At 34.4% G+C, this 51,994-nt stretch overlaps 3 protein-coding genes across 6 annotated transcripts; 2 read left to right on the plus strand and 1 right to left on the minus strand.

Moving 5' to 3' along the window:
- Nucleotides 1–2,191: 2,191 nt before the first annotated feature.
- LOC137946630 (secreted RxLR effector protein 161-like) lies at nt 2,192–2,557 on the plus strand. The gene is made up of 2 exons (XM_068792956.1): nt 2,192–2,306; nt 2,391–2,557. The coding sequence occupies exons 1-2, from the start codon at nt 2,192–2,194 to the stop codon at nt 2,555–2,557; spliced, it is 282 nt and encodes a 93-aa protein (XP_068649057.1).
- A 15,133-nt stretch (nt 2,558–17,690) lies between these two features.
- LOC137946277 (immune-associated nucleotide-binding protein 9) lies at nt 17,691–21,684 on the plus strand. Of its 3 annotated transcripts, none has more exons than XM_068792509.1 (6): nt 17,691–17,777; nt 18,806–19,038; nt 19,536–19,813; nt 19,946–20,110; nt 20,202–20,327; nt 21,302–21,684. In XM_068792509.1, the coding sequence occupies exons 2-6, from the start codon at nt 18,807–18,809 to the stop codon at nt 21,512–21,514; spliced, it is 1,014 nt and encodes a 337-aa protein (XP_068648610.1). In that variant the 5' UTR covers nt 17,691–17,777; nt 18,806; the 3' UTR covers nt 21,515–21,684. The 3 variants fall into 3 exon arrangements, with proteins under 3 accessions (XP_068648610.1, XP_068648609.1, XP_068648611.1); XM_068792508.1 differs by having other exon boundaries at nt 17,703–17,802; XM_068792510.1 differs by lacking the exon at nt 17,691–17,777 and adding an exon at nt 17,850–18,109.
- A 12,001-nt stretch (nt 21,685–33,685) lies between these two features.
- LOC137945222 (shaggy-related protein kinase kappa) lies at nt 33,686–40,173 on the minus strand. 2 transcript variants are annotated; one of them, XM_068790997.1, is made up of 13 exons: nt 39,938–40,173; nt 38,864–39,122; nt 38,401–38,493; nt 38,257–38,316; nt 37,892–38,164; nt 37,010–37,084; nt 36,067–36,123; nt 35,846–35,986; nt 34,789–34,839; nt 34,599–34,694; nt 34,404–34,487; nt 34,196–34,298; nt 33,686–34,057 (listed from the first exon to the last, which is right to left on the minus strand). In XM_068790997.1, exons 2-13 carry the CDS (start codon nt 39,011–39,013, stop codon nt 33,966–33,968), a joined length of 1,275 nt encoding a protein of 424 aa, XP_068647098.1. In that variant the 5' UTR covers nt 39,014–39,122; nt 39,938–40,173; the 3' UTR covers nt 33,686–33,965. The 2 variants fall into 2 exon arrangements, with proteins under 2 accessions (XP_068647098.1, XP_068647099.1); XM_068790998.1 differs by having other exon boundaries at nt 39,901–40,173.
- Nucleotides 40,174–51,994: the final 11,821 nt, after the last annotated feature.

Consider the following 51,994-nt stretch of genomic DNA (forward strand, 5'->3'; position numbering starts at 1 on the left):
GGGAAGGTGCATCTTGCTGATGGAGAACATTTGGATATTATCGGTATTGGTAATGTCAGTTTGAGGATGTCAAATGGGTCAGTGTGGAAAATTCACAAGGTGAGACATGTACCAAAACTGATGCATAATATGATCTTAATAGCGCAGCTTGATGATGAAGGTCATAATGTAACTTTTAATGGCGCTGCTTGGAAAGTCACTAATGGAGCCATGGTTATTGGTCGAGGAATTAAAACTAGAACTCTATACATCACTTCTAGTTGTAGAGATACGATTGCAGTTGCTGATGCTGTTACTGATTCTGATTTGTGGCATTATAGGCTCGATCACATGAGTGAGAAGAGAATGAAAGTGCTTCAGTCCAAAGGGAAGCTACCAAGGTTGAAAAATGTAAATATCAGTTTGTGTAAAGGCTGTATCTTTGGCAAGTAAAATAGGGTTAGCTTTTCTAAGGCTGGAAAGGAGTAAAAGACAGCTAAGTTAGAGTTGGTTCACACAGATGTGTGGGGGCCTTCAACTGTTACCTCCCTTGGTGGTTTTAACTACTACGTGATATTTATTGATTATGTAAGCAAAAAGGTATGTGTTTATTTCCTGAAAAAGAAATCTGATGTCTTTGATACCTTCAAGAGATAGAGAGCAATGGTTGAGAATGAGACTGATTTGAAGGTGAAGTATATGCAGTTAGAAAATAGGGGAGAATACATAGATAATGATTTCAAGCGATACTGTGCTAATAATGGAATCAAGATGAAGAAGATCATACCTAGAAAACCTCAATAGAATTGTGTGGCTGAGAGGATGAACAAAACTTTGAACAAGCGTGCTAGGGGCATGAGATTACATGCAGGATTGCCAAATATTTTATGGTCAGAGGCTATTAGCACCGTTGTCTATTTGATCAACTGATGTCCCTCGACACCCTTGGATTGCAAAATACTAGAAGAGGCCTGGAGCTACAAAGAGGTAAACCTTTCTTTCTTGAAAGTGTTTGGTTGTATTTCTTATATTCATATTGATTCTGTTGCTAGAAGGAAACATGATGCTAAATCTACAATATGTTTTCTTATTGGCTATGGTGGTACCGAGTTTGGTTATCACTTCTGGGATTATCAAAGTTGAAAGGTTATCAGGAGCAAAGATGTGATATTCAATGAAGGTGTCTTGTATAAAGACAAGTTGAGAACAAATTCTGAGAGCACAAGCAATGAAGTTAAGAAATTTGAAGTGATTCAGTTGAGAGATCTTCCAGTTATTGCGATAGAGAATATTGCTCAGGGAGATCATGAAAACATACCCCCAGAAGTAAACCAGAAAATTCCTGTGACTGAAGTCAGAAGATCTGCTAGAACTAGCAGACCACCACAGAGGTACTCCCCTACACTGAATTATATTCTTTTGACTGATAAAGGTGAACCAGAGAGTTATGAGGAAGTCGTGTAAGTTGATGAATCAACCAAGTGGGAGTTGGCTATGAAGGATGAGATGGATTCTCTATTATGCAATCAGACATGGCAATTGACAGAGTTACCAAAAGAGAAGAAGACCTTGCAGAATAAATGGGTGTACTGAATAAAAGACGAACATGATGGAAATAAGTGGTACAAGGTAAGACTGGTGGTAAAGGGCTTTCAACAAAAAGAAGGTATTGACTACACTGAGATTTTCTCTCCAGTAGTGAAATTGACTACGATTAGAACATTGCTTGGACTAGTGGCAAATGAACACTTGCATTTAGAGCAGTTGGATGTAAAGACAACCTTTCTTCATGGTGATTTGGATGAAGAAATTTACATGATGCAGCCATAGGGTTTCAAAGCACAAGGAAATTAGAAAATAGTGTGCAAAGTTCAAAAGAGCTTGTATGGTCTTAAATAAGCTCCAAGACATTAGTATAAGAAGTTTGACACCTTTATGAGTATTAATGGTTTCTTGAGGTGCCAGGCAGATCAATGCTGTTATGTGAAGAAGCTTGATGACTCCTACATTTTTCTACTGCTATATGTTGATAACATGTTGATAATAGGTGCTTGCAAACAGGAAATAGATAAGTTGAAAATGGAGTTGTCCAAGAAGTTTGCAATGAAATATTTGGGTGCTACAAAAAAAATCATTGGGATGAGGATTACTAGAGACATTTATGTCTTGAAACTGTCAGCAGTCACCTTCTATACAGCAGGAGCGAGCCAACATGGCCAATGTTCCTTATGCTTCTGCTATTGGCAGTCTCATATATGTCACAGTGTGCACTATACTAGACATTGCTCATGCAGTGGGAGTTGTGAGAAGATATATGAGTAATTCAGGTAACCAACATTGGAAAACAGTGAAGTGGATTCTTAGGTATTTGAGAGGCACTGTTGATTCAACCTTATGTTTTTGAAAGTCAGACATGGGATTACAAGCTTATGTAGATGCTAACATGGCTGGAGACATTGATTGTAGGAAGAGTACAACTGGATATGTATACACATTGGGTAGTACAACAGTTAGTTGGGTCTCTAAGTTGCAGAAGATAGTTGCCCTTTCCAGACTGAGGCAGAATATGTCACCGTGACCGAAGCCAGTAAAGAGATGGTATGGTTGCAGTCTTTCTAGGAAGAATTAGGTCTCAAGCATGGGAAAAATGTGTTGTATTGTGACAGTCAGAGTGTTATTCATTTAGCAAAGAATTTTGTTTATCATGCCAGAATAAAGCACATATAGGTGCGTTATCATTTCATCAGATCGAGTCTGGAGGATGGACTCTTAGCACTTGAGAAGATTCAAGGGAGTCAGAATCCGGTTGATATGTTGATGAAGATTGTTACAATCGAGAAACTGAAGTTGTGTGCAACTTCAATTAGACTTCTCTCTGAGGATTGAGAAGTTGTCGTCATTGTAGAGGATATATTGATGATGGATTAGTCTCCAAGTGGGAGATTGTTAAATTGTGGAGCTTAATTAATGCCTTACGCTGAGTTTGTTGCAGATCGACCTTTGCAGTAAGATCGTCGTGGGGGTTGGAAGGGGGCGGAGCTCTCGTCCAATCCACGATATATTGATTGTTTTTTTATTAAGGGTAGTTTGGGAAATTCACTCTTATAATGCAGTTGCCCAAGCTTTCTCTATAAATTGGGGGGGGGGGGGGGGTCGCTATTAGGGTTTTATGATCTTAATCCTAGGAGCATCTCGAGTTGCAGTTAGAGAGGTTAGAGAGAAACATCTGTAATCTCTTATAAACTATTTCATCTTCATTGTGGATTATTGCAATGACGGAAGATGCACTTCAGGCGAACCTGTATAAATCTTATTGTACTTGTTTGTGCTTTCTTTTCCCTTCTTCCACGTTTATTATTATTGTTCTCGTTAGTTTGGAATTAGGGCGTCTAATTCCTAACATGTAGGTGTGTAGGGGTGGCATCAAGCCGAGCCAAGCCCAAACCTACTTATGTTCGAGCCAAGCTTGATTTAAATATTTTGAACTCGAGCTCGAGCCTAATAATTTTAACCTAGTTCGAGCCGAGCTTGGGCCGAGCTCTAGCTTCAACATACATTTAATGTTTTTTTAAAAATACATGTTAAATAAATTGTATATAAAATTATGCATACATTTTACATAAAATTGGGAATGACCTCTACTTAAAATTAGGCATAAGGGTGGCATCAAATCCAGTTGAGTCCGAACCTTGTTCAAGCCGAGTTTGATTGAAATATTTTGAACTCGAGCTCGAGCCGAGCCCTAGCCTCGAACCTAAAATTGTAATAAAACTCGAGCCTAATAATTTTAACTGAGTTCGAGCTCGAGCTCTACCCGAGTTCGAGCTTAACCTATATTTAATACTCTATATAAAATATATGTCAAATAAATTATATATAAAATTATGAATAGATTTTAAAAAAAGAATGATAGGGGAGGTTCAGGATTGAATTTCAATAATGGATTAAAACACACCAATATTAATCTTTTTTACTCCAAATGTTGTCTAGCTTGTTTTGTAATTTTTGAATTTGGCCATAAATTTACTATAGCCTCCTTAGTGCCCCTGGTTGAAATTTATATTCTCGAAAAAACTAAAAATATTTTTCCTATGATACATATTTCCAAAAAAAAACTTTAAATAAAATCCTATTACTATTAGTGACTTATTAGAAAATTACAATAAATATTTAAAAAATTTCTTAGGAAAATTAAATGGACCTTTTATTGCCTCTTCTAGGGAAATAAATAAAAATTAATAATTAATCTAATATATTACTATACTTATTGTTAATTTTTTAATCAAATAAAATGTCAAACACAAAATTGCAATAAAAATTGCCTCATGCTAATGGTATTACAACATCAACAGTCAAATACGTATTCAAAAATTTTCTATACGGTTTTCTAGCCCATCTTGGCAGGAAAATCTTACTTATAAAATATATGATTTTTTTAATAAGAATTTTCAATTAGAAAAATGTTTACAAAAAACATGAGACACTAATAGTCGCTAGAAACTTATTTTTACTAAAATGTATTTTCAATTTCTTCAAGTGCCATGAGGAAGGAGAGTTTAAGGAATTTTTTTTAACTTTATGATCTCGCACATGCTAAATCATCTTTGCACGAGGGGGGGGGGGGGGGGGGGGGGGGGGGGGGGTGAAGGAATTATTTCTCCCCTGAACTTAGGTATTCTGCTGAGACGACGCGGTGGAAGGGGGATACAGCGCCGGTGTCGTCGGGGATGATGGCTACGACGGAAGCGACGAAGAAGGAAGTGGCGGCGATGGAAACAGAGGCGAAGGTGAGGGGAGGAAGAAATCGAATGGCCAACGACAGAGGCGCTCGACGAGCAGTTGTCGACGGTGACAACAACGGATGGGAGGGGCTCGATGGTGACGAGGGGAGGAAGAATTTTTCCCCCCTCGCTCCCACTCCCGCTCCTGACTTAGCTCGTTAATGAGCTTGCTCGCAAGTCGTCGAGCCGAACTTGGATTTAGTCGAGCTCGGCTCGTTAATTTAAATGAGCCAATTCCGGATCTCAAGCTCCAGAGATACCGAATCGAACTGAACCGAGTTTGAGCCGCTCGCGAGCCGGCTCAATTCGAAGCCACCCTTATAGGTGTGGCATGATTAGTAAATAAGGAAAATTTTCATAGAGATGGCATATAATTAAAATTATGCAAGCTGGTGTATGTCCTCTTGTGTCTTTTTCCCTTTGAAGCATGTAAGATTAAGGGCATTTTAGTCATTGTAAACAACTTCACACAACTATAAATACAACCTCAAGGCATGGGGGTAGAGCATTCATGCCTCTTCCTCTTGGCTCAAATTCATCCTTACAACTCTCTCTATTTTCCTCTTCTTTGTCTCCCTTGGTTTCTTCGCTCCTCTCTCCCAAGAGCTAGAGTTCCTCTTTTCTCTCCTTCCCTTGAGATCTCTTGTTGTTGGAAGATAGGGCCCAAGCCCACACGACCGAGGAAGACCCACATATCTAAGTGTGTTGGAAGATGGGCTCAAGCCCATAAGACCAAGGAAAGTCCATACATCCAAGAGATATAGAAGACGGGCTCAAGGCTCACATATCAAGGAGAAGGCCCATAGGCCCACATACAATGATGGCAGGATGGTAAATAAAGGGTCATCTCATAGAGATGACATTGATGTAATTAGGTTAAAGTTCTAGGGTAATGTCATTTATTACTCTACCACTTGAGAGTTGTTGTCTTGTGGAAGGACATGGTGGTGGAGGTGGACACTTTAGAACAATGCTGATAGACACACTACCTACAGAAGATGGAATGTGCCCTACATCCATCATGAGTTAAGACTACAGTATAGAGCAATGTCTTAGCGGCTAGGAGTGATTTTTCTCTCATTTATATTATGCCAGCTGAGCCTCATGAACGAGAACACCAACGTCAGGGGGAGTGTTGGAAGATGTGCCATTTTATACAAAAAAAAGATTTTATATATCATTTGCAGTAAGTTGGGAGTTTATGCTGTTCTCTCACCCCCAACTTGAGGGGGGGGGGGGGGGGGGGGGGGGGGGGGGGGGAGTGTTGGAGGATAGGGCCCAAGCCCACACGACCAAAGAAGGCACACATATCCAAGTGTGTTGAAAGATGGGCTCAAACCCATAAGACCAAGGAAGGCCCATATATCTAAGAGATATAGAAGACGGGCTTAAGGCCCACAGATCAAGGAGCCCATAGGCCTACATACTATGATGGAAAGATGGTAAATAAAGGGTCATCTCATAGAGACGGTATTGATGTAATTAGGTTAACGTTCTAGGGTTAAAACCCTAGACCCTAAACCCTGTTCAGGGGTATTATTGTCATACAATAGTTTCATTATTTTATAAATAAAGCTTCAAGGGGAGGAGGGTTAGGACATTAAGTCCATAACCCTTCTTCCTTTGGTTTTCTCCTAATGAGTCCCTTTCTTTTTTTCTCCACGAGCTAAATCTATGGAGTCTTGAAAATCAATACTTGTGTTTATGTGTTGGCCCTAAAATTAACATGGTATCAGAGTGGGTTAAGATCTGAGATAGAAAAGGAGAAGAAGATGGAAAAAAAGGGAGGAAGAAGAAGAAAAAGAAAAGGAAAAAAAAAGAGGAGTTTCTCATTTTTTCTTAAGTCTTCTTTGCCAATTCCAGTATTTTATTGGATGTTTCACTCTCTTATCATATTTTTTCATATAGAAAATTATATACCATTGGAAAGATATTTGAGTCTAGTTTCCAACTCAAAAAGAATACTTAGAATCATATTTTTCTAGAAAGAGAAATCGACATTTGAAGCAACAAAAAATTTCTTGTAGCAGCAAAAAGCCTCAACTTTATGAATAATTTGTACCAACATGACTACGAAATTATATTGAGAATTATATCCCAAGAAAGCTATGTGAGTCTACTTTCTATTTTAAATATTATTTCTCAATTTGATTTTTCTAGAGAGAGTTGTCCAAATTGGAAGTGTTGAATTTATGGAAAAGATAAATACTTCATTGACTTATTTTGATCAGAGTACATGAACATCTATTTATAATAGAGGAAGGTAGTAGAGTCCAATTACAATTAAACTACCCTTGTCCCAATTACACCCAAACTCTAAAACTTAAAAGATAAGTCCTAGCATAATTAAATAACCCAATATAAATAGAAGACTAACATGACTAAAACACCTTTAAACTGAAACCCTTCTGTGCGACCTGCTTCCATAATAATTCTGGAATTCTGACTTTGTAAGACTTCTCATGCTACCTCACGTGATCATGGTGGATCCCACCAGCTCGTGACCATGGTTGTCCATATCTTATGGGTTTGGGCCCATCTTCCAACACTTTCCCTCAAGCTGGGGGTGAAAGAACATCATGAACTCCCAGCATGTTGTAAATGATGTATAGGATCTTCTTGTATAAAATGGCAGTCCTCCATATATTCGAACACTCCCCCTCACGCTGGTGGTCTCTTCCATGAGGCCCAACTGGCATAAGATAAGTGAGAGTAAAATCACTTAAATCCGTATGACATTGTTCCATACTCTAATCATAACCTATGCTGGATGTAGGGCACACTCCTATCATTCTCAGGTAGTGGGTCTATAAGTAGTGCTCAAAAGTGTAGTAAAACTTCTCCATCACAGTGTCCCTCTACAGGACAACGACTCTAAAGTGGTAAGTGCAATAAATGCCAATTAAGAGGGGTAACATATATGTAGTAATAAGCTCCTCCATCATGGTGTCCCAACCCGGGCACCGAATCTCACTGGTAGAAATGGGTGATAAATGCCTGTCATTCTCAAGACGCCGATAAAAGACATGATAAGCGGGTAATGCATGTCATTCACAAGACAACGATAAAAGACCCACGGGTATCTATCTATCTATCTATCTATCTATCTATCTATCTATCTATCTATCTATCTATCTATCTATCTATCTATATATATATATATATATATATCTATCTATCTATCTATCTATCTATCTATCTATCTATCTATCTATCTATATATATATATATATATATATATATATATATATAAGTCTCAATGGACTTAAAAACACCCAACCGTGATGGACTTAAACTCCCAATTGAAGCAACATGCAAGAGGTTGGCCCAAAGATGTTGTTAGAGTCAAATAAAGGATGGTAGGAGATAGGATACTGAAGCCACTACTTCTTCAATAATAATGTCTCATCCAAAGAGACACAATAACTGCAGTTGAAATGGGCCTGAGCCCATATAACATGAACCAAAATATTAAACCTTGTAAAAAGACCTATGAAATAATCCAATGCGATTTTGTACCAAATAATATGTTGACCAATGAATATATTGTGAATACTTCAAAATAATAATCCAGCCGGAGAAATAGAATCGAGTTGAGCCGAGTCAGGTATTACCTATAATTACCACAACATATGGAATACAATACTTCTTTCTTGTACTTCTTTTTCTACTTCTCCCCCTCAAGCTAGGAGGTAATGGTAGTGATCCTTGCTTGAACCAAATAACATAGAATGGCCAATGCTGATACAAATTAGCAACTGAGAAGTCCTTCTTCCATAATAATATCTCAATCAAAGAGACACAATAGTAGTAGATAACCAGTAAATAATGAATGCCCTAAAGAGTAATAAGGACACATGAACTAATTCAGCTTAAATTCGGATTTTTCAATGCAACATGATTCCAACATGACCTTTGATTCTTCCAATGTGAATATATCCTTAAATATAGATCAGATTGATATAAAAATTTCTCCTTCTAAAAATAGACTTAAATACCTTTCATAAAAGTTTAAATTTTCTTCAAAAACTATTCTTCTATTGAGATATATAATCTCATAGATTTCCGTCACGGTAATCTGGCCGAACTAAGTATTCTTTCTCCTTTTGCCAGCATAACCATTGACTCTTCGAAGATCAATATATTTCATATAAAAATCTCAGATCGAGAATTGGTTGAATAGGTAAGAAAATAGACTTACAAATATTTCTTTTGATATATAATTCTCCATATAAAGTCTCATTCTTGATAGCATAAAATATCTCGAAACTTGGAGTTTTCTGCGGCTGCTTGAACCACTTTTTCAATTTGACTTTTGTTGCTTCAAATATTGATTTCCCTTTGTAAATATCTCCGATTTTAGAAAATCATTTTTCGTTGGAATATAGACTCGAATATATTTCCTTCAATATATAATATGAAATATTAAAATCACATTATAGAGGTAAAAATGTAAAGCAAATAACGGGCATAGGGACTAAAAAAAAAGATAAATACAAACCTAAACTGATAGAGTTAATAGATAAAAAAGGATCACATTATCTCTGTGGGTTGACCAAGTCAACTCATAGAACTTGCTCTGATAACATGTTGAATTTATGGAAAAGTGAAATACTTCATTGACTTATTATAATCAGAGTACATGAACCTCTATTTATAATAGAAGAAGATAGTAGAGTCCAATTACAATTAAACTACCCTTGTCCCAATTATACCCAAACTCTAACACTTAATGATATGTCCTAGCATAATTAAATAACTCAATATATATAAAAGACTAACATGACTAAAACACCTTTAAAATGAAACTCTTTTGTGAGACCTGCTGCTATATTAATTCTAGCTCTCTAAGACTTCTTATTGTGTAAGACTTCTCATTGTGTAAGACTTCTCATGCTACCTCACATGATGATGGTGGGTCCCAACAGCTTGTGATCGTGGTGAGTCCATATCTTATGGGCTTGGACCCGTATTCCAACAAGTGAGCCTTCCTTGGTCGTGTGAACTTGGGCCCATCTTCCAATAGGAAGAATCAAAGGTTATGTTGGTATCTTGTTGGATAAAAAAATCCGAATTTAAGCCAAATTTTTTCTTCACTTTTTGAGTTGCTAATGTTGGTTATGTTTCATATTTTTTTTCAAAATATAGTCAAGATTTTACCAACTTGAGTATCTCTCCTTCCTTAAAAGTTTCATTTTTTTTATCTTATATTACATTAATTTCCTTAAGAGAAGTCTTTCCCATTATGAGTTTAGTTTCCTTTTTTTTGAAATTTTTTAATTATAAAGTCTTGTTTGCTCATTCTAAATTCCAAATCTTAGTGTCCTATAACCTCTCTCATTCCTTAAATTATCGCTTGAATATTTTCTTTGCAAATTGATCAAGTTGTGGTAAAAAGTAATTGCCTTATTTGAGAAGTCTATTTTTAGAAAGTTTTCATTATTATATTCCATCTCAAAACTTTCTTATTGAGGTTTTTGAAAGTTTTCTTAATCATCATGGTAATAGAGGAACATTTTTTTTATCTCGCACTTGAGTCAAACCTGATCACTTTTTATCCATCTATACGCCTCCTTCTTACTTGGAAGTATGAAGAGCTTCATTGTGCCCCTCCTTCCTTTTGAAGTATGAGATTTGCTATTTTTTTATTCATACCTTTAATTCCTCAAAGTATGTTATTCAATTTATTTATGTTTTAAATCACTTCAAAGCAATGACTATAGACCCACTACCTAAAAAGTATAGGAGTGTGCCCAACATCCAACTTCAATCAAGTCTTTTTATTCTTCACCCAAAAGTTATTTTTTTTTGAGATACCCTTAGAAAGTGAGTAATCTCTTTGTTGTGTCCTAAATTTGGGCTATTTTTTTGCCTTTGAAATTGATTGGAGTGTTTTCCAGACAACGACATTTTTAACTAGTGTATGGAGCTTTGTCGTACAATGGATTTTCTTCTCTCACCATATTTTTGTGCAAGCTTGGTCTCTCGATAAAGAATAATTAAATCTCCATCTTGAAGGGGAGAAGTAGAAGAAGAAGTATAAGAAAGAGGTAACCAATAATGAAGAATTCCATGTGTCGTGGTAATCAAATTTTTTGTGACTAGAATATCCAAGTAAGGGAGAGAACAAGATGAGAACTAGATGAAGATTACAAGCAAGATGTGAACAAGCACAAGATTAGTCAAAGCAAGGTAATCAAAATTTCTTTTTCAAGCACACAAGTTTCTTGACCAAGATTACTTGCAAGTGAAGTTACAAACACCAGCTTGAGGGGGAGTATTATGAGACACCCACGTGTGTAAGGGTGGCATGGCTAGTAAATAAGGAAAACTTTCATAGAGATGACATAGAATTGTAATTATGCAAGTTGGTGTATGTCCACTATGACTTTTTTTCCTTTGAAGCATGTAGCCCTAAGGGCATTGTAGTCATTGTAAACAACTTCACACAACTATAAATATAACCTCAAGGCATGGGGTAGAGCATTCAACCCTCTTCCTCTTGGCTCAAATTTATCCTTATACCTCTCTCTCTTTTCCTCTTCTTTGTCTCCATTGATTTCTTCTCTCCTCTCTCCCAAGAGCTAGAGTTCATCTCTTCTCTCCTTCCATTGAGATCTCTTGTGTTTATGTGTCGGCCCTAGAAATCAACACAAATAATTTTTTTTGAAAGCCTATACCCATGCAATAAAAAATCATACATTCTAGACCTCATATATTCCCAAAAAAATGAATTTTAAATGCTAGAACAAACTTGAATGAGGGACTAGAAAGTAGACTTCATATTGTGATCAAAATGAATTCGAAACACAATATAAAGAGGACATAAAAACCTGGACTTGATCGAGGTCACTTATTGGATTGGTTTTCTAGCCCTTGTTTTCTTTAATGGGTGCTTGTAGACATCAAGGGGTGCTTCCTTCCATGCTTAATTTTTGAACTTTAGAGCAACATAATAAAAGTCTAGAATCCTTGCTCTTATACCATATTATATTGTAGGATTTCATGCTTTAAAAGGTTTAGAGTAAAAGAGAAGAAGGCGAAGAGAAAAGGAGAGGAGAAGAGGAAAAGAAGGAGAAGAGTATAAAATGCATTAGTTTGAGAGGAAAAACAAGAATGTTTGGTGGGGGGCATGTGTATGCGCATATCGTCCCCCTTCTTAGTATTGATGTAGGTTGACTCCCATATTGCTTTTGATGATAACAAAACTTAATGATCTAACAACTTGAAAATCTAAGTATTTCAACCTTCAAGAGTAAATGCATCTCAATGTCTAAAGCTTCAAGCTAAAACTCAAGACCTCAAGCGCAACAGAAGAACGTCTCTTGAAGAATCACCCACATGGAAGAAGACAAAAAGAAGACTAGATTTCATGTGCAATAGACAAATGTCTAAACTCAGTCACTTTTGTATAAGAGTATTCAAAACTCCATTTTCTTAAGTACATATGTGAAATCAGAGCTTTAGGTTATAAATTGCACTTAGACATGTTTAGGATAATCATAAAAATTATTTAGAACATGCTAAATCACTTAGAGAAAAACATTCCCATGCTTTCCGTTAGCAATTTGGGACACCCAACATAGGTCTTTGGTACTCAAACTCTTTGACCATTTATTTATTCGATTACTCGGAGGCTGATTTTGACGATTGCAAAATTGACAGAAAGAGTACTAGTGGTAGTTGTCAATTATTTAGAAATATACTTGTTTCTTGGAAAACCATGAAACAACATTCAATTGCACTATCCACTACCGAAGCTTAATACATAGAATGTGGAAGTTGTTGTGCTCAACTTCTTTGGATGAAACAACAACTAGATGACTATGGCTTAGATAAAAAAGAAATTCCAGTCCATTGCCACAACATGAACTCCATAAGTCTAAGTAAGAATCCGCTTCACCACTCTCGATCAAAACATATAGAAATTAGACATCACATTATCATAGAGCTAGTTCAAATCAAGGTTATTAAGATTGAATTTGTTCACATCGAAAAGCAATTAGTAGATGTCTTTACAAAGCCATTAGGATTTGCCCGCTTCTCTAAGTTTCAAGGAGAACTAGGCATAAGCAACCCACCTTGACTCACTTAGGCTGAAAAAATTTCGAGTGTAATGAACACATCCCATCATCCTATTGCCAAAAGAGTGAAGTGGAAGCAAAAGATTACATTTCTATCACCTTGCACAGGTCTTTGATTGATCAATCGAAACAGAATGATCGATCATTCATGGTGCGGACAGAGAAAATGAAGAGTCAAAATCGAATTTTTAACATGTCTCTTCATTTCAAATCAATCTTTCCAACAAAATTTCAGAGCTCCAACGACCTTAATCCTTCTTTCCCCTTCGGTTTTTGAGAAATCTTTCACCAAATCCGAGGATAAAAGTTTTGCCATTTTTTCTCCTTCAAAACCAAACCAAGCAACAATTGTAAGGACCAATGTTATTGCCAAGAAGAAGACTCCAAGTAAGGAGAGTGACACTTGTGAAGAAATGACAAATTGGAGGGAATAATTTCTCGCAAGACAACTACCAGAAAGATATTTCTCTACTTTTACTCCCAAAAATGTTGTTGAGCCAACAAAAGTTGATATTTCTTTTTTGTGAGAGGAAATTGATGGATTTGAAGAATTATTCCAGCCTTATAGAGGCTTACTAGAGAGAGAGGAACCTATGTATCCTCTTCTTGTGAAGGTGTTTTACACAAACCTTGAAATTGAGGAGCTTGGGCTACATTGCCTTAAGATTTCTTCCTATGTGAAGAAAAATCCCATCTCTATTTAGACTCTAGCTCTGAATGGCCTCCTCGACTCCACTACCATGGGTATGACTAGATACGTTAAAGAAAATTGATCGATGGATCTCCATGAGGACCTCCCACAAAATATCCAAGATGTTGTCCTCTCAGTCTTTGGCCAGACCACTGGGAGTTCCTATGAGGTAAGGATATGGAATGTCATTATGCTTCAGAGAGTTGCCATGGAGATTGTGGCTAATGTGATTAATGTGCTTAATCCAAGAAAGGGCACCTTCTCAAGGCACAATGGCTGACATTTTCTAGTTGATGGAGATCTTCTAGAAAGTTTCACCGGACTTCATCGGTAGTAGGATGGCCGACTTCGTGGCTATGGACCATAACTGTAAGCATTGACTTGAATTCAAGCCACTCAGTAGCTCTTGAAATTTTATTTAAAAAATTAGTGTCTATGAATGATAGTTGAAGCCATAAGAAGAAGCTCATCCCTGCAGTAAAAAAATTTGTACAATTAAATCTATTTGCATCTCCCACACATAAAGCCTTCAACATTGGACACCGACTTTTGTACTTCAAAACAAAAGAATTTATGCATCAGCCATACAACAAAGTTCTCACCATTCATGTACCATCCCTTTTTATTCAAACAACAAAATTTATGGTCATAATGGATGGCACAAAGTGATCCACTATTACTATTTGTACATGGTCATAGATAGTCAATTTTATTGTTAGGACAAGCCTCTTGAGGACTCAAATTGAGTTAAAAGTAGTGATTGATCTAATAGAAGTGACAAAATAAGGTAGATCATAACCACATTTTGAGATTTGATTCATTAACTAAGATGGAAAAAAAAAGCATGCATGTGGGTTATATATTTAAGGACTTGATGCTATTATAGGAAGTTCATGATATATATATATATATATATATATCATGGTACTATAGACAACACATTATATACAAAGGGAATGTATATGAAGCAAAAACAAGCTTTCATGTGCAGCACTAAAAATTCATATTGTTTTACGTTAACAAGGGAAATTGACCCATACCTAAATCTAGCAAGGGTAGAAAGCCCTCCTAGAACGTCACCACATGTAGAAACCAGAAACCATGACAGGATCAACCACTAATGCTCAGAAGCCAATCAACTTGAAGTTCAGAAGAAATTAGATAACTTTGAATCTTTTGTGATAATTAGAGAATGCCTTGGACTGGGAACTCTATAAGGCTTTGGCACAGAACTTTGAGTATACCAATGGATGGAAGCATGCCGGTTTGTTTTAGTTGAAGAATATCCAAAATTCAATCGTTGTGTTTTGCCCCCACAAGCTACAAATTTAATTGCTAGTAATTTATGTTGAAATGAATGGTACATAGACACTTAGAGACTTTTGTTAAATGTAAACAACAATTTCAACCCTAAATCTTAGTCTTAAGACTCAGAGCATCAATATTCAACAAAAAGGAACAAAGACTAAGTTTAAATAGTAAAGGAGGGATAGTAATTGAATATTTTAAAATAAAAACAAACATTGCTCTTTATGTAGGGGCAAAAGGCTTTTAGTTTTGCTTATATTCAATATGAGTATGTTATGAACCAAAGGTTAACCATATCAAATAGCTCTATGTCTACTGCACAAATGCCACCTTTTCTGCCTCTTCAATCAAATTATTGAAAAATTTCCTAACACAATACTTGCATTTCAACAATACTTCACAAAGTACTTTTTAATATTTGGAGTTTGCTCCCTAACTTCAGGCATGCTAATCTATACATTTAAATCCAACATCAGGACCAAACTTGAAGCAAGACATGTATAAGATCAAGATAGACAAATAATAAAATCATGATATAAAGAAAACAACCTTGCGGAAGTAAAACATACTCTAAAAGCCAAAATCAGATCAAAACTTCTACAATAATATAGAAACCCAAAACAAAAATAACTAAAAAGAATCGGTGGCAAAATGGAAAACATAAGTAGGAAAGTGAAAGGCAACTCTTAGAAAATTATTTTACCTATTTATTTATGTATTTAGTCCATTGTATCTAAAAGAATTGGGAAAGTTCTTCAAGAGTATTTTATTCAAAGAAAATAAAAATAATCTTTACCAACAAATTTTAAATTTTCTAGGAGAGGAGTTTTCTTCGGGAGTGGGAAAATTCCTTGGGAAGCTCTCTCCTAGTGGATTTCAAAATTCGTTGGCAAGAAGTTGATTTCTACCAACGACTTTCAAATTCACTAGTAGAGATTATACCTCTCTTAGTGAATTTAAAAATTCGTTGGGAGAGATGTTTTTGCCATCAAATTTAATTTCATTGGTTGTTTTTTTGTTGGTAGAGATATTTTTTCTTGTAGTGATTGTCATATCAAGAGTAACAAGTTTTTACATAGATTACCTTAAACATAGTGTTCCATGGTGTATTAGAAAAGGTGGCTAATCAAAATGTGTTTGATGTTTTGAAGCAAAAAAATACCACCATTAAGGAAACAAAATCCAACTTCCACTTATTAGTCACTCCTCCATGGCTATGACACTTGCTTCCTATCCTCTCAACTATGTCCACTTAGATATCATTCGCTCATAACCCAAGACGATGAGGATAGCCTATTGCTCAAGATTGATGTTCCACTAAAGCATACATAAGCAGCACTTCAGGGGGTATCCGCTTGGATGCAATCAAAACCTGACCATAATTTAATTGATGAGAAAGAAGAAGAAGAAGAAGAAGAAGAAAAAGATGAAGAAAAAGAAGAGGAAAACAAGGAAAACAAGATGAGGATAGAGAGAAAGAAAATTTACTTGAGGAGGATAAATTAGAGGATGACCCATATTAGATGTAAACTCTATGATAATAATGTGCATAATGTTTTGATTGATTTATTATTATAGGTGTATACACTTACTATTGTATTGTATTTAATATCATGTCTAATCAGTTTATTCAACTATGTGGTTTACCAACATATTGCCTACATTGCCTCATCGTTCTCTTCCACAATGGTCAAAACCACTATAGCCACAATGAGTTGGAGCCACAACGAGGTTCTTCCTCATAGGAAGATTCATCTATCCGCCTGGGCCAAGATAGCAATAGACCAATAGGACCCCTGATGTTGTAGGTCTTTCTAGTAATAACATCCAATTCATTAGAAATGTTTTTTTTATCTTATCCATTTTTATTACTAACACTCGTTGTTTGTGTAGTTGATGTCACACCTAGTCCTCTGTGTAAAATGAGAGTATATAGCTGATTGATTTTGGCCAATTACAAGTGGCTGATCGACATAAACTACATTAGATTGACCAACTTATTCGGGCATATGTTGAGGACCCACACAAAGAGGAAGGTGAGGAAATTTTAAGGCAATTGTTGATGGAAATTCACAAAGTTGTATACCATGATTGAGACGGGAATGAATCTTCCAACTTCACATTACACCATGTCTTGGTAACGTGTTCAATGCCACTAAGTAGAGAGTAGCTTGTCCCTAGGGTGACATAGTTATTTTAAATGATGGCTAAAGGTTAGGTTAACTAGCATTAACATTAAGTCTGCATTTGAGCACTAAATTTTAATCCAAAAGTTACATTTGAAAATATACAAGGGTTGATCCAATACGAAAAACCATTTGGTACAAAACATGTGAAACGACTATCTTAGTCATCTGATCATAGACTATCTCAGTTATCCAATCATGATTGGACAGCTAAGATAGTCGTTTCGCATGTTTCAAACCAAATAGCTCTTTATATTGAATCAATAGTGTGAAAATATAAACTTCAAGTCTATCATAGCCAAAATAAAAGTATTTTCAAGGGTTATATTTTATATCTTATCTCATGTATAAAAATAACTTTTACCCTATGGAAGAGGGTGGGACGACTTGTTTGTTCTTTAGTTTTATTCTTATCAACCAATTACAGTCTCATGATAGATCAGATGGCTGACATAAGAGTTTCACTTGTTTCGAATCAAATGAATTTTTGTGTTGGATCAATGGCACGAAAATATATAAAAATAATTTTTACCCCGTGGAAGAGGGGGGACGGATTGTTTGTTATTATCCAACCAAACGCAGTCTCGTGATGACGCGAAAGTTCCTTGTCAGCTACGGTGGTCCCAAGGATTCCGGAAGTGCTACCTTTACTGCTCCAATAAGATACTTTGCACTCTCCCGAAGCAATAATTTAGGTCTTCCCTTTCGTTTTCTTCACACAATTGCTCTTATTCCTGCTCTCTTCAAGGTATATCTTTTTGCTGTTTTCCCAGGTGAGTACTCAGTTTTCTTTGCAATATCTGGGTGGAATTATGATGCGTATCGTGTGATTTTTTTCCCCTTGAATATGCTGCTTAGCAGCGATTTTGTGCTCTTTGGGGAGTCATTGAGTTGAAAGTATTGTAAATTGTGCTGTTGAGCGTTTTAGATTTTGTGTACCGTAAAAGGAAAGAAACTTCGGAATTACCCTTTTTTGAATTACTTCAACTGGGTTATAGTTGTAAGGTTTTTGTTGAAGTAATGCTGTTCTCTAGTAACTTCCGCGCAGATACCCAAATTGAGTGACGGAGGTGTTTCCTGGTAATGGTCAAGTTGTAAGAACTCTTTTTAAAAGTTTTTTGAGTTCTGATTGATGAGAATTTTGTTGAATTTTTCCGTTTTGTTTTCTCATGTTATATTTGAATCCTATATTCTTTTCAAATGAGAAGAAACATAGAGGTTTTGATTGGTTTATCCTTTTTTTTTTGCATTGATCGATGCTTATTGCTTTATTTCTGGTGTTTCAGGTCCATCATTCCCATTTTTCTGTATATTCATGATTTCTATTTTTTTATTTGATAGATTTTCTTCTTGAGTTGATTCTACATTATTTTTTACCATAAAAACCTCAAGCCAATGGCAGTCGAAGTATATTTGTAATTTAATTGTGGTTATGAAAACTAGTTGAACTTGTCATAGAGTTTACACGAATCAAATTAAAGATCTAAGTTCGTGGTTACAGTGACTTGGTCTTATTATCTTCAGCTTACATATCGAATTCTTATTGCTTTCTCTTCTTATAACCTTATCACCATCTTTCATTAGTTATTGTCATTGTAATGAAGCCAACTTCCCTAGAAAAAAAATCAATCAAAAAGTGTATGATAGGATGAAACTATCCTTCCACTAAACTATTCTGATCCCTCCATTACTATTTTGAAGCCATTTTTCATTCCTCTCTTCTCATATATGCTCTCCATGCTAGAAACTATGCTTAAATATTGTTTATAATTGCAGGATGGGTGGAAGTATGGTGGATGATGATTGGGAGTTCACTTCACCATCTAGTTCTCCCAGTACATTAGTATTGCTTGGACGGACTGGCAATGGGAAAAGTGCAACAGGAAATAGCATACTTGGACGGAAGGTCTTTGTGTCAAAGGCTAAGGCTTCTGGTGTTACAACTACCTGTGAATTGCATAAAACTGTTCTAGGAGATGGCCATGTTGTGAATGTTATTGACACTCCTGGTATAATCTTTTCTTTCATTGTTAAAAATAACATGGCATTTACTTTTGTTTTGCTACAATGACAGCACATACGAATTTTAGGGGTTTCACATTTTATATCCTGTCAATTTACTCCAAGTACCCATGTATACATCCTGCAAGAGATTATTTACATAGTAATCTGATGATTAGATTACTCTAGTGAAAAGTATCTCAGGCAGCGAGAAAAAAGTCACTTGCTAGTAGTGACAGAAAATTAGATATATCGCTCATTAACTGAGTAATCTGATGATTAGATTACTGTAGTTAAAGTATCTCTGGCAATGACGAAAAAGAATCGTGGTAGTAGTGACAAAAGATGGAATATACCACTCATTAACCCTTGTAGCCAGAGTTATGTTTCACAAATCAAGCCCAATAAATCTCTACCACCACCATTTTGGCAGGTGCTTGTATATTAACTTTACATGCTATCACGGTATATGTTATGGATCTCTAATGTTTCAAGTCATTTGCAGGGCTATTTGATACGGTGTTGACACATATGGACATATCAAAAGAGATTGTCAGATGCATTGATTTAGCAAAGGATGGAATTCATGCTGTCCTTCTGGTTTTCTCAATTAGAAACCGGTTTTCAGAGGAAGAAAAGGCTGCCTTTCAAAGCTTGCAGAATGTCTTTGGAGAGAAAATTAGTGATTACATGATAGTAGTGTTTACTGGAGGGGATGAGCTGGAAGAAAATGATCAGACATTGACAGAATATTTGGAAGATAACTGCCCCAAAGTTTTGAAGGTTATTTTTCACATTTATTGTTCTTTCTGGTCTTGTGGTTGTATATCTTGTTGAAGATTTATTTTTATTCTATTGAGTGGTTGTCACATTAGTTCTAACTATGATTATTGATAGTGAGTAACTTTTGTGCAGGATATTCTACATCAATGTAAAAATAGGGTTGTGCTTTTCGATAATAAGACAAAAGACAAGGCTAAGAGGGCTGAACAGGTCAATGAGTTGATGTCACTTGTAGGCAATGTTGTATCAGAAAATGGTGGCATACCATACTCCAACGAGTTATTCTCCACACTTAAGGTGATATTTTTTTCCATATTAATGCAAATACAAAGAATGGGCCTAGATGTGGTATGGGAACTGCTAATTATCATATATGTGTTTATGATAGGATAAAAGAACAAAGATGCATGAAGAGATTCAGTCCTTGAGTGGATACTCAAAGCAGGAGATATCTGTGTTGAAGGCCCAGATGTCTGAGGCATATGCAGAGCAACTCAAACAATTCACTGAAAGGGTAGGGTTCGCTTTGTGTTTCCATTTTTTTATTGTATTTTTATAAAATAAAGTATATTTGTGGTACTTTCTTTTATCAAATAATGACTTGGATAGCTGTTTCATTACCTATTGATGCTTGCAATCTTTATTGTTCTGAATGTTAATATTGTTTTCCGTGTTTTGTGTTCCATCTCTGGTAAAACAAAGAGGAAGAAGAATTTTCCCCCCTTTTCCTGTTTTTCTCCACTGAGCATAGGTTTTTATTATGCCTGCCCCCTCATACTTCTACATGAAATCATAACTGGATCCGAACCCTAAACTTATTGGTTGTAGTTCTTACTTTGAGTTACCTTAAGTTTATGGATATGGCCCTTTTCAGTTGAGTACCAAAATTAGTACGCAATATCCTTTGGTTGTAGCTACTGGGGGACTGCTATATTCTATCTTGTACGTCTAATGAAAGCAAAGGGATGGAAATGTTTTGTTTTACCGGGAAATATCTGGGTACTGTAGTCTCAAGAGAACCTATAATTAAGTTCTTTCATTCTCTCATTAAAAGTCTCCTGTAAAAGTTCAATCTAAAATCCATAGACTTGAGCTTTCAGACCTTAAAACATAAAGTAAATCCAGTTCACTTCATGTAAAGTTTGGATGGTGAATAACTAAAGCAAATATTAGGGAAGCCGTAGGTGGGTCACTGTAATATGCTTCTCATGAACCACATCATGATGTGAAAAATCTCTCTCTCTCTCTCTCTCTTGGAACTTTTCAGGTCAAACACCAAGAGAAACTGATTAATCTGTTCTTTATCAGTTTGGGAAGAATACTTATGATGTCTTATTATGGGAAGAGGCTTTGTCATTGTAAATAACCAATTCCTCTTTCTCTGGAGGATAACAAATTTGGTGTTTTCCGTAATTGAAAAATGAAATATGATCGAGTTTTATGACAAGTCAGTGGTAGCTGACCCTGTTTGTCGAATTGCTTGTACAGATTGAACAGAAGTTGCAAGAAACCACATTGAGACTTGAAAGGCAGCTGGCCGAAGAACAAGCAGCAAGACTGGAGGCGGAAATGCGGGCTCACAAGGTGCAAGCCAAGTCAAGCAACGAGATTCGCAAGCTTAGGGAGAGTTTGGAGAAAGCTCGACAGGAGACTGAGGATCTTCGTCAGCAGGCTGCAAATCTCAAATGTGCTATTTTATAAATTTCACTTTGTTTATTTTTTTGCTTATCATAGACATCATTCACATTGATCTGAATTTTGTAAGTTATATTACTGCCTTGAGGACTTGTTGGAAAATATAGGCTTTATGCTACTACTTGGTTTAAAGTATATTCTGCAATAGCAATCAGGTAAGGAAACTTTTGTGCTGATGCCTTATACTCACATTGTCTCGGCTATCCTTGCCTTTTGGCTTCTGATAACATATATTACCTCTCAAATTTACATTAACTAAAATTAAGGAACCCTTGGTTGTGTTCATCTATGAAATATGAAATAGACGACATATGGTATGGTGGGTGTATCAAAATTCTGATGTGTGGCAACAAACTTTCGTCTTACATTCACTTGTCATAATATGTAACTAGAGGGAAACCGATGTGATGTACAAGAGTCAAAAGGAAATATAATCTTGTACTACAATATTAAAAATAATGATTGTAGGAGCTTGACTAATATGAATGCAAGGATAGGATGGAAAAAGTTGTGGAATTTTATATGGTAAAGCTCAACATTTTTTGAGAGATTTCAAGATTGAGAGTAAAGGCTTAGGATATTTATCAATAAATACTCATTAACTTCTCAATACATGGTTTGGTAGGGTATTTATAACTTCTCAATACATGGTTTGGTAGGGTATTTATAACTTCTCAATACATGGTTTGGTAGGGTATTTATAACTCAAACTAGACATTTTTGCCCATTTGCAAAAGTCAGTACTTTGATTGATCGATCTATGTAAAGTACTGATTTTTTTTGCAAATAGGCAAATAAATACTAGTTTGAGTTGGGGAAGCTATAAATACCCTACTAAACCATGCGTAGAGAAGTGAATGAGCATTAATTGCCAAATCTTCAACCTATTACTCTCTATCTTCAAATTTCCTTTAAAAGTGCTTTAGAATGAAAGAGGGAGCCTTACACTTTGAAAAGTCTCTTTTATCTTTCAATTAATCCTTGAATTCGTATAATCCAAGCTCCTTGATCATTTCACATCGGGCTACAAAAGAGGTGGAAGCTTGAATCTCTCATGTAAAAACATCTCTCTAAGTAAGGGCGTGATTTTTACCTTTCTTTTATTTGTATTTGTGAAAGGTTCATTTAAAAGCTATTTAATCTAGATAGAAAGACCTAGCTAAAACTAGAATCTAACAACAATCTCTTGGGGAGATTGGCATTGTACAAATCATGTATTGAGCTACACGTAACCAAAGAGAGCCGAAATCTATTTTATAATTCCAGCTATTAGGTCTTTTGAGAATAGTGGAATTTTCCCAAGCAAGGATTTTTGGACGGTGATTACCATTAGGGGAACATTGATAACAAAAAATCTATTTGTCCCTATGGTGTGTGCATGTTATATTAATCTTGAATTGCTTATATGCATGAATCTTTAGTTACACACACAACTCACTTTTAATTTGATTATCTCAATTCACCCTCTCTTGTGAAGCCACTTGGGCCAACACTTAATTATAGTTAAGGGTTAAAACCCTAGTACATGAGGAAAAATGGATTTAAAATACTTCATAATTACAAGTTGTGTCACTCATCTACATAATTACAAGTTATGCCACTGATTCTTCTTCAACATAGTGTAATATTAGTGATATTATACCTAATACAAAGGTAATTAATATTACCTTAATGTAATAATTTGTATTATTTTGTGTCATAATTGCTTTAAAACGTTGAATTTCAACAGGTTTCTTCGTAAGTGGAAAAAACATAATATGGAATAAAGCTCAACTTGAAGGATCCATCATTAAGGTATATACTAATTATGAAGCCATGGCATTTTGTTCAATATACTTGGACGAAATAAAAATGAGATTTAACAGGACCGATCAGAATTATGATGGGGATCTTAGGTTTTCAAGGAAAATTTTTATTCTTTCAAATATGGCTGGTGAATTGAGAAGTAGTAAAGAGTTAGAGACTAACCCAACCAAATACAAGAAGATGTTTTGGGGATAATTGTGATGAGATAAAAAAATATTTGATTTAAGTAATTCATCTTTATCTTGTACTTGTGTGTGCCTTTTTAAAATCTAAAATACATATTTATTGTAAAATCTATGATGAATAGCAAACACAAAGAGCTTATTGCTAGTAAGGGTGTGACAAACATGGATCAATGACACAAGGAAGAGTTTGTTGAAAGGTTCAAAGATAAGGTTAGTTGGGTACTAGTGACAGGGTACAAAAATAAAAAACAATTTTGCATTTCTTCATCTTTAGGATCATATTGTTTATCTTCTACCACAATTAAAAATATTAGAATATCAAGGTCATTTTAATATATGGTAGTGAGAAAAAAAACTTGGAGTGGTGTTAATAGGCTTGTTAGCTTTTGTTGCCTTATTAACTCCTTTTTATTACTTAATTCTATGTGTATATATGCTAATTTAATTTAGGCAATCTTCTTGTGTGCTTTTACTATCAAGCATAAGAGCAAATAATCAAAGTAACGGAGAAGAAATAATGTAAACTATACTACAAGATTTATATGGTTCACTATCCAATTTTGGATTGCTAATCTATTCCCGAAGTATTTTTACACTTTGAAATTCCACTATGTTTGGGAGTTGCCCTACGACTTCTACAACAATTTACCTCAAAGGTCATTTACAATGCAACTCATATAAGGACTTGCACCCCTTAATTGACCATAACAACCAATTTATAAATACACTCTCATTTAGTCTCCAGTAGCTTACTAGGTTTTGTTACCTAGATTTACAAATGGATTTTTAGCAACATAGTAGTCAATCTGGCCTAGATCCACACCTAGGATTTTCAACAACAACACACTACGTACACAAGGCCTAGACACAATAAAGGGATTTTCCACAAGGAGTTCTTTCACATGGACTTATGGCTCACGACAAAAACAATTAAAGCTTATCAACCTCTTCCCTTAGCTTCAACAATTTTTCTGAATTTCTCTTTAGGTGGGGAATGATCTTGCCTTACCAACAATCGACCAAATGAGCAAGGTCTCCTTGCATTCTCTTCATCTCAATCAAATGCCTCTTAATAGGCCGATTTCGAATTCATGCACAACAAATAGGCACACAAATCTAAGTACCTATTCCATGTAAGCAACGACTCTAGGATCCATGAATGGCCAGATTTTACAATCAAAACTGAGTAAAAGGATTAGTTTTTCAAATTGTGTTGAATACCAAAGTAGTTTAACTCATATATAATTTGACAATTCAATCTCATTAGTCAGAGATCTGAATATTTGAGTTTTGATTTGCTAGACCAAGTTCACTTGTAAGATTTCAAAGTATGAGTTCAATGAACCCTGGATTTTTTAAAATCTCTATAATCCATCACTTATAAGCAGCAGCTCCTTTATAGATGCCACAATCAAATTAAAATCACATAACAACAACTTCAAATTCTCTTGCTTGACTAATCAAAATGATTTCAAAGTAAAGATCTAAGTTCGTGGTTACAGTGACTAGGTCTTATTCTCTTCAGCTTACATATCGAATGTTTGTTTCTTTCTCTGCTTATAACCTTATTACCATCTTTCATTAGTTATTGTCATTGTACTTTCTCCTTAAGAATTTCTAGACCTCCAACTTTGAAGCACGCATGAGAGTGTATTTGGAGATTGATGTAATGTGATGTAAGGAGAATTTTTTTCCAAAGATGTTGGATTTTGTAAGGTTTCTATCTTATATCCTCTTAAAAATGGTTTTGAAATTGATTTCAAGTAACAATTGTTTTGAATACAATACGTTTGTAAATAAATATTCAATATTTTTTTAAGGCACATTTAGTGAGGTATGTTTATAACTCCCCCAAGCCAAACTAGCCATTATTTGGTTGTTTGCAAAAAGTTGACAACAATATAAGGGTATGATCGATCAATCATGTCTAACAACTATATTTTTATTAGACATTAGGCTAATTGATCGATTGATGCATGTTTAGCAGATTAGAAAACTTAAGTTGATTGATCAGTCCACCCCAACTGATCGATCATGGATTGATGCTTTAGCTATACAAAACTAAATTTGATTGATAATGCTTTATAGCATATTTTGGCAAGGTTCTGTCTAATCGATTAATGCATCTAATTCTTTGATCATGTTTTATATTTTTTGCCAGGTTGTATATTGGATAATCTATCATTGGCAAGTAATGATGGATCATGTCAAAGCTAATTTTCTAATCTAGGCTTCAAAGCATGATAAAAACTTTCCTAAGTGATTGTAACATGTTAAAAACTTTGATATGCATCGATAAAACATGTTGTGAATGAAATATGCCCTAAAGCTCCAAAAAATTCATTTGAACCTCAATTTTGAAGATTTTGGGTGGCTCGTTCTTAAGATTTTCTATACAACTTGAACTCAATTTCTATTCTTCATTTCTTCACTTGTGGATGCTTCTCCAAAGATGACTTGACACATCGACAAAGTTTGAGGTCTTCAGATGTATTTGCTAGTTCTTTTGCAAAAATCTTGATTTTTGTGTCTCTTAAAGGAAAAACATCTGAAATATTAATTTAAAATTGTGAGCAATATTAAGTTTTGTTAGCATCAAAATATGGATGCGAGTCAACTCTAGGTTAATAACGTCCCCATTTTTTATGATGACAAAACCTAACATAGAAAAACTTAAAATAACAATACCCATAAGCCTAAGGAGCATAAAAATGAGTGAATTCAATTTTAGAGTTTGCTCCCCATTAATTTATGTATATATGATTTTGGTTTTTTTGTTTAAGAGAGTTCATTTTTCGTTCTTTCTCCCCCTTTTTGTCATCAGTAAATAGATACACAAAGTGAAGCAAAAAGTGGTTCTAGGCCATTCATTTTATAAACAACCAATGTAGTACAAAATTGAGTTGATTACATAGAAATAAGCAAAAAAATTACATAACCTATTACTCAGGTGGAGGAGGAGGTGCTAGGTGGCTTGGGACGATATGAAGATGGAACTGAAGCTCAAGTTGGCCCTCCTTTAGCTCTTGCTACGCAACCTTAAGTTCTTCTATAAGTTCCTCTAGCCTCTGAAGTCGTTCGGATGAGAAGGAGACGACATCGGTTCTCTTCCTCATGACAAATTCATATTGCTCTCCTTGAGACTGATCTAGTCTTGGTTTGTCTCTTGAGCTTTCTCTCTTAGCTGAGGTTTTCACATTGGTGTCCTTGGGAACCCATCTACCTCTGCACTTGGCAAACCCGAATTTGCCAAACTTTGTTTCTTTGATGTTCATTTTCTTCGTAATATCTACGCGCTCTTCATTGGTGAAGTCAACCCTGAAGTGGCAGAGGATGGTGATGATCTTTAAGTGTTAGACTTTGGGTATGATTGGAACAATGGTAGTTTAATTGTAATTTGACTCTACTATATTCCTCTATTATAAATAGAGGTTCATGTACTCTGATTATAAAAAGTCAGTGAAATATTACTCTTTTTCATAAATTCAACAGGGTAGTAACCATTTTTTTTGGTTAATTACTGTTTATGTATATTATAAAAAGTAACTCATTTTCTTGTTTACACTACATTTTCATTTTGGGCACGAACTCATTGTTATCTAAACGTTTGCTTTTATGTTGGGAATTGTGGACGTTTACGAGTAATTCAGTTCATTATCAAGTATTTATTATTATTCTATTATACATATGTTATTAATAATCTATCTTAAGTGATTAATAAAATAATATATATATTTATTTATTATATTTATTTTTTATTACTATATTAAATTAGTAATTTAAGAGTGGTAGTTAAAATATTGTTAAAGTAAGCATTTGATCAATTATTTTTGTTTAAATAGTCTATTTTTATAATTATATAAACTATTGATTTTTTATTTTATGGAAATATATTATTAATTTATACCACTTAAAAATCTATCTTATGTTATTAATAAAATAATATATTTTTATTATATTTATTTTTTATTACTGTATTAAATTAGTGTTTTAAGAGTGATAATTAAAATATTTTTAAAGTAAGCATTTGATCAATTATTTTTGTTTAATTATTCCATTTTTATAATTAATTAAATTAATGATTTTTTATTTTTTTAATATATTATTAATTTATACTAAGTAAAAATCTATTTGATCTTACTAATAAAATAATTTATTTATTTATTTATTATATTCATTTTTATTAATGTATTAAATTAGTGTATCAAAGTAGTAATTAAAATATTGTTAAAGTAAACATTTGATCAATTATTTTTGCTTAATTATTCCATTTTATAATTAATTAAACTAATGATTTTTGTTTTGTGGAAATATATTATTAATTTATACTATGTTATTAATAAAAATATTGTTAAAGTAAGCATTTGATCGAATATTTTTGTTTAATGATTCTATTTTTATAATTAATGAAACTAATAATTTTTTATTTGGTGGAAATATTTTATTAATTTATATTACATAAAAATTTATCTTATGTTATTAATAAAATAATTTATTTATTTATTATATTCATTTAAATTATTTTTTTATAATTAATTAATACATATGTAATTGTCACACGTAGTTATTGTATTAATTTACTATAAACTATGATAATTTATCAATAAAATATATTAATTAATTAATTAATTAATATATTTTAATTTTACATTAAATTACATATTAGTATAATAATCGTATTTATTTTGGCTAATTATCTATTTAGGTATATTATAAAAGGTTACTCATTCTTTTATTTACACTATTTTTTATTTTGAGTATTAACACTGAAAACTATTTTCTAATATACTTTACATCTACTACACTAATACCAACGAGTTATTTCACTTTCACTTTAACTTTCAATTACACTAGTTTATTCATTTTCATTTTCACTTTCACTTTCCGTTTCACTTATACTTTACACCTGCAACTACCGCTAATTACAAAACGATTAAAATCTTCGTAACGATGGAACCACCTGTGCGTACAAGCTCCCCGATCCGGTTCGGTGGCTGACTGCTTCTTCTTCTTCGGCAACGACGCCAAACAGAGTCTTTCAGTGCGACGCTAGCATATCCGAACATCGGCATAACGGCAAGGCAGCACCTAAGTTTGCTGAAACATTATCGTCTTCTTCCCCAACAACGTCTCAGCTGGTTCAAAATAATTTTTTTCGGATTCTGGAGAAGACGAAGATATAGTCGGCAGCTTGCCGGACGGTCAGAATTTGAATTGTTTGGTGTAGGGTTTGTTGACGTAGATTATCAACCTGGCGGACGAATCCTTCAAGGTTGAAAAGTTTTGCAAGGGCGAGAACCATCTGATTCGTGTAATCTCCAACCTGGTTGCCGTCACTTAGAGACCCATCGGCGACTGTATCAGCAAGAGACTGTTGGAGTAAATGCTATTGTGATTTCTTGAGGCAGATTTAAGTTTTGAAGCGATAATCAACAGGATGGTCAGAGTAAAACTACAGGGATTTTTGTATCTACGACATTTTTTATAAAAGAAAATTTGATGAGCAACAAAATCAGAAAACTGAATTCTAAGAACTATAAAAAACCAGTTTAAAATAGCCAGTTTAAGGAATCCTAAAAAACCATACCTATGAGTCCTGAAAATCAATGCTATGATACTATGTTGATTTTCAGGACCATGAATTTAGGTCATAGAGAAAAATGAGAGAGACTTGATTCTGAACCCTCCGTTTGAAGCTTTATTTATAGATTTATGAAACTACTGTATTATAATAATACCCCTGAACTTAAGGTTTAGGGTTTAGGGTTTTAACCCTGGAACTTTAATCTAATTACATCAATGCCATCTCTATGAGATGATAATTTATTTACCATCCTGCCATCTTGTATGTAGGCTTATGGGCTTTCTCTTTGATATGTGGGCTTTGAGCCCGTCTTCTATATCTTTTGGTTACATGGGTCTTCCTTTATCTTATGGGCTTAGGCCCATCTTTTAATACACTTGGATATGTGGGTCTTCCTTAGTTATGTGGGCTTGGGCCCTATCTTCCAACAAAACCCTTCTTGATGGTTTATTTCAACTCAGTTTGCAAAACACCACATCCCATAAGATTATGACTAGGCATGGGTAGCCTTTGTTTAAAGCCTTGTGTCATGAATAAGAAATGGTCCATGTTTTGGCATTGAGATTAGGGCGCATCTCCACTAAGAGAATCCAAAGGTTAGTAAATGTCATCGTCTTTGAGACTCTTGATATTATAAACTTTGATTCGTGTGGATTGCATAAAAGGAGAATAGACAAACACACAAAAAAAAGGTGCCATGAAGAATTCTGAAGTATTAGAAATCATACACAGATATTTATTGTCTTGATGTAAATTTTGATGGTTAAAAGTACTTTATCACTTTCAGTTATGACTCACTATTCATGCATCTTTATAAAGCAAAGGTAGAAAAGCAATGTAGTAAATAAATAAAAACCGTGAGATCTAATGGAGGTGGAGAGTACTATGGTAGGTATGTTGGGATTAGTCAAGCTCTTGGTCCTTTTGCTCTTTTTCTTCAAGAGCAAGGTATTGTTGCACTATACACTATGCCAAGGTCACTAAACTAGAATGATGTAGTAGAAGAAACAATAGTGTAGAATTTAGGACCCCATGTTTGGAACATCAAGCAAGATGAGAGAGGGAGAAGAGAGGGGAAAGAGGAGAAGAAGAGAGCAAAGAGAGAGCTCGGGTAGAGAAGAGAGAAGAGAAAAAAGGGAGAAAAAATATTTTAGGCTAAGAGAGAGATTCTTCCATGAATTGTGAGAAGAGGAGAGCTTGGTTGAAATCCCTTCAACCTAGACCCCTATTTATACTTTTTTCATTACATGTTCAGGGAAACTCTTCAATCTATTAGCTTCCTAATTACATCAATCAAGGGAAGATTGCAAGGTTAATGGAGAGAATCTAGCATCCTTTATGGGATGACACCTCATGCCACACTTCAAGGATGTGTGTGGGCTTTCTCCACACACGTGTGGGCTTGGTCCCACATTCTAATACTCCCCCTCAAGTTGGGGGTGAGAAAACATTGTAGATGCCCAATTTGTTACAAATGGTGGACAGGATTTTATGAGTGATTGATTTTGTGAGGATGTTTGTAACTTGTCCTTGTGGGGAGATATGCATGAGAGATAATATGTCAGATTGGAATTTCTCTCGTATAAAGTAGCAGTCCACCTTAATGCTTTTTGTTCTTTCATGGAAGACCGGATTTAAGGTAATGTGAATCGCTGCTCGATTATCGCAATATAGATCCATAACAGCTTCTTTATAGAATCCCAGTTTAGTGAGAAGAGACCTGATCCATAGAAGTTCACTGACTGTGTGTACCATGGCCCTGTATTTTGCTTCTGCACTGGACCTTGCAACTTCATTCTGCTTCTTGTTTTTTCATGTAACCAAGTTTCCTCCATCCATTGTACAATATCCCGAAGTAGATTTTCTGTCATCTGGGGATCTGACCTAGTTTGAATTTGAGAACCCTTCTATGTTGATGTGACTATGGTTCTTATAGAGAAACTCACTTCCTGGAGCTCATTTCAAGTGTCACAATATTCTTTCATGTGCTTGCCAATGAATAAGTTGTGGTTTGTGCATGTGTTGACTTACCACACTTACTACATATGCGATATTTGACCTTGTTACATAGAGATAAATAAGTTTTCCCATAAGTCTTTGATATTTCCTGATATCCATATCTTTATTAGCGCATGCAAATAATTTTGTAAGAGTTTCTGGTGGTGTAGCCCCATAATTCATGTCTCCTCCAGAAGATCAAGGACATATTTTCTCTGAGATAGTATAATTCTATGTTTGGACTGTAATACGTCAATACCTAGAAAGTATTTAAGCAGTCTTAGATCTTTTGTTTTGAACTCTTCACATATCTTTTCTTTAGTTTTCTGAATGCCCTTAGAGTTATTGCTAATTAAGGCAATATCATCAACACGACCAAAAGTACTTTCCCTTTAAGGGTGTCTTTAAGAAACACGGAGTGATCTATGTAACATCGGTCAAATCCAGCCTGTATCAATGCTTGGCTAAATTTATCAAACCTTGTATGAGGAGAATATTTTAGACCGTAGAGGGATTTCCTCAATTAATATACCGACTCCCCCTCAACCACAAATCCAAGTGGTTGTTGCATATAAATTTCTTGTTTGATATCCCCATTAAGGAAAACATCTTTCATATCATGATGATAGACAAGCCAGGAAGAACTAGCAGCAAGGAATAATAAGATACATATCGAGTTCAATTTTTCAATCGAAAAAAAAGTTCATTCATAATCGATTCCATAGCATTGAGTATAACCTTTAGCAACGAGGCATGCCTTAAAACAAATAATTGGCTTATTCGGATTATGTTTAGCCATACATACCCACTTACAATCGACGAGTTTCTTGCCTGAAAAAAGAAGAACTAGAGCCTATGTCTGATTCTCATACAGTACCTGTATTATATAAAAACACATTGTGAAAGTACATATTTGATATGTTTTCTTTGTAAAAAATTAAAAGGGGCGACAAAGGAGAAAATTAGAGCACGGTGAGAGAAAAAACAAGCAAGAGGAAGGGCGTCAAGAGTGAGAGGAAGCAAGAGAACAAGATGCTAGGTGTCAAGAGTGAGTGCGAAAGTGAATTCAGAGGGTGATGCGTCATATTTTACTTTCACTCATTTTTGTAATTCACTTTCACTCATTTTAAGTAGCGCACACTAACACTTTTGGGCTAGCCAAAGTGAATTCATTTGAAATCCCACTTTTGACATTCTTTAAAATCCTTTTTGGGGGCTCAATGTTGCATTTAAATCTGACAGTCATATGTTGCTTTCGTATGAAATCCTCTTTTGGGGATTCAATGTAGCATCTAATGAACTCTGGCTATCAAGAAATTTGTCTGAACACAAAATAGAAAAGCTCATATTTTTCATTTATAGTATCTTTACTTTTACCTCTCAATAACACAATCTGTGTATTTGGACCATTTCTCTGTCATCTATATCTCTTTCCAAATAATAATCACTTTTTTATTAAAATTTCTTTTGATTTAATAGAAATTAAACAATTACAATTGTGCCATTTTGAAGCATGACTCTCCAAAACCTTGTTGGGTATAAGTTTCATGATGGTTTTCATAATGATAGAAAATTATGTTGAAAAATCAACATAAAAAAATCTTACATGACTCTTATAATAAGAAGTCTTATTAAATCAAAATTAATATAATATAATCTTAAAAAAATCTCATGGGAAGAAAGTCTCACAAAAGAGTCTTTATTTAAAGGCATTTTTATTATATTAATCTTCTATTTATGTTTACTAATTTAATTATTCTATAACTTATTTTTTAATATTTAACTTTAGAGGTAACTCGGACAACGAGTAACTTAATTGTAACATAATTATACTTATTTTTTCTATTATAAATAAAATTTATTATACTAAATTCAATATGCTATTAAAACAAGTTAAGTAAAGTTTGCAAGTGTTAAGTACCTAACCAATACTATCCAAAAGACCAGCCTGTTAGGAACAGAAGACATATGTACTTAACCCAAGACATTAACATCACACCCCACCTTCACAAGCCGACGACAACGGCACTGCAACGACACTGGCCCGACCGCGATAATACCTAGACGCAACCTACCAGTATTTTAATCCAGCCTTTATGTCCACGCAACGACACTAGCCCGACCCAAGGCTTATCACAAAGACCTACCAATATTTAAATCCAACCTTTGCGCCCACGCAGCGACACTGATCCGACCCAGGTCTTATCACAAAAAACTACCAATATTTTAATCTAACCTTTGTGCGTCCCGAAACTCGAACTCACAACATGAGGGCCTATTCTGATACTAAATGTTAAACATCTAACCAATATTACAAAGAAAACCAGTCTGTTAGGAATGGAAGACATAAGTACTTAAACCAGGATCATAACAGTAGGTTAACGAATCAACTCTTAAGATCATGGATTATTTGTTAAAAATAATTTTTTTAATGAAAAGAAAACATTTTCTTTGTCTGGCAGAAGTGATAGTGGCAGAAGAAAGTTAAGTATTATTATGAATAGTTAAAGAGTTGTGATTAAACTAATATATGCTTTGTGGTTTATGTCCTCTTTCTTTGGCCTTATAAAATAGTGGTATATGAAAAACTTCCTTTTCTACAACTTAGTTACTAATATGGAATGGCCTCTCTCTTTATCCACGAATGCAAAAACCAGTACAGAAGAAACTCCAAAAGACTAATTACAATCCTCGAGCTAAAAACAAAAATCCTATCGTTGGGGCAAAGCCAACTCCAGTGGATATTTGCACTACTCTCTTCAAAAAGAACCAAAAGAAAAAACAAAAAGTAAAAAAATAAATTAGAGGGTGTAGGTACAAAGTCAAGAAACTTTACATGATCACTTCACCTCCAACTGAACAACCAAGGATGAACAGATGAGACTCACAACGTGTTCAAAGCCATAAAAAGGTTCTGTTTTCTTGCATGCTCTGGGATAAGCCTATCTAGAATTTCTGGTGAGAATCCTGCAAGCTCTGTCCAAACCAAACATAAAAGAACAAGTCGAATTGCATTTAGAAGCCATTAAATGTGAGTAAGAATAAGCAGTGAAAGTTGCTGTTGAGCTCTTCAATCACCACCACATCCATGTTTTAAGTTCCTAAGAGTTTTACCTTGAGGTTTGAAATTGAAGAGAGGAGGCAGAGGGCGGCCATTAGGAAGGCGAGTATTCGGGTCTCTCAGCTCATCAAAAAAGGGATGTATGCAGGCCTCTAACTGTTAACATCTCACACAGGAAACCATTAGAACAATATAAAGAGAGAGATCAATTAAGTTTAACTCTCAATTCAATATTGTCCAACACTAAAAGATCAAACTTACAGCAGTACATCGTAGATTCGGAGAATACTGTAGAAACCTGCTGACCAAGTCCACCGCTTCAGGAGGTAACCGCTTTTGGAAAACCTACGGTAAAACAATGTACATATAAGTAGAGTTTCAGGAGATTGATTATTTTTTCCCATATTAAATATGAAAGCATGGATAGCTTAAAAGAATTAAAGGAGGATGACAAACCTTATGCCATGGATGGGCCTTTATCTGGGGGAACTTGAACTCTGTATAGTTTGGATTCATACACTTTATCTCTTCCCTTGTGGGTGTTCCCAATACCTGTATAACCAATTTGAGTAAAACATTTGAAAGTCATAATTATACTGTTGTTAGTCCAGTAACAAGAGTAAGGTTAGTAAGATTGCTTTATTACCTTGATAATTTCAACCAGTTGATCAACCCCACTTTCTCCAGGAAACAGAGGCTGTTAATTAGGCAGTGAGATAAGCAAGAGAAGAATTGAATGAAGACCAGTCCACATACATTCAGACACAAAAACGAGCTGTTACTTATAAAATGACAAAAAGAGAGCACCGAGCGGAAGAAATTCCTCTTCTTCCACTACGCGACTTCCTCTATTCACAGCAGGGTCAGTTTTTGCACACAGATTTTTGCAATGTCCTTAAATGAAATGCATAGGATATTTATGGTAAGATGATTTTAAGAAGAGAGAAAGGAGGTTGGACGTCAGGTGCTTTTTTTCCTTAAAAAGGTTAACACTATTTACCATTGTTGTATAGCCAAACTTGGTAGCATAGCCAGTTTTGGTCTAACTCGGTTAGACCAGGTTCAACCACTGATTGGACAAAAATGAGATGCCACCTTCAGGTTTTATAATACACATTATATTTCTTTGTATCTAAACACAAACCAGTAGTTTGGTTGGCTACTACGTGTTTTTTCATGTAAGTGTATGGTCGTTGCTTCGAATCCTCCGTCCAGCAAAAACTTTTATCTCATCCCTTCATATGCAGATTATTCAACTGACCCAATATAACCGATTAGTTTGCGGTCAGACCAGACCACTGTCTGGGATTTCCTGTTTTAAGCTGAGCCCAGTCTTCCCTATGTAAGAACAGGCCAGGAGTCTGATGCCGGTTCAACCAGGTTGAACCGGCCGGCCCACTCTGGTTCTGACAACACTGCTATTTACAGGAATGTCAGTTACTTAATTATATTTATTACAATGCCATTATTTCAATTTTATCATTCAAAATTGTGTAAAAATAAGAAAAAAATCACCAATAAATATCAACATTAATGCATAGAATAATAAATAAATGTAGAATAATAAGAATTCAAATTTTAAATCATTAAATTTAAATTGATGGTAAATTCAAAACTGGGAGCACCTAACCTTATAAAGACTTAGGTCCATACTTTTATTTTCTTTTAATTAAGAACTAAAACTTGCCAGAGAAGTGAACAACCTGACCAAGAAGTAGTTCAGCCATTACACAACCAGTAGACCACATATCAATTGCAGTAGTGTACTCAGTTGCGCCAAAAATGAGCTCAGGAGCACGATAATATCTCGAACAGATGTAAGAGATATTTGGTTCTCCTTTGACCTGTATTATACATATCAATCAACATCAAATGTACAGCACAAATGGAGTTTCGTCTGTATTTAAAGTGGGAAAAGGCTTACCAACACTTTTGCACTCCCAAAATCACAGAGTTTCAACTGATGAGTGTGAGGGTTCACCTGAAAATTGGAATTTACTCATTAACATTTTCAAGGAAATGTTTGTACTGGCTTCAAATTGGAAATTGTAATACTAAAGACAGTGCACTCTGACAGTTTCTTAGAAAAATGGTGCTCTAATTAACGCTTAACAACATGACAGAGTAAATTGCTCCTTAAAGGGGATTCCACTGCCTACCAAGAAAAGATTATCAATATTTATATATCTGCATTAAGGCCACAAATTTATTTGACCATTACACCTCAACCCAAGACAGTTTTGGATAACAGATCTTGGAGTCCAGGTTGCTGAGAAGAAGGAATATATCAGAGCATTGCAGTAACAAGCAGGCTTTCAGAAAAATAGTAGCATGGCCGCACATTGAAATGGAACACAAGAGAGGCTATCTGATGGTTTAGGTATTGCAAAGCAACATATAAGGAAAACGATTATACAAAAAAGAAAGGAATCTAATATATAATTGAATAAATAACAACCAGTTTCACTCAATGAGAGAAATGGGGATTAAAATAGCCTCTGTTCATCTATTCTTCATCAATTTTTCTCTCTTTTCTTTCGCTTTTAGGGAGAAAATATTTGGCAATAAGGCATCTTAATACTCATTAAACCGTACTTAGGTCCAGAAAGATGACATGGAAAGTAAAAAAGGTACAGGACTTCACCAATTACAGCCTGCAAACCAGACTCTGGCAAACTAAACTGTGCCTAATTTTTCTTAGCTAGGACACAGCACAACTTTTTAATTAGTTATGCAAAGATAGTTTACTCCTTTCGGGTGCTTGCCCCACCACAATTTAAAGAGACAAAACTATGGCCATGCCATGCAAAGACACGAGAACACATAAAAATAAAAATTTATATCACATTCAGGGAGATAAACCTTACCAACAAGTTCTGTGGCTTAATATCACGGTGACAAATGCCAACACAATTGTGTACATAAGCAAGCGACCTGCAAATCTGCCAGAAAGTAAATTTATTAAAAAAGAACTATTTGTTAGTGAATGCAGATACTCGTGCTACATTAAATGTCAAGCAGTAGGGTATAAGAATTCTCAGCCCCCTTAGCAACTATTTTCTGATTACAATTTTTTCTTCATTAGCATGGACAGAGACTTCTAAGGATTGAAAAACTAAGAACTTTTTGCCGGAACCATTTATGTACAACATTCAGCACTTTGTGCGAATCTAATACATTTTGGCATGTGTATGGTATATGCATGAAGAGCCTTCCATTTTCCAAGGAAACAAAAACAATCTAATAAAATGACCATTTTTTTGCATAATTTTGGTTCTTTAATAGTCAAACAGGGATCATTATATTGTCATAGACATAGCTGAGATACTACATCACAGATCATCACCCAAAGATAAGTATCAGCACAAAAAATGTTGTAGACAAGACACAGTTATCAGTAAAAAGTTGTTGTAAATGGTATTTTTTAATAATAATGAGAAAAGGAATTCATTAAGAGGGCTCCCTAAGGAACAAGGAGTGCATGATGAGCACAGAACATAATTTCAGCCAGAGAAACAAATAAGAAAAAAATAAAATAAAAGTCAAAGAGGAAGAGAGGTGCCAAAAAATTGTTTCCCTGCAAGACTCTTTAAATTTATCCACCGAGAGACAACTTTCATTAATTATTCATCAAAAAGTTGAAGTACTTTCCTAAATCAGAATCATAATTGCTTAGTTCAACAAAAAAAAAAAAAAAAAAATATATATATATATATATAAATAAGTCACAGTAAAAAATAGCCACAAACCTGGTACGTATAGAGCTTCACATATACTAGGGGCATTCTTTGGTTCATCCTATTGTAATGCCTTGCAATCCGGTTAACTGTCTCAGGGACGAATTCAAGAACAAGATTTAGGTATAGCTCCTCCTTGTCCGTAGTTGAGAAAAAACAGTGCTTAAGAGCAACAATATTTGGGTGATCCAACATTTGCATGATCTGCAACTCTCTATTCTTGTAGCGCTTATCTTGAAGAACCTTCTTGATGGCCACAATTTCCCCAGTTTCTCTGCATTTAGCCTAACCATACACTAGAAAAAATTAATTTCTAACATTAGCAAGAAGAGAGACTAATGAGGTCACTGAAATCCCGTACGGTACCCCACACTTACCTGAAAAACAACTCCAAAAGAACCAGTACCCACCACATGCTCTGCTATGTAACTTACTGACTGAATCACAATACAATTATGTCATCGTTATTCAGAACTTATCGTATTAATGATATTAAGCAAAAGAACTTCTGAAAGTCTGACCTGTTTTATTTGACCATTTCTACCACCAATAGTTGTTGCTATTACATGTCCAGCCTCAGCACCCATGCCATCCACAATATCTGGCTCGCTATCCTGCAAATTTTTTGACTGTGAGATGCAATTTTTTTGCCGCAGAAGAGTAGATAACACCTCATTTTACTATAAGCCTTCGATAATAATGAAGGCTTAGCAGTAGCCTGTATCCCAAAGGCTGGCCCGATGCATGGCGCTTCACTAAAAATGATATTTCCATTTGGAGACAGTGCATGCATTGACAAACACCTAAACACGATCCTGGGATTAGTGAAAACAGCTTGGTAGGCTAATTGCAAACAATCAGTACACACCCAAGAAAACATCCAAGTACTTTCCAACATCCCCTCGCTAAAACACCTTAATGAAATGAAATTGAGGCATTTTTGTGAAAAGAACGTAAAAAAACTTCCAAAGACCACCAGCTTACTCTATCATCATCCAGTTCCAGGCTGTTGTCCCTTAACCTCATCTCAAGCATTTCCCTCCCAAGCCAATCAACTGAACTGGAAGATCCTTTGAAACTGTTTATTCCCCTTGAGCTGCCCCCACCGCCATGTCCCAGACTAGCAGAAGCCATAAATTCACTTGCAGCCTATTACAGACAATACCAGCTAGCCCATTTTATTAAATTTCCGAAGCACAACTTCATCACATACACACAAGAATCCTCGGAGGAATCATCAAACCTAGAGCCAAAAACGAAAACATTTAGATGACAAAACCACCACATGGCACATAAAATTCTTCTGAAACTAATCGTTGAAGACTTCTCAGCACATTCCCAAAAACGCAGACTTAGCTAACCAGCAAACACAAGAATAAAAACCTGTTTATCAAAATGCTTTTTGCGTCTTTTAACTCTAAAAAGAGAGCAACAAAAGTAATAGGAATTTACTACTATTAGGAAACAGATCATTAGAGAAAAATGAATGATGTTGAAAATGCTTTGAGTTCGAACATAGAACCTTGTGCTACAGGATCAAGCCTAGAAATATCAATGATACTAAATGGTATTAATAGAAAATTTACAAGCCACGTAAATGAGTAGTGTAGAACAAAAACAGAACGGAGGGAAGAAGATAGATTTATAAAAAAAAAAAAAAAAAAAAAAAATGAAAACATGGTGTTAGCGGAAGTGATCCCACTGACAGAAGAAATTGAATGATCGCACCCAAATAGCAAGATGGAGGAAAGAGCGTGAAAAATCAGGAACCCATGCATCCAAGCAGACCATGATATGCCAGTGATTTGAAAAACCCAGGACCGCCCACCAGGGAACTCAGCATTAATTTCAACTAGACATGAGACCACTCATTTTCAACTTCACCCAAAAACGTACCCACAGTCGATCCCAACTATTTCCAAACTACAAAAACACTGACATGTAACCAGACAAAACAACAAAAGGTATAACTAACAACTAGAGCAATAAAAAAAAAAAAATGATTAACCAGAAAGAAGAACCTGAAACTCCAACATCTTCAAGCCAAGTTTCACTCACCCAGGGCGCGGTCCGACGAGCCCAGAGCCAATTCCAGGCATTTCAAGTCAAAAAGAGAAACCCAGACGGAGAGAAAAAAAGCAAAAGTACGCGAGCGTGAAATTGAGCACTCATTTCACAGCCACCTGTACCTTCGATCCTCCCCCATGTTTCTACTCTCCAAAGTCCGCAACTCCCATCCGCCCTCGCTGCTTTTATAATAAAAAGCTCCGACTTTCGTTTTCAATTGTTTGTCTCGCTGCCGCTGACACCCCCAGTGACGCTCTCCACGACGCCTCCCGTCGTCGCATGGCAAACCCCGATTTCTTTTTCCTTTGCCGCCGAAATTGCTCTCGGCAATTGATATCCGTTGGATCACAGGAGAGACCACGTGGAATGAGATCAGAGGCGGCCTCTGATTAGGCGTAATTTTGAAGAAGATAAACCCCTGGACTGGGCGATGATGACGAGTTGATTCTCTTTTGTCCTTTCTCGACCATGTGAAGGGAAGGCGACCGACAAATAAATATAGGTTGGGCCCACCGGCTGATCTAATGACAATTTTGCCCCTAATGGAGTCTGTATTCTCTTTTTAGTCCTTTCTTCGTATTGTTCATTTTAATAGTATTTAATATTTTATTTACTATCACCTCTAATATGGGTTTCCTCGACTCGACTCTTGTAATTATTTTAGATGCTTATGAAAAGTGAGAGAGAAAATGGAAAAAAATATAGTTTGGATATACGTGAAAAATGAAAAAGAAAATAAAATTAGTAAATTTTAAAATTTTGATTATTAAAATTTTCTCTCGAGTTTCTATTTTTTTTCTCCTTGAATTCCATAATTTTGTGAGAGAAAGTGATTTTTACTCGTATTTTCTTTTCTCTCAATGATCCTTTGCTGTCAAACAACAGAAAATAACTTTCTTTCCCCTTTTATTTTTTTTTCTTTTTTTTTTCTATGGGTTCCAAACAGTCTGTAAGTGAATAACCAGATCGTACTATCTTTTTTACTTATACAAGTAACAAGTGACTTGATAAAATTGACAACCCTACTCTCTAAAAGAGTGACTTCTCTATTTTTTTTTTAGTTTTTATTCTTTCTCCCTCTCTCCTCTTGTAACAATGAAAAATAATCATGGAAATAAGTTATCTAGAGTTCTTTTTATTTTTTGTTTTTTCTTAGTGGTTGTATTCCAAAATTTAGTATATTAAAATATGTTGCTCTAATAATAAAACAACAAATCGACTTTCTTGGCTAATGATGCTTTGTTTACTTTACTAAAGCCTTCTACCTTCAAATTATTCTAAGAAAGACAAAAGATATGCACAATATGAACAAACATAATTTCTCTTTTTTAAACTAAGTTGAGGTTTTTTTTTTTGTTTTTACTAAGAGAAGTTTATATTAAAATGTAAGGGTGGCATTTTTATTTTAGTTGTTATATGGATAAAAAGAGAGATAGAAGGATCATAACTATCACCCATCAACTATTGTGGCAATTGCCTAGTGAAGAAGAAGATAGTCAGGGGAAGCTTGATTGTGACAATAACTAGTGATAGTCACTTGTGATGGATGGAATATGTCAAAGACATTTTTTACTTGTTTCGATTACTTAAAACCTATTCTATGACTTGTGGGTGACCAATGAATTAAACTTTTAAACATTACAAAGAAAAGTATGAATTTAAATTTACACGATATTATTATAAGACATTTAAAAAAAACTTTAATTTAGGGTATAAGAGCTTATATTTAAATAAAATTTCTTTAAATTGAATCATTTTTTATTTAAAAAGAAAATTTTCCAACAAAGTTACCTTCTCTTCATTTGAGTAATGATAAATGGAATGCTTGTAAATTGATAAATCCTTTTCGTTCTTTATTATTTTCCAAAGTGATGGGTAAAATGATAGAACAAATTATTAGATAAAATTGTTACACCTAACCATATCAATAACAACATAATGGAAGGAAGAGGAGAGAAATAGGAAACAAAAGGCTGGTGTAACATTTGAGAGTGGTAGAAAGAAGAAAGGACAAGGGTGAAGAAAACTTATTTTAAATTGCTCTATGTTAGGGGCCAAATTATAAACAAAGGTGATTTGATGTAAGGGCAAGTTAGTAAAAAGGGTGTAACTGGGTTCAAAGAAGTTAAAAAATAAGTTCAAGTAGTTCAGTCCAAGAAGGGAGTGATTGTTACATTGTTGCTACCAGGAAGTTGCCTAAAATTGAAAGGTTAAAATTATCCATTTAATCATAATGAATTGAATCAGTAAAGGGAGACTTAATACCTTAAAAATTGTTTTTACAGCTTTATGTCTCCTTTCTAAGCTCCGACCACCTCATCTCTCTTTTTCTTTTCACTCTCTCTCACTCAAGTTGAACAAATTGTTTTCAATGTCATCCAAGTAGATTTTTCTAAGGTTTTCCCCCATAGGAACCATACATTTATATTTCAAATGTGTATCTTGTATAATAATCTCTTTTCTTCAAAGTCTACAAGGTTAAGTTGCATAAAGATAAAAATCTCTTGCCATGTCATCAAAGTCCACAAAGGTTATGTTGCATAAAGAAAACAATCTCTTGCACTATTATCAAAGTCCACAAAAGGTTAAGTTGCACAAAGACAACAATCTCTCACATGAGTAAGATCATAGACTAGGTTTTTATTATGTTTGAATCGGGATTGGTGACCAAGTTCTTCCTTAGGTTAATGACACTCAAATTGTCATAATAGATAGGATATAGTTGAATATCGAGTACCAAATACTTAAGCATCGAAAAATAATAATTTTACAGCCACTATGTGTGACTCTCTAGGATTAGATTAGAATCTAGCGTATAGGCAAAACTGCAAGCATAATGCACTAGCTATCATGAAAGGTAGAGACATCCTAATCAACTTTCACGGATGCACTCATGGGTGTGCTAATAGGTTTCGAATTATATTTCATTTAGGTATCTTTTTGTATTCTTAGACTTAAGTAGTCCAAGGAAGAATAAAAGTTTACCCATCAACTTCGTTCTTGATGACTTGAACAAATTCTTCACAGGAGGAAGTGATAGTAGAGCCAAAGATTATATTATCCATATAGATTTGGACAATAATCAAATCTTGTTCATGACTCATTGTAAACAAGGTTTTATCCAGACCTCTTTTTACCCATTTTATTCTAAAAATCACTAAGTCATGAGCTCTAAGAGTACGATTCAAATCACACAAAATTTAATGCAATTTTTGCATGGGGTATGGATTTCTTAATGTATCTTTGAGTAATAAAGGATTAACTAATATGGACTTCATCCTAAAAGAATGCTTGAGACTCAAAAGAGGGTCTCACCGCTCTAAGCACAACAACATGATTTATAATTTTATCTTGGTCTAAATTTATAAGGTTTGTCATCTACTTGTAGATCTATGTACTTCGTGAAGATAATTTTCATGCATCTTTACTATTTCCTATTGAGATCTTCGCCACACTAAGGATGGTGAATGTCAAAATTTTCATTTAGCATAAGTAGGCAAGCTTGAATTGCACTAAGAAAATTCAAAATAGTATATGAACTATTGTAGCCAATGAGACAAAGAATTACTTACATTCAAGTTCTTATACAAGTATAAGAATTAAATATAAAAATCATGCACAAATTCTTAAGTGAAATTTGATTCATAGCCATGAGATGAGATTCTCAAGACCTTGATAGAGATCCAAAAACACAAGCACAATAACTCCATAGTAAATTCTACCTAAATAATAATGCCCAACATGCATTTAATCAAGTTTTGTCCTTTTTAACTCACCTAACTCATTTTCTCTTACCGTCTAAGCAGTGCTAATGGCAATGTAGGCATGATTTTCTTATACAATATACTTTCATAAACTAGGCAAAAGGCATCAAAGTGGCTACACATATAAGATTTCTCAATGAATCCAATTCTGGTTACATAGCTCTAATGGTAGTAGGACCTAAAATTTTTCTAATTGTCTTCTAATTGAGACCTAGTCCATTTCTATTAGGCTTGATTAGGTTGTATAGAGGTATGTAATTTCATGGGTTTCATAATAAACTAACATTTCCCTCAATATGTAATCATTCTAATTCTAGAAAAATACCTAATTAATAGTTTACCTAAGTATATCAAACATCATGGCTTGCATGTTTTAGCAAATCAATGATTGTAAACTAAGCTCATGTCAACAAAGTAGTTAACTTACCACTTGTTGATATTGTTGATTACATTTACTTCTTGTGGGTATAACTATACTATAAGTGTAATAGATTTAATAATCTAAGCTTAATTAATTATTAATCTAATCTTTTAATCCTTGACTGAGCTGAAACCAAGTGCTATACAAAATTTAGTTAATGTGGAATGTTTAATTTTCTACGATAGCTTAATTCCACAAGAACCTCTTTCAAGCTTGGTTAATGAGGTAAGGTTAATTCAAGCTTTTAATCCTCATAACTGACTTGCATTGCTTAGCCTCCATAGATCAATTGAATAATAAACTTTGATCAAACTTCTCAAACTAAAAGGGTTTTAATTTGTTGGTTTTAGTTTGAAATTGGAGACACCTAACTTCCAAGGTTTCAATTATTTGACTCACGTCTTAGCACACTCTAAATCAATTCATTTAATTTTAGGTTAAGTGGTGAAAATAAAGCAATTGTCTTGGAGTGTGGATTATACAATTTCTTGGATAGGAATGCCAGGCTGATTCTTGTATAACTGTTTGACTCATGGGAAGTCACACAAGGCTACCTTTATCGTATTGATTATAAGAATTACCAAAGTATTATCAATCCTATTGAAGAAAGTGGATGCTTGAAATTGAAGACCAGATTCAACCACTAATATCATGTTAGAAGATACAATCAAGCTTGAGTGTCTTTAATGTAATAAATCTATGATCTTTTGTCTTTTATTCACACTTACTAGGATGAAGGGTATGATTGTAATTAAGGGGAACGATTAGGGCAACAAGCTCACTACCCTAATCCTCTTATCTCTTTCACCAACAAGCCTTCTCTCTCTCTCTCTCTCACACACACATATACACACACACCCATCCCTCTTCTCACTCTCTTTTCTTTCTTCTTTCTTCTCTTCTCTTCTTCTTCCTTCTTTCTTTTTTCTCTACCTTACCTTGAAGTTATCAACCATGAAATCCTAAAACCTACATATCATAAAGAAAGCAATATCTCTACCCAAGAGTGACTTTTTATTCTCTCTAGATACTCCAAAAGAAAGGATGCATAAACCTTTCTCAATTATGAACTCTTGTTTGAAGCTATGAGAAGGTAGAGGATCCATCAACATATGAGCAAGGACAACTACTCATTTTAAGAACTTTTCTCTTTTATGTCTTAGTGAGTAGGCCTTATCCCTTTAAAGCTAGTTGTTTTAGTTGGGCATGGGTGGATTCATATGAATCCCTTGTAGTGATTAAGATGGACATAGATTTCAAAATATGAGTTCAAAATGTACACGTTGACATGAGTCAACCCCATAATTCAACTAGAAGTATGGATTAAGACTAACCATATTTCTACTAATATACATAACCTTACTTAAGAACAACCAATGCTATTTCTAATAAAATTTAGATTGGGTTGGGAGCTAATATAGTCTTGCCGTGACATGTTATTGGTTAATGATAATCTAATGCTCCTTAAGCCAATGATGACTAAAGTGCTAGTTCATATAAAATTTTGATATTCATACAAATTCCTAGTCTATATAAACTAGTCAAGGATTTGTATATGAATTTAATAGATGAAAGTATCATTGAATCAATCCTCAAAACCAAGTCCCATATATGAATCTCCAACATGACATGAATATCAAATTTAGAGATCGATTTCATAATTCATATCCCCACAAGTTATTAAGATGATTTTTATTTAGTATATAGCCTATCTCGGAGAATGTACTCACAAGAAGATTAAGAGACCTTGGGTAACCAAAATTTTTGGGTCCCACCGTCTCAATATTTGAAGACAAATTTAGATTTCCCTTGGGAATCCTAATTTTCTTCACTACATTTATCTTTAATCTTTTAGCGGAGCACTCAAATGCATAATGACATATGGTTCTACATTTATAACCTCAATCATTATGCATAGGTGACGTTGTGACCTTTGTCACATTTGTCCTATGAGAACTACTAGATTTTCTTTTCATTCTAGTCTCATGGACCTCAACTCTAAGTTTTGCTATTCTCACATTTTTTGTTTCATATTCTGATTTATTTGGAGGAGTGACTTTTTCTAAAGTTAATTTCTCTAAAGCATGGGATAAGTCAAATAATTTTCTTTCTGCTACCCATTTATGGGATTTTTGCTTTTTGTTCTCTTCTTAAAATTTTAAAATCATAGAGAAAAGGTTAAAATTTTCATTTCTCAATTCATGAATGTTTGAAGAGTGGACTTCAAGTCTCTCACATTTTGAGATGAGCTTATCATTTTCTTCTCTAAGCTCTTCTAGCTTGGAGGAACAATCAACTTTCAAGAATTCAATCTCTTTTTTCTAATTTTGAAAGTTAACTTCTTAATTTCTTGTCTTCTTTCTCTGTTCTTCTAAGTGAAGACATGGATTCATCTAGTTGTCTCATAAGTTCTTCCTTGTTTGATTCCTCATAACTATTACTCTTTGAAGTTTCATCTTTATTTGAGATGATGTTTCCAATTAAGCATGAATGCATACAATCTTTAATACCTATAATGTAACTATGTCTAGTGCACTCGAAGTGTGAAGAGCCCATGTTCCTAGAAAAAAATGATTCTAGTTTATTCAATAAATCCTTAGTTGATTTATAAGATGACAAAGAATCTTGCAATTCATCACTTATTGAATTGAGAATTAGTTACATAGCCTTAGCATTGCCATCGACTTTTTTTAATATTTGAGTCATCCAAGTTACATACTTGTTTAGAAATAATCCTTCATTTTATGTTTTGGGATGGGGTGAAGGGTCTAATTACTGCTTCCCATAATTCAAATCCAATGAAGTATAAAAAAAAATCCCATTCTAATTTTTCACCATTAGAATTGTGAACTATCAAGAATGGGTATGGAATAGGGATCATGACCCACTAGGAACATAATGTCTACTTGATATGCCATGAAATCAATTGAATGAAATCAACTGTAATTTTGGATTTCAAATAATTTAGGTCAACTCTGATACCAATTGTTTGCCTAGGTGGCTTCTCAAGAGGGTGTAATTGAGATTCGAAATTACAATTCAAGCGCTTAGTGTGCAAGAATAAAATATGATAAATAATAAAAAATCACACACCACAAGGAGAAAAAAGATTGTTTGATCTCGAGTTCACCTAATGGTAGTTACCGCTCAAGAACCCTTGGTTGAAAAATTCCACTAAAGTGCTCTATTAGCTAAAACATTATAAAGAGATTTCAGGCTCTCTTTAAGCCAGGTGTAATCCCCACTTAAACAAATTGATCTCTCCCTATACAAACAAGATTATGGCTCTAGTTGGCATCCCCTTTTTAGATTTCATAAGGTACTAGAGAACCTCCAAGAAAGAAAGTTAAAATACAAAAGAATAATCTTAAACATACAACTTTGTTTTAGAGAGATAACCCTTCTCTAAGTGAGACCCAACCTACAAATTTTCAGGCACATGAAGTGAATTGTATAAGAGCTTGATGGAACTTTGAATGCAAAGAGAGCGAAGAGAAAATGGAAGATTTAGGCAAATATAAAGTTTTTCTTTTTAAAGGGGTAAAATCGAAATATAAAGCTCATAAATACTTTTCTAGAGGTTTGCTACGCCAATATAAGCTCAACTTAGTCCTCTACAAATTTTGGGGCCTATTTAGAAGTTTCCCAACCAAACTAGCTATTTTTTTACCGTTTATAAAAAACTATAACAATTGTTGATCTATCAATAAAAAAAGTATATTTTTTTGTCTTCCATGAGCTTTTTGATCGATCAGGGCATCAATCAATGAGTTTTCAACCATTTAGAAAACTCATTGGTCATTCAACCAATTTTGATTGATCAATCATGCTTTATAGAACTAGCTATGCAAAATTCTATATAATCAATCATGCAATAGGGGATGATTAATCATGCTTTATAGCATCTTCCTCACAACATTCTGTATAATTGATAATGCTTGAGTCAGTGATCATTCATGTTTTATAAGTTATGCTAGACTGTATTCTGGGTGATCGATCAAGCCCATGTAGGTTGATCGATCATGCCATATGCCAATGTACTATTATGACATTAAAGTATGATATAGGCTATTCTAAGGGATTTACCATTTTAAAGCATTTTATGCATTCGGTTAAAATATGGATTTGGAAATATTTTATGCCATAAAGTTCCATAACATAAATATGTTTAAGAATCAAAGTTTGGTTGGTTATATACTTACACAGTTAGAGTTCTTGAGATTTTTTAATGACGTGTGGACTTTGGTCTTCATATCTTCATTCATATCTTTTGTATAAGTTATTTTCCACAACAACAACCCTTCCAGGTCTACCTAGCTCAAGAGTAGTGATACATCAAGGTATCCCCATTGGAATTAAGACTTGAAAAGAATTGAAAAAATCAAAATTCAAAAGAATTGCTCTTTTTGACCTAAGATCCTTCTTGGTACAATTTGATGTTTTGGTGATAGAAAATGTAAATCCGATTCATGTCCCATTTAGAAAACACATTGCAAATTAATGGAAATTTCTCTTTTTTGTCTCTACTAATAGACTACTTGATTATTATCTTTTTGATGGATGACAAAAGAGGCAAAAAATACATAACATAGATTATATGGAGCAAGTAAAATGAATGAGAATACATAAAACCAACAATTCCATGCATGTACACTTTAAGGGGGAGCAAATCACCATGCATGATCAAAGTAAGGGGATCTTTCATTTTTCATATGATAAGTTTTGTCATCATAAAAATAGGGAGATTGTTGACCTAGGTTGACATAAGTACCTGATTTTGATTATGACAAAACTTAAACTAGTGAGCTGATGATTTTAAATTAATCATTGTAGGACGAAGATGATGAATGACAAAAGGGGCAAAAAATACAAAGCATAGTTTATATGGGAGCAAGTAAAATGAATGGGAATACATAAAACCAACAATTCCATGTATGTACAATTTAAGGGGGAGTAAATTATCATGCATGATCAAAGTAAGGGGATCTTTCATTTTTCATATGCTAAGTTTTTTCATCATAAAAAAAAAGAGATTGTTGACCTAGGTTAACTCAAGTCCCTGATTTTGATTATGACAAAACTTAAACTAGTGAGTTAATAATTGTAAATTAATCATTTTAGGATGAAGAACAAGTCAATGAGGAAGAAACACATACAAAGTCTATGAGGAAGAACTAGCCAGATCAACACAAAAGACCTCATGCCAAATGAAGAATAAGTCCTCTTGAAGAAGCACCTATGTGAAAGATTGAAGACTTGAAGATCTAAAGTTTAAGTTTTGTAGAAAATCTCAATAACTCTAGATTTTAAAGAGGACAACCAACTAAACTCCAATTCTTAGGTAAAATTATGTTTTACTGCATTAGGGCATGAAAGATTTTCTATAACCATGTCTTCAAAGCTCATGCAAATATTTTAGAAACATTGAAACATTTAGTTTTGGCCTAAACCATGCTTAGCGCTTAAGTACATACACTGCCAACATGCACAATTGATCATTCACTTAATTGTATGATTGATCGTCCAGAATACAATAGACCTTTAATATAAGGTATGATCGATCAACCTAATAGGTCATGATTGATTGTCCAATATGCTATAAGGCAAGGCTTATAATGCATGATTTATCAACCTTTATAGGCATGATCGACCACCTAAAATGCTGCTAGGCATGATCAACCATCCTTTATGACATGATTGATCATCTAGAAAACTGCTAGGCAAGTGTGTAAAATATGATCAACCATTACTATAAAACATGATCGATTATTTGAGTTTGCCAAAGTTTACAAGATGGTTGATTGATGATAGAGTCATTCATTAGGCCACAAGAACTCAAAACATATAGATGTTGGAGTTGAATGATTGATCATCCTTCTAGAACAATTTTTTTATACAACGGTTAGAAATGGCTAGTTTCACTAAGAAACTTAAATAGGCTTCCAAACTCGTGGAAGGACATTAAATGAGCATTTATTGGAATTCATAAGCCTTCTTCCGAGATATTTGTGCCAAATCTTTTGATTTTACCCTTTGCATGACAAAAAAAAGCCTAGATCTATCCAAAATTCCAAATTCACTACATCTTAGGATTCCTATTTTCATCAAGCTCCACATACTTCATACACAAGCCTAAATGATTGGAAGCTTGGAATGTCACTAGAAGTGGTTATCGCTCCAAAAAGAAATGTGTAAATTTTGTTTTTCTATTTTGCATTTTTACTTTATTTTGAAGTCATTTTCAAAAACCTTAAATCTGGAAGGGAAGTGCCCACTAGAGCCAGAATCCAGTTCTAAGAACTCTTAGGGAAAAGATTGAGAAAGTTCAATTGGGTATTACACTTGGTTGAGAAAGCCTAAATATCTTGTTGTAATTTTTTCTAGTGGAGCAAAATTAGTTAATTTTCATGAGTAAGGGTTCTTGAGTGGTGATTACAGTAAGGGAATATTGATAACAAAAAATATTTGCTTTTTCATGGTGTGTGTACGTGACTTTAGTTTTACTTATCTATTTACTTTTCATTGTACATTAAACAGTTAATTTTTATTTTTATGCACGATCAACCCCTCCCCACTCTTGAGACCTGCAAACATCTAGAGCAAAAACTATTTTGTGAATCTAATTTTCTTAAAAGTGATATCCAAGTTTGAAGGATCAAAGGTCACTCATGGCGAGAAGTTGTCATTTCAAGAAGAAAACCAAGGTGTTCTTTCTTGTTCAAATCATGGGACAAAAGAAATATTGGTAACATGTGAGTGTTAAGATTTTCTCAAGAATTTTTACTATTATTGTTATTATTTATCTCTATGTGTCCTTCTTTAACTACACCAAATCTCTTAGGAGTGGATGTTGATTTTTTCGGGAATAACTATTTGTAATGTCCTCGTTTCTCTTTCTTTCCACCACTATCCTAGCTCCGCTTCATTGCACTTTGTCTAGTCTTATGTCAATCCTTAGTGGCAGCCCCAACAATGCACCCAAATTGGCCCATGCTGCCTCCTAGCCTAGCTTTGCCCAAAGTTGACATCCTTTTGACCTTTTTAGATCACTTAGAGTCCTACATACTACAATTAAAGAACATTTTTGGGAGTTGGGGGCTTGATTTCTCCACTCCAACCAATTGCTAAAGCTTGATTTCCAGTAGTCCACTAGTCGAACCAATTGTATAAGCCATTCTCGATGTTGCAACCAAAAGGGATAGATCAAATACTATTTGTGATCTAGACTTCCCTTCAACATCATGAATCAAATGCATCCTATGGTGATGTCTAATAAAAGAGTACTGAACTTGATCTTCTAATTTTGTCAACTTGATAAGCATGAAGTGTTCTCCCATAAATAGTTCTTAATTTTTAATAATTAATCAGGATTTCTAGATTTACAAAAAAGAAAAAAGAAAAAAAAAACAATTGGAGCACTTATCTCTTTATAGAAATTACTCCTATTCTTGAAGTCCACCAATTCTCTTTGGTGATCGCTCCTTAATGGCAGGTCCCTCTCTCACAAGATAGGGTATAGTTTATTCAAGGATTGATGTGGCCTCTCATCATGTGCTTATATAGTGTCCAATGCTCAATCAACCTATCTAATTTACATGAGGCTTTCTCCTCTATTTCAACTCCTTACTCCAACTCAAACTCTAGGTAGATGATGTATCATCAACAATTGAGTTTGATCCCAAACATGGCAGCAACACGTGGGATCCACTTGGCCCAAATCCCATCAGGTTTTAAATAAAAATATTTTTGAAAAATAAATTTCTTAAAATAGTTATTTATAAAGCCATTATGGGAATTCAAATATCCATAATTTTGAGTGTAATCAATAATTTCCCAGATTTATTTATTTTTCTCAAAATTATG

This window comes from Aristolochia californica, unplaced genomic scaffold (genome assembly GCF_029961685.1).
Source record: "Aristolochia californica isolate CCGP_79_NKW_82.1479 unplaced genomic scaffold, dmAriCali1.0.hap1 SCAF_12, whole genome shotgun sequence".
NCBI lineage: Eukaryota > Viridiplantae > Streptophyta > Magnoliopsida > Piperales > Aristolochiaceae > Aristolochia > Aristolochia californica.

Excerpts from the sequence above, each read along its gene's own strand:
- LOC137946630 (XM_068792956.1), top strand. The coding sequence starts at position 2,192 with ATGGCCAATGTTCCTTATGCTTCTGCTATTGGCAGTCTCATATATGTC. Across the intron at positions 2,307-2,390 it reads AAGATATATGAGTAATTCAG|ACATGGGATTACAAGCTTAT; the intron begins GTAACCAACATT and ends TTTGAAAGTCAG.
- LOC137946277 (XM_068792509.1), top strand. The coding sequence starts at position 18,807 with ATGGGTGGAAGTATGGTGGATGATGATTGGGAGTTCACTTCACCATCT. Across the intron at positions 19,039-19,535 it reads GAATGTTATTGACACTCCTG|GGCTATTTGATACGGTGTTG; the intron begins GTATAATCTTTT and ends AGTCATTTGCAG. Across the intron at positions 20,111-20,201 it reads AGTTATTCTCCACACTTAAG|GATAAAAGAACAAAGATGCA; the intron begins GTGATATTTTTT and ends TGTTTATGATAG.
- LOC137945222 (XM_068790997.1), bottom strand. The coding sequence starts at position 39,013 with ATGGCTTCTGCTAGTCTGGGACATGGCGGTGGGGGCAGCTCAAGGGGA. Across the intron at positions 38,165-38,256 it reads CTTTTGGAGTTGTTTTTCAG|GCTAAATGCAGAGAAACTGG; the intron begins GTAAGTGTGGGG and ends GTGTATGGTTAG. Across the intron at positions 34,695-34,788 it reads AACTGGTTGAAATTATCAAG|GTATTGGGAACACCCACAAG; the intron begins GTAATAAAGCAA and ends TTGGTTATACAG.